The 67,989-nt window shown below is 39.1% G+C and overlaps 4 protein-coding genes across 4 annotated transcripts in view; all 4 read left to right on the forward strand.

The window, feature by feature from the left end:
- Positions 1–30,229: 30,229 nt before the first annotated feature.
- On the forward strand, positions 30,230–44,067 carry ncaph (non-SMC condensin I complex, subunit H). Its single transcript, XM_056376590.1, has 18 exons — positions 30,230–30,343; positions 31,346–31,568; positions 31,797–31,887; positions 32,046–32,138; positions 32,693–32,810; positions 32,983–33,134; positions 35,217–35,406; positions 35,564–35,646; positions 37,090–37,283; positions 37,741–37,886; positions 38,629–38,735; positions 40,015–40,134; positions 40,442–40,549; positions 41,676–41,816; positions 42,121–42,231; positions 42,404–42,480; positions 43,052–43,127; positions 43,672–44,067. The coding sequence occupies exons 2-18, from the start codon at positions 31,351–31,353 to the stop codon at positions 43,729–43,731; spliced, it is 2,085 nt and encodes a 694-aa protein (XP_056232565.1). The 5' UTR covers positions 30,230–30,343; positions 31,346–31,350; the 3' UTR covers positions 43,732–44,067.
- A 1,438-nt stretch (positions 44,068–45,505) lies between these two features.
- Positions 45,506–51,689, forward strand: vamp8 (vesicle-associated membrane protein 8 (endobrevin)). The gene is made up of 3 exons (XM_056377184.1): positions 45,506–45,704; positions 49,058–49,225; positions 49,510–51,689. The coding sequence occupies exons 1-3, from the start codon at positions 45,690–45,692 to the stop codon at positions 49,693–49,695; spliced, it is 369 nt and encodes a 122-aa protein (XP_056233159.1). The 5' UTR covers positions 45,506–45,689; the 3' UTR covers positions 49,696–51,689.
- Positions 51,690–52,809: 1,120 nt separating this feature from the next.
- On the forward strand, positions 52,810–60,617 carry LOC130169103 (vesicle-associated membrane protein 8-like). Its single transcript, XM_056375536.1, has 3 exons — positions 52,810–53,065; positions 55,693–55,860; positions 56,357–60,617. Exons 1-3 carry the CDS (start codon positions 53,063–53,065, stop codon positions 56,528–56,530), a joined length of 345 nt encoding a protein of 114 aa, XP_056231511.1. The 5' UTR covers positions 52,810–53,062; the 3' UTR covers positions 56,531–60,617.
- Positions 60,618–65,479: 4,862 nt separating this feature from the next.
- Positions 65,480–67,989, forward strand: part of vamp5 (vesicle-associated membrane protein 5) — a 5,800-nt gene continuing 3,290 nt past the window's right edge. Inside the window, exon 1 of the mRNA XM_056375261.1 lies at positions 65,480–65,746. Coding sequence (XP_056231236.1) covers positions 65,744–65,746 — 3 coding nt within the window. The 5' untranslated portion in view covers positions 65,480–65,743. The remainder of the gene's footprint in view (positions 65,747–67,989) is intronic.

Consider the following 67,989-nt stretch of genomic DNA (forward strand, 5'->3'; position numbering starts at 1 on the left):
GTAAAAACCTTTGCAGTTGCTTATTTTTACATCCTGCAGACACAAAGCAAAATAATCATCTATTCACAGGAGCATTTGTGGCCGTCTAATTAATCTAAATTAATTAAGCTCACTCTGCTTTCAGCTCTGTTCTCCACCAACTCCTAAGGGAAATATCTCAATCAATAATAGGCTGTCGAGAGTTGTTCCTCAAAACATCATACACACACATACAAGTTTTACACTAAAACCATGTTAAAGATACAGTATTTTATTTTTTACAGTGTCAGTCTTCCCAATAAGCTTTACTTCACTTTCAAAGGTTTCCACATGTTGAGGCCGAGCTGGAGCCATTTAATCACATTAACAGCTGGCCACAGACCAGCTGCACTGGATGAACCGGGGGTGGAGCACCGTGCTCAAGGGCACCTTAGCAGTATCATAAAAAAAATTGGATATTATACATGCACATTTTACAAGCCAGACAAGTGATTCAAAACCTCATTGTCCAATGTATTTGCAGGTTTACAAAGCAGCTTCACTCACTGCAACAAACAGCATTGAAAAGAAGCAAAAAAAAACCCTCCTCACTTGATTTAAAGGATTTAGGAGGATCTATTGGTAGTAATGGAATATATTATTCATATTATTATCATTATTCATTAGTGTATCATCACCTAAAAGTAAGAATCATCTTTTCACTTGCTTTTAACGAGCCTTTCGTGTCTACAGAGGGAGCAGGTCCTCTTCCACTAACAACCAAAGTTGATTTGCTCAGAAACAAGAGACTTTATTTCATTCAATTAATAGATTGTTTCATTTCGTATTGATCAAGATGAGATTGAGTCTTATTCACAAAGCAGCAACAAGGGACAACGTGTCTCTAAGAGAAGGGCTGTGCATCTTGAAAGAAGGGTGACACATAAAGTATGCTTTCATTAGGCCAGACCAGCAGAAGCACATTATGATTGATCCTGAGCTTTCCAAACAGGAAACATCTCTGACAGTGAATAAGTGACAGAGATTTGAATTTCAACATCCACTTAATGCTTTAACTAGCTTGATATCATAAAGGGAGAGTTGAGTTCCCTGCTAGACAGGGACCTATATCCTGGATGAAGTGACAGTGACTGACAGCTGGCTGTGAGCACACACTGTACACACTGCTGAAACGTCTCACTTTGTTCGACTGGAGCAATGCTTTGGTTTGAAAGGTTTGACAGTGTAACCTGGCAACTTCATTTGTCAATCAAACAGAGACCAACTGATCGGTTGATATCTTAATCTTCTGTCTGCAATTTGCAAGAATCAAAGGCTAAAAGACTTGAAAGTATGTAAATTAATGTCGTTAAAACTAAACTTGTGCGAACCTCACCAGCCTGCACTTGATTCAGAGGTCAGGAAGGACAGTCTGATCACACAGTCTGTCAACACAATTATGCCAGAAGAAAGAAAAAAGGAGAAAAGGAAGCGTCTTTGATGTGCTGTTTAATATGCAAATAGACACAGTTCTGTGTAACTGCAGGTTATCTCCCCTAACCCTGGTATTCAGGTCAGTGAATGGATTTTAATGGCTTTATTTGAATCTAATTTATTCGCGTGACAATTTAACATCTGAATCATTATTGTTGAAAATTTACTCTCTGTAAATCACATTTGAGGACAATATAAAGAGCCCCTTGAAAACAATTGCTGTGAAACATAATCTTTATTTCTGTCCTGCCTGAGGACAGACACACACACACACACACACACACACACACACACACGTCTGACCACGTGACATGTGTTACACAACACACAGCCTATCTGGTTTAAGACTGCTGCCGTCGTATGAAGCCTTCCATGGGATTTCACGGGCTTATTAAAATAAAGATGTATACAGTGTTTTAATACAGCCAAATTCCAAATAAAGGTGTTCTCATACATATTTTTGCAGTTTCTTTCAGACAATTGGAGAAGTATGAAATAGTCACTGAAACGAGGCCTGGTGTGGCAGCCCCTGGGGTCTTCCTGGTTTGGCTGACCCATGCTAATCTGTCTCTGTCTGCAGCTGATTAGTAGATCTGGAACTAACTTCTCTCTCTCTCTCTCTCTCTCTCTCTCTCTCTCTCTGATGCTTCTTGACTTTAGGCTACATGTAGAAATGGCTGGAGCCATGTTTGTCCTTTAATGAGACGGAGAACAACGGCTCATTTCTGTGTAATTTTAGTGACACATTAGCTGCTGCTGGAACAGAGGACACAGACCACGGATGTATTAAGAATCAAATAAAGAATCAACACCTTTTCAACATCTGGCTAGAATCTGGTCTCAAACCTCCTCTGGAGGTGGTTCCAACAATCATATTTCTAAACTACGTGTTAATGGCGTCAATGATTCACATCGGACAGTCAGCACTCACACTTAAAGTATACTGTATAGATTGTGTACTATACGTAGCCTTTCAATAGGGAAGTAACGTTCCACTGAACTAAGTCTGAAGACGTGTACTGTATAGACACCTGGCTCTATTCTAAAGCATTATTTGTCATCTGATAAAAGTAATGAGGATATTGTGGGGTTGATAGAAGAATTATTTGATTTCATTCAGAGAACCATGTGCATTGTTAGTTATGTAGCCCCTCAGAAAGTACCACTGAATGCTGTCTCTCCTCTCCTTAGCTCTTTCTTTCTTAATCTCTCTGAGGCAAATTTGCAATGTTCATGTCTACTTGTCTCTTTCCATTGACGATGCCTCTATAATCCACTTTGCACTGGATTTAACACACCTCTAGATTTTAGACTGACACCTGACATTTGTCTCCTGTCAAACTCCATTAGCTGCTGCCAGTATCTGGACACAGAAAGTCATTAGCCAGTATTAAAGTGTCTCAGAGTAGATTTTTTTTTTCTTTTCCTTTTTTTCATGATGAGGGCAATATGGTAAGATTATATGGCAAAATGTAGTTATAATATCTTACAGAAGTCTGTACAGTATAACATAGTTCCATATAGAAAACAAACACCTGCAGCCAGATTAAAGCAAAGCCTGCACTCTGTGCCCTGTAATCAGCCCTATAGTTGTATGTTCTTGTCTCCTGGTCATTTCTGTTTGTACCCACTATTTGTAATCAGGAACTGCAGTTAATTATCCACCCTCACATTCATCTCTGTCACCAGGTTGGCAGCCGGCCTGGGTGAATGGTGTATTAGTATTGAGTGCTTTGTCTTATAGTCATTTCCCTCAATATGAATCATGTTTGTCTTAAAAGAAATGATGTGGGTGAGCCATCTTCAACAGGCTGTTGTGAGTATGTGAATGTGAGTGTGTTTGGGTCCTCTAGGTGTGTGTGTGTGTGTGTGTGTGTGTGTGTGTGTGTGTGTGTGTGTGTGTGTGTGTGTTTGGGTGTGCGCGTGTGTGTGTGTGTAGAGCATTAGCCACAGGTCTAATCCATAACATACCAAGACTTTTATTTCAGTGCAGCATGTCTTCAGTAAACCTAAGACCACAGTTAACCCTTTATTGTTATTGCTGCATCACACAAATAATACGAATAATACAAATAACTGAAATAAAAATGAACGAGATCTAATGATGTTTTAGATATGTACGAGATCAAATGTCTGATTGTTACATCAAAATATGAAAACGCTCCTCTTTTCCCCAAATACTTCAGACTACCCTCCTTACAGCAAAAAGGAATATTTTCATAACCCTCCCCCATTTCTGACCTTCCTCTCACCCTAATAAGTTTCACACAGTCAGAAAAATCCCATCCAGCTGTGTGTGTTGGTCTTAGTGTCCACTGAGCTGTTGTACTGCTTGTGTGTGGTCAGACCACAGTCCATTCTCCAACAAGGAGACAATCCAGGTATAATGATATAATCATTAGTGACATTCTCGCATTGTTAGCCAGAAATACCAGAGGATTGTTGTATGCAAATGGGATAGATGAAATGTCTTGTTGATTTATGGGCAGCGGACGTGGTGCCAACCTTATTTCCTGGCAATGGTGGCCAACAGCTGCACTCTGATGATGAAATTCATGCAAATGTACCACAGAGTAGTTCCACAGCAAACACGTGTGGAGGAAAAGCAGCTGGGTGAGGGGTAGAGGGTCAATCAAACTTCAGTTTGAAATAAAAAATAAAAAAACATTGTGCAAAATGAACGGGTTTTACTGTATTTGAGGGTTGTGTGTTTTTATATTGAGGTGCTGATCGGTATTTTTAGGGTTATTTTCAGTGTATATCTATATGCTTTTTCTAGCCCAGATTCTAATAGTGTCATTTCAGGGGGTTTATGACACGAGGAAAAATGTAATCACCATTTTAAACCCAGTCCTTTTCCAATGATTGTATATGTGGGAAATGCTTTTTGGACCAGAATATATCACAATGGATGTGGAAGTTGCAGTGAACCAGTTTAGCCACTCTGCCAAAATTGCTCAACAGCTCAGCTCTGTTCCTGGGAGCAAGGCACAGGTAGGCAGCTTTGCTGCCAATTTGCTCCAGTAGCCACTTGCTGCACAGCAACTAAAAATGTCTTGTGACCAAAAGCATTATCCCCATAGTCCACCATTATGAATTGCCAAGACTGTAAACCACATCATAAGTTTGTATTATGATTTCTTTATCCACTGTGGTTTGAGGTGTGTAAAACCTTCACAAAATGATGATGTATATGACATAATCCCCATGTAAAGCTTCAGACATACTTTCCATATCTACAGACAGCTGCAGACTTTTTTCTGATCATGCGGACATGCACATGGTTTCATGTATACTACAGATGGGGTCCGTGACGGTCTGGTGTTCCACCCATGTGCATTACTTGATCCACATTCCACTCCACTTTGTGGCAGTAAAATCAAGAAGTAGGAGAAGAAAACAAGAGGAAGGCAAAAAAAGAAAATATAATGTTCAACCGCAAATGAGAATAGGGCCAGGAGTTCAACACCATTTAATAATAATAATAATAATAATAATAATTTTATACATATAGTACTTTTCTTAACAAAGTTACAGATTAAACTACATTTATCACAATTAAACCAAATAAAAGAGAAGCCAAAGAGCCTGAACAAAGTAGAAGTGAAGACAAAGAATAGGAGCCAGTAAAAAGAGTAGAACAGCATAAAAACATATATCAAACATTTTCCAAAAGGAGATGACAATAGGTGGAAAGAGGTAACAAAATATGCATTTAGAATAATTAGGGCTAAAACAATGTAAGTAAAACACATATCAGACATTACCATAAGCTGATACAAAGAGAAGCGTTTTAAGAAGAAATTTATAAGAAGTTAATGAGTTAGAGCATCTGATTTCAGTCAGGAAAGAGTTACAGAGGTTGGATGCTCTAATGGCAAAAGCCCGCCCAACCTTAGTTACAAATCAGCAGGGCGTTGGACATACACCATGTCAATGAATCTGAGGTATAATTGGAGGCGAGGCCACTTAAAGCCTTAAAAGTCAGCAATAAAATTTGAAAATCAATCCAGAATCTAACAGGGAGCCAATGTAGGGAGGAGAGCACCGGAGTTATGTGATTGTACCCGTTTGTTCCAGTAATAAGACAAGCAGCAGCATTTTGTACTGGTTGAAGACGAGGGAGGGAGGCCGAGCTGAAACAGAATTACTTCAGTTTTATGATCGTTAAATTTGAGAGGCTTTTGGGACATTCAGGATTTAATATCTGGAAGGCAAGATGTCACAAGTCAGGTAAGATATGTGGGCTTTAGAGGCGTATAAAATTGGGTGTCATAGGCATAAAAATGATAAAACACACCATGATTCTGAATAATCTGGCCAAGTGGCAGCATGTAAACCAAGAAGAGAAGGACAACAGGAACAGAACCTTGAGTAACACCTCATCTTAACTCACCCATTGAAAAAATGGAGTTATCCAGGGCACCAGAAAAGGTTCTGTTTGAGATGTAAGAGTGTAATAGACTAAGGGCTGAGCACTTAATAACTAATTATGTTTATGGTTGATTTAGGGAAGATGCCATGATCGGCCACGTCAAATGTGGCTCTTAAATCTACACAAACTAAAAGTGATCAGTAACCACTGTCTGCAGCAATAAGCCCAAATGCAGACAATGGAAAAAGGGGGTTGATGGAAAAAGATGCTTTAATAACAAAAGAAACTTACAAAATCAATGCAAAAATCAGGCAGGAACGAAAACCAAAGAAAATCCAAAATCCAAAGACACTGGAAGAATAGGCACAAGAGACACAGGGAAATATGACAAATACAAACTGAAGTACAACAGATGAACTGACAAGGACAACAGGGAGCACAGCGACTAAGTACACAGAAGGGAGGCAAAGGTACACAGGTGAAACACACAATTACATGAGACACATAAGGGAAGCTAATACAAAATAAAACAGGAATTAACAAATGTCCAAACATAAAGAGTCCAAAAGCACAACAGAAATAGACCTGTCAAATCAAACCATGACAGTTGGTAACCTTATAATTCTTGTTCATAAAAGATGTAAATTGAAATGAGAATACTTTCTCAATAACCTTAGATTTCAATGGGAGTTTTCCCTTTCTTACAGTGTGTTATATAGGTTTTTGTGCATGTAAATGGTCACCAGAGTCATAAGGATCAAAGTTTACACCAAAGGGAGGAACTCTGTCAGGGTAAAAACCCAATTTTCTCCTTTGTATTAAAAGCGTCGTTGGGGGACCAGACATTACTTCCTGGTCCTATTGACGTCAATACCTCTCTTGGTGCTGCCCAGCTCCCACACAAGGCACAGCACATAACTACTTATAATAAAGACTTTTCTTTTGTTTTGTAGCCATGCCGAAAAGACAGTGCTCTCAACTGCCTGCAGAAATCTACTTAATTTTTCCACAGTTCTCCTCTGCTCCAAACATTATAATGTGAGCCCGCACTTCAAGGAGGACTGCTTCAGAAACCAGGCACAGTTAGAGCTTCATTTTCAGAGGTTATTTCTGTAATTCACACTTAATGTGGCCAAACAGGGGACTCAGCCTCACAGCCTGTCAGTCTGCAATTGTTATTGTGGATGTTAACCTTGTTACCGTGACTTGATATCGACCATGATATCTAACACGCAGGAGGATGAATTCATATGGAGGACCATATCCTTTAACACTAAATGGGCTCAAACTGGGTAAAAGAGGCAGACTTTGCATGAAAAATGGAAAGATTACGGGTGTCCCACTGGATCTGGGACCTGACAGTGTTGACCTTATTGAGACATTTTTCAGACTGTCCAACTACAATTTCAAGAGAAGACATGTAATGACCCTGAACAGAACCTTAGGTTTATGATTTTTGCCCTCTCAGAGCGGCAACTGTGGGTCGTGCTCTTGTTCTATTTGGCGTCTTCCGTATTAGTAGGTGTCTCTCTCTCTCTCTCTGCCATTGCTGTTGTCTCTGCTGGCTAAACGCTGGTGTGGTTACAGGTGAATGCCGGTGGCCGTGCGGGTCTCGTCTCTCCCTCACTCTCCATATGCCTGTGTGAACTCTAAAAAGGTAGGCATTTGCTATTGCTGCTTCCCACAATTTCTTCAATTTTAAATTAGTGATGCTAATTTAGTTTTTTTTAAATATTAGGAAGTCTCATCAGCTGACGGAGTCCACCGGTGGTGTGACGTGACATCACCACCAGCTGATTTGAGCCGCTGCTGTTTCGTCTCCTGCTTGCTTGCTTTGTCTCCTGTTTCCTGTTCACAGCTGCTTGCTGGCTTGCTCCTCTGCTGTGTTTGCTGCTGTGTTTGTCTGCGCTGCTGCGGGCCTCTCCATCCTCGCTCAGTTCCCGGCTCGGCCTTGGTTGGTCGGCCGCTCCACGCTCTCCCTCCCGCTCTTACTGCTGTGCGGTGCTTGCTTTTGGGGCTGCGGGTGGCTAACAGCTGCCTTACACAGCTATTGGGTTGTGCATAGGACTGACACCACTTAATGTAGTGGCAATACAGTGCAGAGTGGTTTTTTTTACATTGTTTATTTCATTTCGGGCAGTTTTAGTTTAGGTGTTTAGGTGCCCACTTTTCTCATTTTGTATGTTTATTTTGTGATTATTTTTGTAGTAACTTGTTATTCTTTCTTCGGTTGCTGCAGGCCGGTGGTGGTGCTGGTGACCCGGGTGGTGGTGTCCTTCCCTTCTGTGTGCCGTGTCCTGGGATTGTGGGTGATTTCACATTGTGTGTGCTTTCCATGTGTGTTTGAGTGTTGTTGATTATTTTTACCTTAATATTATTTTGTATTCGGTAGACTCCCAACTCCTCTCACTAGCTCCTGCCTGCACCCGTAGGCCTCAGCAACCTTATTCCCTCTTTTTTTTCTTTATTGTTTTGTATGGCTGGATTTTATAGTCTTATATAATTTTGTAATAAAGTATACCTTTTGTTGTAAGTACTTGGAATCACGTCTCTTGCCTGGAGTATAACAAACCTGTGTGTCCCATTGACTGGTAATGGTAAATAATTCTTTGGGTGAAATTCCCATGGTGGCGTTGTCGGGCAATTGAACCAGAATTTGGATTGGTGTAACCCTCTGCTCGACGCCGCGACAGTTGTTACTAGAAATCAATGAAAATAAGCCGACCAATCTCACATCTGTGACAGCATTCTGATAAACTTACATATGGTTTTTGAGCATCATGTACTAATACAGATTTGTTTACTCTCCATCAGCATTCCAATTTTCTGCATTGTTTTTTATGGGCTGCGACAAGTTGATCTTACTTTTAAAAAATCTAGGAAACCAATTGCCTTGAAAAAAAGGAAAGTAAGTATAACTATTAGTTTTAAGTTATGTCGACTTCATATCCATGTGCTAAGTTTACTTAAAATGTAATTGTGTTTACTTAATTTTATAAAGTTGTTGTTTATAAGTTGCAACTTAAAATTGGCAACTAAAGTTGACTTGCTCTTACGTGGTAGCAACTTAAGTAAAACAAGTTAGTCTGACTCAGTAGAGTTGAGGAAACTGGATAAATCAAGTATACCATTTTGAGCTCTCACAGCATAGGTATTACCTTCTATAATTATAGGGTAATTGTTCAACCAGTTGGAGTTATTTGATTTTCGTTTCTTTGTTTTAAAAGGAGCTATTTGGTTAAGGATGGATCAGCATTGATCGTTAATTGAATTTAACAGAACGTCTCAATTTTCATGAGATGTCGAAGAGTTCAAAGATAGAAGATTAAGAGCATCAGAAAATATAATCAGTGTAAAGGATGTGGGAGCGTGTTGTAGGTCAAAGGTTTGGAGTAGAAAGCTGTGAGGGGAAAACCACAGCTGATTGGTTACAAAAATCTATCAATTTATGATATTTTGGAGAGATGCCAGACGAAAGCACCAGATCTAAAGCATGGCCTTTAGAGTGTGTGGCACCTTTGACAGATTGCAAAAGGTTCAAAGAATCTAAGAGATCTAAGAAGGGAGTGGTGAGGGAATCAGAAGGGCAACATACATTAATATTAAAATCCCAAATATAAGCAGGAAGGGGGCAGGACCAGTGATTAAGTAACTTCACAGGAATTGAAACTACCAAAAATAACAGAAAGGCACCTAGAACCAGATTTATAAAAGCAGCTAGGCCATCCCCTCTTCTGGACGGCCTGGATTTATGGAAATAGGCTGAATCTGTGGACGTAGCTTCAATCAGTGGAACAGTGTCCCCTGGAAACAGCCCATTCTCTGTAATCATAAAAAGGTCAAGACCATTAGAAACAAAAAATCATTGATGATGAAGAACTTATTACTAAGAGACCTGACATTAAAGAGAAAAAAAGTTGTTTGATGACAGAGCAGAAAGAAAGGGGGAAGAAGCAGGCACACAGAAAATAGGACATAAATTGTACATTTTCGTCCCACATTTTGAGTTTTTGTTGTTACCAACTTTCGATAAGCGGCGTTGGTGAGAGGATCTATGCTATGCCTACAGACCGCGCGGTCACAAATTTCGTGCTGCATGCGAATATCCGCATAGGGGTCCATGCGAACCCTCACGGATGTGGGTGGATGACGTCACACGTACCACAGAGAAGACTGTCACAGACACATGGACACGAAAGGTATGAATTGGCCTTAAAGGTGCTTAGGGAAAGGTGCTAATGCACACCAGTCAGCCACAACATTAAGTATGATCTGTATATAAATACATATATTGTGAGCAATGACATTTAGGCTAAATGATCGGTATATTTATAACATATTTATAGGCTCACTGTTTTTATAAGCCGACATGCCAATACTTGTGCACCGATCAGCTGTTTTAATCTTTAATGTTTAATGTTGGTGTATATCTGCAGTGGGGTACACAAGTGAAACAAAGTAAACCAAGACAGACAATTTTTTTTTTTTGCTCATACCCTGATAAGCAACTTTGATTTGAATGAATAATCACCATCTTGGAATCTGGGATCCAGATCTCATAACGTATCCATGATTATGAACTAAGACTTTTGTAATGTGGCAGTGTCATGGAACTATGAGTTTGATTACTGAGGACCATGGGAGATGTTTTATTATCCATCTCCTCCTGAATAATTAATTCCCCAGTTATCATGTTTCAGCAAAAGAGAAAAAACAAATGAAAAAGATCCGACAATACATTGTGCCATTGGATCTAGGGTCGTATGGCACAAGCTAACCCAAGTGGAGAGAGAGAGAGATCTTCTGCTGTCTGTAGTGTATCTCACCGACTCCTGCTCTGACATATCTTAAGCCCCGGACTCCATAAATCAAAACTGAATCTGTGTCCATGTTGTAATGACTATTAGAGAAATTCAAACTTCCCCTCCAAGCGCAGCAGGCCACTGCAGGACAGGTTACATTCACTTTACACTCAGCCTATAACAAGAGACATTCTCCCCTTTATTTCTCATCAGTGCTGAATGGAAATGCCTCAGCATCCTGTGACAGACCACACAACTATCACCTCCAGTAATATTATCATGGTGGGGTTTACGCTCCATGGCATTGACTGCACCACTGATTATCACTATGAGAGGCTGCTGGATAGCGCATTACGAAGAGCATTTCACAGTGAGCAACACATACACACACACACACACACACACATTGCCACCCCCCGACTTGTGATGACACCACAGCGCTGCCAGTCATTATCGGTCAGCAATCTTGAGTTAATTGCCACAGCTCTGCAGGCCTCTGCTTAATGAGAGGAGGCTCCACGGGCCAATGTGGAGCGTCAGGTCAGCTGACCGGGTGGAGGTAAAGCCTATTTAACTCTAATGGAGGTTGCAGGGTGGAGGTTCATGCATTTTTTACAGATACGCTGTAAAGGTGTCAGAACATGGCTGTGATGTGTGTTGCATGTGTAATCTGGTGGGAGCCGCACAGAGAGAAACAGTCTCTCCAGCTGCCACTGGATCAGCTAATTTAAGAAAATCATGTGTTTGAATTCGCTGCATCTCTCTGGATTTATAGGAAAATTCCAAGTTTTTAAAACCTGGGGCGTCATTCCCATCAGTTATGATTACATTTTATCCACCAAGTAATTTAAAGAGCTCTGGTAACTCAAGTGGTTAGAGCAAACTGAAGAACTTCGCTGTCTACCCATATTATCTTAGCACTTATTTAGAAACTAGATGTTGGCACATGTTTTATACCTGTGTGGAGCACAGGTTGAGTGTGAGAATGAACATGTTACGTAGAGCTTATACACTCACACTTTCCAGTAGGTAGAAGGATCCATGTGATGGAACCTCTCCTGACGTTTATTTTAAGGAAATAATTTTCTGTCTCTATTGATTTTCTGTCTTCATTGACTTTCCTTCAAGTAATTCTCAGAGGTGCCTCTTGGTTTATGATGATTCTCCACTCATATATTTTCATGCATAAGACACTGCTTCTGGCTTCAAGATGACGCTGTGTTGCCCAAGTTACAGTAAACACATCCTTCTAATTGTAAGATCAGCTCAGAATAACAACTAATAGAAATAAAACAGAAAATGAGAAGAAAACACAAAAGAGCTGCTGAATGTGCTACAGATCAGTAAAAGATTTTACTCCTCTAAGTCAAACTACATCATGTTTAAGATAGCATTTTAGGCATGGCAATGTCCACGATTTTGTCAATATGTCAAGAACTACTGGATGGCTTGCCATAAAATGAATTTGCTTAAGACACTCGTGTCCCCCTCAGGATTCATTGTAATAACTGTTGTGATCCCTTAACTTCATATACCAGCTAAATATCACACAACAGCTAGTGTTACTGAAAAAGGAAGAGTGAAAATATTATTACTACTGAGCCACCAAGATAAACTTGGTGGAAATTGTTTTAATCCTAAATTGTATTATATACCAATGTCTCAGTAACAGTCCCATAGAGGGCACAGCTCAAGGACCAATTGTATCACTAGGCTGAACAAAACCCTGGATCCTTTGAATTATTTTCTCTTATAATACCTGACTAGTTGCGAGTCTACAGCAAGTATAATATGGTTAAGGAGCCGGGTAGGGCTTGGCAGCTAAAGGATGTATCAATGTAATGGTTTTTAAAACGCCAATGTTATTTGTTGGATGCTTACTTTTCATCTGAATGAGACTGGTACAGTTGTCTGGACAATTTCTCTTTGCAGGAGCCAGAGTTATATTTACCTGAACTAACTGCCCGATCACCCCATACAATATAAGATTACAGCCCTGTGTCCATGGTAGTCTAGCCGTTCTCTTTCTCCTGGTTTCCACCATTATGGTTTATTTTTTTTTATCAATAAATAAATAAAATTTCTTTTAAAAATAAACATTCAAAAGCTCACCTATATGCACTTTCCTGTTACATATCTCTCTGAAAGCGGAGGACTTGTCAAGTTGTGCAAACCCTTGCAGTGCACTTCTCAAGAGAAGGTCACATAGGCCATGAAATGAGGTGCCTGTTAATTACATCTGCACTCACCCAAGGCAGTACTGAAGCACACAGAGCGCAGGAAATGTCAATGCAATTGACTTGAGGTCTAGGGGCTAAAATGAGCTGAGTGATGGAGAGTCAGACCCGCAGCTTACCCAAATCCAAGCAGCACAGAAGGATCAGCAGCACAAAGCTTAGCAACACTTAGCCCCTGCAAGACTGGAGATGGACTGGGTTGTTGGGTCTGTGGGTGGACACGTTGCACTATCCATCCCCGCAGGTCATTTAATGCAGTTCAAAGGGAAATTGGAGCAAGAGTATTTCAGCTGGGTTTCTGTGTGTGGAGTGTTTTTAAGTGTGGTGTTATTTGTCTCGTTTGTTCTTTCTTTAAGCAGAGGTTAGGATTTGGAAAAGTCATTATGAAACATTTCATGCTGGAGTATAATGAAGAGGCAATAATCCAAAAAAAACTAAACTGGAAGCCTTTTCTTTCCTTTAGTTTATTTGCTCTGAAATAACACATTTATCAAAAATAACAAACAAATTGTAATTTAGTCAAATTATCTCACACATTGGTACACATCATATTAAGCTAAAACAAACAAGATTGTTTGCTGTGTATGTTCACAGCATGTTGTGGCTGAAGGCTGAGGTAGACCTGCTCCTTCTTTTTAGCTATAAAGTGATGGGGGGGGGGGGGGGGGGGGGGTGCCATTGAGCTGGACTGATGGACTCAAGGACCTAATGACTGACTGCTTCCTCTCTCAGATCACTGGTGCAGTGCCGTGGGAGGAGCAGCATAAGACTGTACTGCTGTCAAGGACGGATTCACTACAGTTCAATTAAACTCCATGTACAGCTCACTGTTAAACCTTCAGCTAGATCAACTGATCCTATTTTAACCTCATAAAGTTGATGTGTTGAACAGGGTTTATACAGTGCTTTTTTCCAGTAGTGTGGGTTTATGTTTGCTATATGTTTCGGGTGACCAAACCAGGACCTTTAGGTGTACTGCACATTCATGCATGCTCACATGTATGCACATATGCATACACTATATGTATTTCCATTAGTATGGGGAACAATTATTTCAGTGCTGTGCTACTTACTTACCTACTCAGTGCACCTTTCAACACCATGGACACTGAAAGCAGCAGTTTTTGTTGCCGGGCGCCTTACGAAGGAAAGAGTCAGCCTCCTGCAGCTCTTTGGAAAAGGCAGACTGTCTCCTCGTCATGACAGCTAATCATTAGCATACTGACAGGTTCTGTCACAAAGGGCTGCCAGCGTCATAGCCAATGTCACTTGCCTGTGACTCATAGCCTAGAAACAGCCTTGACAACGACACACTGATTGATTGACACACATACAGACCAGTCAGTGTTGAGTTCAGACACATGGTGCGTTGTTTACGTTTGGAGACAAAAGTAGATGCAAACCGTTCATCCGTCATTCCTTCACCCAACACGCCGAGTCAAGAGGTTGTTTAACAGGTCAGTATCAGTGATGTTACATTAGCAAACATCCAATGTAAGTCCAATAGCCACTCTTCTTTCAGTCCTGTTGTGGTCTTCACAAATCCCTGGGTGAAATATCTGGCTTTTAAAATGATCGACGCTCCACTATGTTCACCAGTTAGTTGCTAACTTTGTGTGTATGCCGTTTTGTGCCTGGCAGGTGCAGTGGGTTCATCACAGCTTTTTCACTGAAAACCTCTGTCTGCTGCGTCGATAAGAGTGGACACACTTAAACAAAATAGTAAAAGAGCAGCTCATAAAACCAAAGCAACTAGCTAAAAGACACTAAAAAGCACTGCAGATAATCTGAGTTATCACAACCAACAGGAACTCTCACATTATGGAGTTATTTTTATTATTGTTAATTTAAGAATGTTGTTTAATGTAGTTTTTCAGTTTAAGTTCAGTTTTAGTTTCAGTTATGTCAGAAAACCACACGCACAAGTCAATATAAGGCAATATCAGCAAGATGATTAAAAACTTTTGAGAGTAAGAGATTAATAGATAACATGCAACGACTTGCAGAGATGAAGACACAGTATGCTGCAGTGCAGATCTCTTGATTGTGACATTATATCTAAGAGCTCTGGTCCTCGGCTAATCTCACTGGCAGGGCTGTGAAGAGGAGTTAGGTGATAATTGGAAACGGAGGCCTGGAGATGAGTTTTGTCTGAACGAACTGACAACCAGCCTTAAAATCTATCATTGTTAGCTTCGCCTGCATCTTCTGCTCAGCGCTTGTCCGTCTCATCAGAGCAGAGATTGATCCCTCTGACATTCAGCTTGACAAATTTAGTAATGGTATCCGGCATGTAGACAAACACATAAAGTTGAAGGTGACTATGGCCTATTGTGAGTAGTTTTTGGATTAAGGCTGTATCAAAAATAAGAGAAAACTGTTTGACTTCATGTATTTAATATGTGAATAAGAGTTGATAGATTTTGAATTTGATGACTTTCACAAATGCTGCACTGTGTAAACACAAACACAAAGATGTTGTCACAAAAATTATCCCGGAACTCTTTCCAAAAACATGTAAGAATTCAGTTTTGTTCAAGTAATCATACAATTTCACTGACACCAATGAAATTAGCAGCTCTTTTAAGTTTCATCCGCATTACTTTTCAATGAAATGTCAATACCTGCCTGATAACACATTAAAATGATTTCGGTCTATAGTAGTATTGGTTCTGATTTCAAGAATTGATTCAATTCCAATTCATAAGGTCTCGACCAATTTTGCTTGGATATGAATGAGATTCAAAGAGAACTAATGCTGTAAGTTATATCTCAACCCTGGTGTATTATTAAATATATTTATATTAACATTAAGAATGGGTTGCAGTTACATTAATGCACTTATGACCAACAGTTTAGACACATATCTCAAGAAATAATAGGTAGGTAAGTTTTGTAGGTTGCTAACATACCCTGGTGCACCAGCTACAGTGTGTGCAAACAGGTACACAGCTTCTTCTTCTATCAGCTTCTTCTTGGTTTTGCTTTTGTTCAGCTCTTCACTGCCTTCATTGGTTTTAAATCTGATATGCAACCTCACATCTGCCTTTAGTCCTGTGTCTTCAGTGTCTCTCACTTTTTGTTGCGTGAGAAGGCTGGTCAGGCAAGACTAATGGAATTACAGCTTCACCACAGACTGTAAACAAAGACGGTTGTAGTCTCCATGACATCACCCATAGGCTTCTGAAGAGCAGTTTTAAAGATCTGAGTAGGATGTTCTGCCATCGCCATCTTGGCCTGATCTAATCCAAAATTGGGCAAGGCGGAGGGGAGTGTGAGGAGCCGACACTTCGGTGCGTGTCAGCCTGTGTCAAGCATACGATCACCCACCTCTTGCAACTCAGTTCAGTTTTGCCCTCAATTATGCAGAACTTTAAACCTAAATAAAATTTAAACTGGTGAGTTATATAACCTTCTCCCACAGCTTTACACATCCATAGAAGACTGTAAACGGCCTATATTAAAGCATCGATCTCTGGATTCTATGAATTGATATCAGATTATTCACATGAAGATCGATTTGGAACAGAGAATCCATTCTTTCAACCTAGCCCTAGTCTGTAGTACATGAGCGTAAATCCTTTTGGAAAAATCAATGAACAGGAATAGGGAGACAATTATGAGATGCTCCATCATACCAGAAAGAAGTGGGCTACTTCATTTCATGGTGGGAGGCCAATATCTCACCTATAACTCAGTCAGAAAATGTGATTTGACTGTTTGCCATGCCATAAAGAGTCTCACACTAAAAATAAGAGTCCCACTCAGAGATGAAGACGATAAAAACCTTTTACCAGTGTTGAGGAGCCGCTTGGCAACAACAAGGGAGGAAGAGGGAAATTGATGGATAATGATTTTATTTTCACAAAGTCTGTTTAAATGTCAAGAGGGAGGGGCCCAATATTATCCAATTAATAACAGGGGCACAATGTGTATCAGCAAAACACTGTGATAAATGAGTGATCCAGGCAAGACACAGTTAAACACAAGGAGGATGAGTTAAAGAAGAAAGTAGTAACATCAACAATTATATTTTCACAGATACAGCTTGTCAGACCCATTAAGAATACATTTTATTTATAATAACAACATTATCAAAGTATTGCTGGGGACAGAGGGTTATATACACCTGGAGTTTTCCAGAGAAGCTCCATTGGAATAAGATTGGGCTGAAATTTTTAGCAGCAGTTGATGAGAGAGAGGAGAGCTCCTGTGGTTCACTTTCACTCTCTCACTGCTCAAAATGAACCAACTGAAGTTTGTGCAGGGGGTCAGGGGTCAGCCTGTACACTCAAATCTACCAGGAAAAAGATTACATTTTATCTGCAATGATACCATCTCATATATATTAACTTTAAAATCTGGAATGCTCAATGGACCCAATTGTTTGCCCCATTACTATTCATTACTACATTTCTTGGTGACATTTATGACCAGCATTTAGCAAATTACTTGTTACATATTCTTACTTGTGGTTAGCCCAGCTCGGTCAAAGGCGCCTTCAAACAATACCAAAGCTTCCTCACAAACACAATGCATATACGATTAGATGTAGAAATAGAAAACAAGCAGCCAGCCTACAGTTTGGAGAGATTTAAACTGACCATCAACAGAAAGCTGTACTGACTGTACATAACGTCTCCAAATCCCATTCTCTCAGAGAAGCAGCTGGTTTCTAACACCCTCCAACCCTGAACAAAACCAGCTAATACATGCATGTAGGCTTAGTAGTAGCCACTGTAGCTAGCAGCTAACCTGGAGTTACCACAAGTTGCATTTCAAACATTGAACAATAAGACTATGTCTACAAAGGTCTAAATGGTAAAATTAGTTTCACTGTGAATAGAGAGACTTCTCTTCAATCTCTTTTTCTGCGACTCCTTCTCACTAACAACAGAACTGCACCACAGCTAAACAGAAAAAAAATCTCAAGAGCAATCCCTGAAGGGGACACAAAGAGGGGGTGGGGTGATATATTGTTGGCTGTTCACACCAGAACACATCTCTCCCCACTGGTCAACAAGTGATTCTGCTGCTCTGCTCTTTTTTAATCTCAGATGGAGCTGATCTGTGTAATAACCTCATAAATTTATAATCTAGAGCTTTTTATGTGTTCCTGGATAAGAGGGACGTCACACCTTTTGCAACAATGAAATTAAAAGGACCATTGCCTGGTTTGATGATCTGCCGGGGTGGGGGGGTTGGGGGTGTCTGTCGTCCCTGTGCGTGTGTGTGTGTGTGTGTTTCTGTTTAGACACTCAGATTTATTTACTTATTAACCAAAGGTGCTGGAACGCTGTGCCGGATCAGTGCAGCCATTTTAACCCCTGTGTACTTGTAAAAAATGTAAATAGAGGAAAGTATTACTTCACAAAAACATTGATAAGCTGAACAAACTTTACCCTTTACCTCCAAACTGTCTGACTGTCCCTGGTCTCCATGCCTCTCTGTGCCCAGCTCTGTTCTCTCTGTCTCCTTTGCCTAATAACACCATTATGTTAACATTTCCTTATAGACTTCATTCCTTTCTAATGAAGATTTAATCAAATTACCTTTGATATTACTGGGGTTTTCTTGGCGTTTGGGTGCACTGAAAAATAATATTATATCTAATTTCCTTTTCTCTGCCATTTTCGCTGTCTGAACAAAACATACACAGCGTGCAGGTTATTTACAGTAGGAGAGACGAAACGTGGTTCATTAAGTGATCTAAAGCCAATAAAGCTGCAGATTAATCTCTAATACTTTGCTGTCAGTGTGTAAACGGCAAACTGAACGTAGTTTACACAGGAGACAGACATGAGGGAGATCCACACGTCCACACAGACCCACAGTGCCGCAGCCTACTCTAGTGGAATGATCACCACACAGCACTATCGATCTCTCTCTCCCTCTTGCTCTCTCTCTTGAGACAACTGGTCAACGGCAGCATGAAGTGTGTGTCAGATTGGCAGTTGCAGAAAGTTACAGAAATTGTTGGAATCAGCCTCCCCTCCAATCCAGTGTCAGAGAGGTGTTCAGAGCATACTGACGCCTTAATAGTAACTCTTTCCCTGAATCTTTACATCTTTAAAATATCTCAGACAAACCTTTTAAAACCTTCATTCCATTAGAGTGGTGACATAAGTCTTTAAAATAGCTACCTTACAACCTTAGCACATCAAACTGAACTATCAGCTCAGCTAGACACCATGCGGCTTAAGTAAAAGTCAAATATCAGGAACTAACATGGACGTTAGAGGAAACAGAAGAACTGACAAAGACAACAAGGACCATAGAGACTAAGGCTACATCCACACTACTACACTTTAATTTTAAAATGGCGTTTTAAAAACGAAAACAATTTCTGTCCAGACAAACATACCTATACCTATACATACGTGCAGCATACACTAAAGTCGGTATATAAACAGGAAGCAGATTGTCTACTCTGCAGTTGACTAATCGCACAAAATACTACAAACAAGCAAACAGCAAAGGCAGTTGTAGCATTTAAGTCAGAATTTAACTGCACAACAGTTGCAAGTAAATATAACAAGGTCAGTAACGCTTGTAAATCGTTATTCATGTTGTCTCCGTTTTTCGTGCTCGAAAACTCCAGAGTAGTGTGGACGTGAGGTGAAAACATAGCAAAAGAGATGCGTTTAAAATGAAAATGTGGTAATGTGGTCGTAGTGAAAGACAACAGGGAGCACAGAGACTAAATACACACAGGGGGAGACACAGGTGTAACACATTAAGCCGGGATAAACAATCACACTGGAGGGAGACTGGACTTAGACAAGAAGTAAAACACCCAGGAGACACACAAGGTAAATAATTTCACAAGGTAAATGATTTCAAAATAAAACAGGAAGTAAACAAAGATCCCAAACAAATTCCAAAAACAAGAGTCCCTTCAGGGCAGAACAAGACAGCCTTGGCCTTTAACCTCACTCCTGCAGATTTTCCCGACACATTTTCATGTATAACCTAACTTGCAGACTGAATGTGTTGTTGCGCGGGGCTCCTGATAAAATCATCTTCCTTCAGCCCCCCGGTTATCCACTGACAAACGTGATACAAGAGTTATGCCCTAATATAGAAATATAAAGGTCACTCATTTGCACATTCACTCACTTCAAGCTGTAATCACTCCACCTTTCTCAACACCACTGATTTTGTCTTAATTTTTTTATGATGCTGCCCAGTGCTGTGCATGAATGCCTTCAATGAGTGGCGTTCTTTGAATACGTTCATATTTTTTGTGAACGCTGAACTGAACGAATCAGTTTACAAATGATGAATGTGAACGTGAGTGGCAAGAGTGAACGCGTTTTCTGTGAGAAGATTGTCACGTTTTATGGCAGTTTTACGGCACGTCGCATGATGTCTCCATAGACACGGCCCAGCATGGCCGGTGCTAGCAGTACAGATGGTAAGACATCCATGGCACAGACGCATCTACTACTGCAGAAGCCAGTTTGTTTGAGCATTTGAAGCAGTTTTATGAACAAACAAGTGAAGACTTTAGTGAAGGATTATATTCATATACAGATTTTAAATCTAACTAATATCTGTGATTCTTCAGTGGTATACAATAAATCATTTAGTTTGGGAGTGGCAATGATTTGGGGCGATGGATGGGTAGAAGGAGGTTCTATTGAAAAAGAATATCAGCCTATTTATTTAAAAAAACGGAACAAATGAATTTGAACTAGTTCATTTTTAGAACTGTGAATTTTTTTAATGAACTATGAACATTAACTAGTTCATTTTCATCTGTATGATCTGATCTTTGAACTAGTTATTTATAAGCGTGAACTGGCACAACACTGATGCTGCCACTGCCCTCTGAAAGCCTGTTAGGCAGCTGACTGGCCTGGCAGTGTGAAGGCCGGCCTGTCAGGCACATGATGATTGTTCTCACTTGATTTGTAAGGTGTAATATCACTTCCTCCCCAAATGTACCAATGTATACCCCCGTCTGCAATCAAACAGCATTGGAAATTGTCCCTTCAGCAAAGACTGGAAAGATAAGCAAGCACATCAACATGGTGAAGGCGTTAGCTGCAAGTATGGTGCAGTTCTACAAGTGTCTTCATTGCTACTCAGCCTCACAATCAATTGGGAATAAATGATTGACATAAATTGCACCCTGATTCTAGCATAGAGAACTAAAGATGCATAATATTTTTTTTTCCTCCCACCATGCAAACCCCTCAAACACCTCAATTAATCCTGCATGTAGTGGAGTGTAATTATCAACATCTGACCAATTTAAACACAGAGCACATTCAAAGTATGACACATGATCTGTGTTTTTTATGAAGGGAACTAAATGAGCCATTCATCACAGTGTAGGTTTAAAAAAAAAAAAAAAAAAAGCATTGGGAATAATTAAACTAAGCAGGATGACACATTACACATACAAATTTCTGACCTGATTTTTTTTTCAAACTGTGAGTTAGTGAAAAATTGAGGTAATGATTATAACTGATCACAACATAATACTCAAATACTGTATGTATAAATCATATATCCATCTTCAATGACAAGTTCTGTTCTGTTTATTTTATGCCTCCAGCAGTTCAAAACATGTAAAGCTGAGAACTGCAGATGCGGCCGACATGAACAGAACATGATGAACATACTGAGCCAGGAACGAGCCACGTAGCTATGTGATGAGTAGACAGGGAATGTGTTGGCACATTGAGAGGGAAGAAATCATCATGACACACTGCAGTTCACACTTCAGCCCTGATTTTCTGTTCAGAAAGAAAATTGAAAATTATTTATTGGTTTTTACAGAGAAACCTGAGGAAGTTGTTTTATCAAGCTGTAAAACATGTAAACATGCCAGGTGAAATAAAAATGCAGCAAGTACTCGACCATCCAGAAATGTTCAGCACTGCAGACCACACCCCCAAAGTTCTATTTCCCAACCCACCTATCCTACCCAGGAATCCCATGGAAATTAAAAATCCATGAAAACATATCAAAAGATGACAGTTAACCACACATATTCATAATTAAACACTAATTTTCTCTAATAGCTTCAACCAGCAAATAATATATTGTGTTTTGATTAAATGTAAATTGAGCTATGGAAAGCTAGAAATCCCTTCCCTCACCGAGAGCGTATGTAGCGGTTTCCAGTGACGAGCTACCAAACCTTTTAGGAGCTGTGAGACCAGCTCACAGGAGAGACCTATCATTTGTGGTTAGTTCCACAGAGGAGGTGTCATTAAGTAATAGCAAACACCATGAGTGATCCCAATAATAGTGGACATTATAATATGGAGAGATTTGTCAAAATGTATTAACCACGCCAAACCATGTAAAGAAAAGTGCCACTATCGAGGGTTGCACATTTATGTTGAAAGTGTGTGTGAGCACTCGACACAACAAAGGACGTTGTCTGTGAGCAGATTGTCTTGTCAGTGTTTGTCCTAGAGGGACTCGCCCTTCAAAATAAGGCAAGTTTACACCTCCTGATAATTTATGCCTTTCCAAGGTAATAACTTTGATTCTGTTGGGGTTTTTTTTTCTTGCTCCTTAAAAAAGTGCTGTTAACAGAATGCAACTTCTTCCAGTAGCCATCCTGTGAGGCTGGAAGTATCACTGAGCTGATCAAATTTAAATGAAGCAACACATTTCATCTTAATGACTGGAAGTCTAGACTGAGAGGAGGTAGGGAGCGTGCCCCATCTCTTTAAATCTCCATCAACTGTACATTGTATACGACTTCATAATCGTTGTTTTGTGTTAAGGTGTGACGGGAAGGTTAGATAAAGACCCCTGAGTATTTAGAATTGTGAACAACAGGAATACTAAAAGAAGCTGTTTGACCACTTAATTCACTCAGTGGCATTAATTTAGATTTTGCCCAGTTAATTTTGTGTCCAGAGATATTACTTATATAGAAAGAGATGTGACAGTGATCTAGAGGGATTTATGGTAAAGGGTCAGGAACACAGTCCAAAAGATTTTATATATAATAGACTTCTTAGTTCATAAAAAGTTTCTAAAGTTAGTTTGTGATGAGATTAGGTAGAAAAAGTTTGGTTTATTCTGCTCGGCTCTTGTCATCTTCTTCGGAGCTGTGCAAGTACAAACACCAGATACAATCATGAATGACAATGCGTTGCCACAGGCTTTTTTTTAATCCAACTTAGAGCCTGTCTATTGAAGTTTGCACGCATGTGAAAATAAAATTCATCTTTCCCTTAGACGAAGCCAAGCGCGACTAACAAGAGTACTGTTTGAGATTTTTCAAATTGACTGAAACTCCCATGTCACCATCAAGGTGCCCTCCTTTGCAGAGTGTGGCCAAATCAAACCACAAACAAAGATGTTTTCTTGAATGTATAACCCTCTCACAGTGATAACAAGCACACGACAAGCGTGGACTGCTCCTGATTGGCATCTTCGCTTCGCTGAATATTGTCATTCAGTCTTTTTCAGTTTTTCCCTCATGGCTGCTGCCGTAATGTCGCTCGCCTTCTCTCTGTTGCCTCGTCTGTTCTCTCTCTCCCCACAGTCTTATTTGCCATGATGATGCCAATGCCTGCTCCCCACAGAGGCCAGAAGATTAGCACACTATATCGGCATGTGAAAGAGCATGCTGGGAGATGCAGTCACACCTGATCAATGTAATGCATGTTTGTCTTAATCACAGGAAGGAACAGCTATTTTGTGTGATCTTTTAAATAAAAGGACTGCACCACAGGGCGGCTTCTTTCCTCAGGGACAATTTATGTAGCGGAAGATGAATAGCATAAACATCCCGAGCAGGTTTTTAACGGCTTCCTGTCGTGACAGGTTGCATACAAACCTGTTGTTCTCTCTCTCTCTTTCTCTGCATCATTACATCCAAGGATATAGTGGCTATAGGGCTCCTCTTTATCTCTCGCCTTCCGCCTCTGATGTGAAATTGAAGATGCTCCATCACTGGCCTATCCCACACATTCAAGAAAATGGGGATGGCCTTCATTCATCTCCTTCTGTTGCCTGGGAACTAAAACTTCTATAGGAGATGTCATTTACCTTTATATTTTATTTTATTTTACGCTTGAGGCGTTTTCCCACATGTAGGTGCTTATAATATGCTAATAATAGCATGTGCTTTCTCAGATATCGCAGGAGAAAAGTCTTGACGCACACAGACACTGGCTGTCATAAAAATCGACAATGCTGACAGTCAGATTTTCCATGTGATCTGCTGCGGGTGACTCCATAAAGGACGGACAGTAAATAAGCTCATGTCAGTCTTGCTAATCACAATTTTTACCTCTAATCAGCAGATCGAGAAATCAAATCAATATTTTTCAACTGCAGCCACCTGCTTTCCTGATATGAGCCATCAGTATTCATGGAATCGCTGTGGGGTTATTCAGATGTAGGAGATGGGACTCTACGGTGCCATTACAGAGTGTGCTTGATCCGTCTTCAACTTCCCCTCAATATACAGCTCAATATTTGAAAGGATTTTATGAATTAGGTAAAAGCGATTTGATTTTTATGGATTAAAGCTGCTTCCCAAGTAAACACTGCATAAATACTAATGTGGAAATATTTTGCACATTTTGTGGGAATGTGCATCTGCTCACATCTGAGTCCTTGTGTGTATGTGTCACTGCACATCTGTGTGTCTCTGTGTATGCATGTGTATTTCTGTGAGTGTGTATGATGAAAGACACACAAGCAGAGACAGAGAGACGGACACGTGGTCTTAAAAAAATTTATTTTCTCCGTCACACATGATTCCATTTCTCCAGCTCAACCGACCTTCCTCAGCTGGCTCTTTGACAATTCCAGGCCTCAGCTGTTAAAGATGAAACATTCACAAACTATAAGACACAAACACAGTGGAGGTCAGAGAATCTAGCAGCTTTCCCAGAGGTATCAGCCCTCAGCCTCCACTGTACGTACATCACACCTCCAAATGGGAAATAGCAAGAAGGCATCGTGCTTCAAAGACACCGTTTTCTCTCTCTTCAAGTTTCATCTATTAAAGGCGCTCTGTGCAGTTTTCATATAATCAGACACAGTTTTGTCAGCGTCACCATGTGAGTTAGTTAATATTTCTTAATGCATTATCATCACCAACTGTTGAACAGATGAAAAGTATGAAACCTTTAACCTGAATGTCCATAGCTGAAGTTCCTCTCCAGACATGTTTTAAACTATGTAAAATATATTTATATAATTATATAATTCACATTTTGTTAAACATGGTTTTCCAACAATGAAAGTGAAAAAAAAGGAAATCTGAGGCTGAAAGCACATCTACACTAACTTACTCATTGAGAAATTCTGGATCAGGCCCGGTGCCCCGCCCACCACCGCTGCTCGCACTAGGTTTACAGGTGGAAGAGGAGAGAGAATCAAGATGGTTAGAGGAGGAAACATCAGAGACTCAGTCAGACCCAGACTCAGATGAGGAGTCTGTAGTGACCAAAATGAGAGACTACTAGACATTAGCCCCGTTAGACACAGTACAGTTTGCATAGTAAACATCTTTTCTGCCATGGCATTGACTTTACATTTCTGAAGTGTGAGAGGTAACATATATGAAGTAAATATGCATCTCTCTCCATCCATCAATTAGTTGTACCCATGCAGTTACCCTTGAGGTTCACAGTGGGGCTGGAGCCAATCCCAGCAGACACTGGGTGAGAGGCAGGGTACACCCTGGACAGGTCACCAGTCAATCCCAGGACTGACAAGTGGAAACAGACGACATTCACATTGCTCACATTCACATATATGGGTTTTTTAGTCAGTAATTGTTGTCTCTTCGATTAGATGTGTTTATGGGACAGTGGTGGCTGACTTCATACTAAGGCATGAGAGATAACCAGTAAGAAGTAAACAACATTACCAAATCTCAATCCAATGTACTTAGGGTAACTTCCAGTTATGGCGTGCCGCTGACAAGTCGCAGTAACTTGGCTCATCTGTAACTTTCTGAAAAAACTTGAGAAAAACAAGTGACAGCTCGAATAACTTTATCTTTAAGTCTCAGAAAAAAGACTCTATATGCCACCAAAAAACTCTAAACCTAACCGTCCCAACCACTGGTACAAGATAACAAGACTAACAACACCATTACCAACGGTAGCAATGTTGCTAATGAAGACCAGAGTGAAGCTAATACCAATGCCTGGATGGAGCAATTGAGATACTAAGCAACAAGTTTCAAGACCAAGACAACCGAGGAAGGCGCTCTAACCTGAGACTAGTCGGTCTCCCTGAAAGAGCCGAGAGTCCAGACATGCACCTTTTTGGGTGATGCTCTCACCCCCACCCCAGTCATCGAGCGCGTTCACCAGATAGGCCAAGTTCACCTGAGCCAGTCTTCAGTGCCCAGCCCGGTGCTCATGAAATTTTTCTGAACTATAAGGACTAAAAAAAGATTCTGAGAGCAGCCAGAAGACAGAAGAGAGTCCGGTATGAAAATCAATGTACCAGGTCAACAAAGGTCAGGGCGAAGTTGTCAATTCCTGGTCAGAAAACAGCATACTGATTACATTTTTGTATTATTTTAGTTCAGACATCAAGGTTTACTTTTAGAAGTGCTTGAGGCTGTTACTGCGACAAAGCCAAGGACATCCAATACAGCCACCTGGGGGGTTGTTTCAGCTGTTAAATGACAATATATTCTGAATTTCCATTTGACTTTATTATCTTATTTAGTATGACACGCCTCCTTCCTGCCCCTGGCCCACCTGACGTTCCCAGCATGTCAAAACAAATGGCCAACACTATATTCTATTTGTCCACTGCGTCAGTCTGGTCTGGTTTTAACAACCCTGTCTGCCCATTCACAGCACTCCTCTGCTTTGTAATTTCATTAAAAGCATTAGACCTATAGCCTACAGTATATCTCTCATTGACTTGTCTCGTATACGTAAGTTAACAAAACAATCCAGTATAAGCTTTCCTAGCAACGCATAACGTTTTAAAGTGCTGAAATTTAAGAGCCTTTTAACCCTGAGCTAACCTGAGCACATGGTCAGTGACCAAGCCTGACCAAGGTGCATCTTTAAAATAACTTCAGCGAGAAATGTTTGTCGCTGACAGCTATGCAATAAAATGAATTAGGATCACTTTGAAGCACGGAGAGGGCAAAGAAAAATGGAGTCATTTAATAATCCTCATCATCTCCCATCAATGACCTGGCAGGAAAAATCAATCAAATGGCCTTGGCTATAGTTAAACCAAGCTAAAGCTTCTGTTGGAGAGATAAATGCCTTTCATTTGTTAGGCACTGCTGCATGTTTACATGAATGTGTGTGTGTGTGTGTGTGTGTGTGTGTGTGTGTGTGTGTGTGTGTGTGTGATTATGTATATGTGGTTTAAATATAGTTCACGCACATAATACACACACACACTGTAATTTCAGCGTTAATGCCATAACCATATATCACACTGGAGTGCTTCTCTTCGGAGGGAGTGCAGATTTCACAGCACACACACACACACACACACACACACACACACACACACACACACACAAATGTACTCTGGGGTCTGTCTGTGTTTTAGTTGAACCAAAGGCTGCAACATTTTTCCACCAGAAGATTAATAGTGTGATATTTTTAGAAATCTCTACATTAACTGCACACAAGAAAGACATATGTTTGTGCTCATGTCTGTCAGGATATACTGTATAAAGAGAATAGTTTACACACATGTCAGATGAGTCAGATGATATTTGGGTTTTTCCATCATACACATACATACTGTAAGTCTCAAGAGCTTCAGCACTAGAGTGGAGTCAAAGTGTTCACGTGAATCTCTCACTCTGTGGTGTTATACTGTGTTTTGTGGAGAGTTAGAGTGAAATAAAATAAGTTATCTAAGCTTCAGTTTGTGTTTGACAAGCAAGGGCATCATTTCCACAGGGGATGGGGTGAGAGAGACATCCCCCTCATTTTTCTCAATTATATTTTTGTTCCTGTCACTTTTACAGTTTCAGTTAGTCACTCACTTAAATCTCTGTGAGCAGTATCTCCTCTAACTGTCCAGGCTGCCTCACCTCACTCTTAGGCCAGGTACAGGCCTGATCCTCTGATAGGCAGAAGTTGTAGCTCCAGCCTGAGAGAAGACGCTAGTCAGGGCTGAAAAAATACTGACACCTGGGTGGGTAAGAAAAAAAAAGCAAACAATCTATATTTTTTTCTCAGTATTTCAATATTCCTATTAAAATGACAAAAATCAAGCATTTTGCATATATGGCAGTAAAGGGTGGTACAGTTGATGATGCACATACAATCTAATTAGTATGAAGTCTCTGTTAACAAAAACTATATGTGATATACAGTATGTGATGACAAAAGAAATGTAATATAAAGACATTTACTTATTTTTACTTTCTGATTAGCATTATATGAACATTCGTTATTTTCTAGACTGATGAAATGTAAAATGATATGTAAATTGCTTTTTTTACTTTTTCACTTGGACTGAAATTGAAATTTTGAGTGACTTGAAACTTGTATAAATGACTTTATGCTAATGAAGAATGGTTCTATGAGTTCTGAAAAGATTTGTAAATCGAGGAGGATCATTGTGCGAGACAGTCATCCTAAAGAAACAGCTCAGAAATTTAGACCCAAAAACATCCAAATCTTCTCCTTAGAAAAGTTGAAAACTTGTTTGTGAAAACACATAGTAAAAAAAATAATGAAAAGTTTGGCAGGCTTCATCTGGGTTTATTGGCTGAATCGTTCTGGTCTCTGCTCTGTCTCGTCTGAAACAAAGCCGACATGATCACAACTCAGACACAGTGATAAGCCAGACAGCCAGGAGGTGAAATGAAATGTAGAAGGCAAAGTCTGAGAAGAGGTAATATCAAAAAGAAAAAAAAATGCAACAGACAGACAGACAAATGGCAAACCAATGGAGCAATGCCTTATTTGTTACTGCCATCTGGTGAGCAACTATTGTTTTTTATTGTTGTCATTTCACCTTTCTATTCTATCTATTCTCTCTATTTTTAACACATATTCAAATTCCCTATTCAAAATGCAGAACATAATATTCATCAATGTACTCTCATAGTCCTGAAAGAGACAACATCGTAAGCTCAATTATGAACATCAGATCTGCAGATTTCCACTTAAACTGATGATATGTCAATTAATTTTGTTGGAGATGTAAGGAAGATCTAAAAGATATGGCATATAGATTGGACTAATTCCACTGTCATTACATTTCATTTGACAGATATAGAAAAAGAACCTGTTGAATGCTGGTAAAGGTAAATGTAAGGTAGCACTGTAGCTGCAACATGATTGTTGCTCAGTTCTGACATATTCAAAATTACACTGAAGGCCTATTTGTCTGCACTGACTTGTTCTTAGAGGCAACTTTGATGAAACAACGGGGAAGGATACATTTAGGTATGATGTGTGTTCTGTTCTACCGTGATATGAATTACAATATTTGTTTAGTTTCACTGAGTGCCCTCCAACCCCTAGCCTGTCCTGATGTACCTGATCTGGTGAGATTACAACAAACACTGTGTCACTATACATCTGCACACAAGAAAAAATTGTTCTAGTCGAAGAACAGGCCACTCGGAAAATCACACAATCATAGGGCTCATCAAATTGTCAGTAATCATAATCATAAAATGAAGAAATCACATCAGAGACTGGGGGAGAGGGGGGGGGTGTATAGCTAAAAGTTCCTGGGGGTGCAACTCAACAATAAACTGGACTGGTCAGACAGCACTGAGGCCCTCTAAGGGACAGAGCAGACTGTTCTTTCTGAGGAGGCTCAGGTACTTTAATGTGTGCACTAGACTGCTACAGATGTTTTAACAGTCTGTGGTGGCCAGTGTCATAGTCTTTGCTGTGGTGTGCAAGGGAGGAAGTATAAGGAGCTGTGGCAATCCATAAACCTCAAGAAAGACTGCTATGCACAAACTGCACAACCCTTTAATCATTTATTTTTATAGTCTATTTATAGTATCTCTATTTTATCCTATTTATTCTGAATTCTGTTTCTATTCTCATTTCATTTGTTATTATATTTTCACTTTGTTGGTGCTATTCTTTTGTGCTACTGTGTCAAATTTGAATTTATTCTACTTGGGATCAATAAAAGTAAATCTTATCTTATCTATCTTATCTCATAATCTTACAGCAATTAATTGATTAAAATAATTTGTTTTGAGTCAGTGCCTCATTCTTTAGTCCTTTTAAGCCATAAAAAGAGATACATACAGTTAATTTGCAGAAGAACAATAATATTACAAAGGGTTATTTGGTTGGTAAAACCGAGTGCCTGTGTTTTGATTTTTTTTTAGAATACTAGTGGGCGTGGTGTAACGTCATGACGTATGGTGGTGCTACGTAAACCGTTCGGCGCAAAAATTCAAACACTGAACAGGAAGATAAACTACAGCTTGCGCTGATCTCCCATGCTATTTCACAAATTATAAGGACTTACATAAAGCCACATCGGATAGCAGACAGTCGGAGGTACGTTAATTGGACGAAGCAGGTCTTGTGGTAATGCTTTTGTGTGTCGGTAAACCAGTTAGCCAACAATGATAGTGAGAATACGTTCATAATCGCTAATGCTAGCCCAGGCTAGCGGTACTACTATGATTAGCTGTGAAGGTAGCATAGGCAACGTTGGCAGCTCATTGTGCTTGTGCAACGACTTATTGGGGTTGTTTAGAGCAAGCTGAACTTCTAGTCAACTAATTAACTTAACTTAGAAAATATACTATGCTTATTTCACTTTCACTCTTCCTCAAGACGTCCATTAACTTTGATTGATATCACGTTTTAGCTAGCTTTAAGCTTTTTTTTCAGCCGGAGTCCTTTTGTTTATATGTCACGGTCAGTCTAAGTTATTGTTAATTTAAAACGAAAATGCGACTCAAGTCACAGTCACGAAAACCCACAGAGTACAACTTTCTTAAAACATATATGAATAGATATATAGAAAAATATCGCTAGAACTTTGTAAAGTAAGTTGTGGTCTGTTAAAAGATCTATACTGAAGAGTGAAGCAATCTATAATAATCTAATCTAATAGTCGTATTTAAACATAGTTATATAAATACTTGTTCATTCCTTTACATCAAGCAGTAATGATTGTTTTCATACTTCTTGCGAGATTCTCTCACAGTTTCCACCTAAATCATTTTGTTTACATGTGACCAAATACTATAAATCAGCTTTTTCCACTGAGTGAAGACTCTTTAAACATGTTATATGTACTGAACATTTAAAACACTGCATGTTGCTTTAGAAGTATCATTTCTCTCCAGTGTCATGCTCAACTTCACAATTTAAGGTGTAAAGGCTAAGTGAGTGTATTGAAATAAAACAACAACTTTGAAATGTCATACAACATAGTTGAAATACAAATACTTTTAAGTTTGTGTAACCCTCTGCTACCTATTTTGTTTCTATTTTTCTAATGACCCCAGCTATTTCTCTTGAAAGTGAAACTTTTTTCTCTATTTTTAGCTAAGATGAGTGCAGCCTCCACACCCGTCTCCCGGGTACGTCCAGGATGGACTTCATCCTCCATGAAGAACAAGGGTCTGTCTCCTGCAACCTGCAGCACCCCACTGCTGGCAGCCTTCCCCGGCAACGATGATGAGCAGGAACGTCGTCAGAGGCGAAGATCAAGAGTCATTGACCTCCAAACAGCCACTGACTCCTCCTTCAATGACTCTGCATCTCACAGGTAAGCTGCAGAGATAAAGGTTTACCAAACCAAGTTTTTTTGACTGTGTTTTCAGCATAACTTGATAGTGATAGTCTGTCATGTAATGCTTGTAGTATAAATCCAAGCTGGCTGTAACTCATGGCATTCAACTCATTTGGTCACCTCATGGCTTTAACAAGCCAATTTCTTTCTGCCCTGCTAATATGTATCTTGAGAGCTTGAAGATAATTTCATGCTTGTATGCAGTGCCGCAGGTACTCCTGCTGCCGTGCCCAAGTTGTCAAATGCACAGATCTCAGAGCATTACTCCACCTGCATAAAACTCTCCACTGAGAATGTAAGTATAGAGTACAGAGAACTGATTATGTGTTTCACACAGTTTGCATTTTGAAGTTTTACAATAATTGCTCTGGAAATATAATTTTTTTTTTACATTTCCAGTGTGTTAAGAGAACAACAAAGATTAACGCATGTTTTTTTTCTTCTCCATGGCAGAAAATCACCACCAAAAATGCCTTTGGTTTGCATCTGATTGATTACATGGCTGATATTCTCAAACAGAAGGATTCTGAGCTCACAAACTTCAAGGTATGGGTTTTTTATCCATTTTAAGAGCCTTTGATAACTCCCCTAATTTCCCCAAAAATCTTTGATCTTTTTATTAAATCAGATATGTCAATGTTTATCTGTTGTGGTTCTTTTCCTGGTTAATATTGTAATCATGATAAATGTAGGAACACAGACTTTCTAGTAATTTGGCAAAAGAAATGTGAAAGATATCTTTGAATATTTTTCTACAAATCAGAGAGGTGATAACCATCTACATTATTTAGATACAGTGATTAAAATGAATGATGATGGTTAGATATAGTGCTGCAGGTCCTGTAAATGTTTTATATTATTCTTTAAAGGTCTCAAATCCAATGAAATAGAGCATTCAAGTCGTAAAGTTTAAATATCTTGATGAAGTAGACTGTCTGGCAGGGAGTTGTATCTGATAAGAAATTGATCCACTTACCCTGATAAAGGGTGAATTATCCAGAGTTAACCTAATGAAAGTTGCAGACACACTTTTGCATGAGTTTGACGGGATTGTTATAATTATTTAAGTGTGTTTGTGTGTGGGTGTGTCTTTACTAAAGGTTGCAGCTGGCACTTTGGATGCCAGTACAAAGATTTACGCTGTGAGGGTGGATGCTGTTCATGCTGATGCCTACAGGGTGCTGGGTGGCCTGGGGGCTGAGACCAAACCTGGACATGGTGAGAGCCTGAGTATTGTGTGTTGTTGGATTTTCATTTCAATACACTGTATTACGCTGGAGCTAAGGGCTACATTTTCAGGCTTTGTCCTACAGAATGTGAAACACTATTTACATTATTTGCATTTCTCCTTTATGTTCATTAAATGTTAATTTTTTTTGTGTGTAAACAGACCATGGTCCAAAGGAGGAAGAGGGCGGAGATGATGAAGGGGTTGCAGCTGAAGTGACTGCGAAGCAGCCGAAGAAAAAGAGGCCTCCTAAGAGGACAGTGGAACAGAACCTGAGCAATATCAACAGCGCTGAGTCTGAGAGGAAGTGTGAGGTAAAGTGTCATTTTTACAGGACAATACAAGGTATATTCAAATAAAACCCACCCTGAAGCCAAAAGGATGCTAGTTGACCTGTTGGATGGAGTTATTTGCCATTTACCAACTTCTGTGTCATTAAGTTTCAGTGATTGTTGTGCTTGAAAGCTGCTCCATCCACATATTGTATTTCTCTTTGTAGAGCAGGGTGTTAATACAATACATCAAAATTGTCAGGGCGTTTGAACAGAAGGATCTTTCTCAGGCGATCAAGAACCTACTGAGGAACGTAGAAACTAAACCTGTCCCAACTGAGGGAACAAGAGAAAGTGAGCGCGATGAGTGATGAGAGATCACTGTGAATTGACAAGACAAATAAAACTTTATTTGATAGTATCATAGTGCTTATGTTTTAAAGCAGAAACGAATAACCATCAGACACCCAGCAGATCATCAGTACTGTAGAGACAGGCACTGTAGATATTTCAGCCTCCTTTTCCACCTCTGTATTTCTCCTTTTCATTCATTCAACTCAAACTTCACAGTCACACAACAGAACATACAAACAACAACAATAATGATAACTTTATATTAAATAACACTTTTCAAGACAGAGTTACAAAGTGCTGTTCATGCAAAAAGAGAGAACAAAGCAATAAAAGACACAGAAAAGAGGCAAAGTGTCAATTAGCAAGGTAAGTATAACGGATAATTACAAATACATATGTAAAATCAATAAAACAGACAATAGAAAGTAGGAATCATTGAAGTCAAGAATTAAAAGCAGCTTTATATAAGTATGTTTGAGCAGTGATTTAAACTGGGGCAGTGATTCAGCATGCCCGATCTCCTTAGGCAGGCCTATCCAGTCTGGGGGCTCTCAGCTGGTTTTTAGATGAGACTTTGGGTCAGATAACAGAGTTTTGACTGAGGATCTCAGGCATCACGTCTGGTCATAAGAAGAGAGCAGTTCTGAGATATAAGAAGGTGCCAACCCAGACAGAGCCTTAAAAGCAATTAAAAGTATTTAAAAATCGATCTTAAAAGACATGTAAAATGATCACTAGGATGACATTGCGTTTTTTTAATCCCTAATCGGTCTTATTTGCCTTATCTACACAGATGTCATTCTATAATTGATTAAAACGTGATTATCAGCTTATATCCACCGAGTCTGACTGATGAGTGATAAATTAATCTTTGAGGATTAAGGTAAATAATTAGATGTGGGTCATGAAGATTTCACCTTCTCTGAAGATGTTTTATCTTTGGTGTCCATCATGAGTACATCACCTTTCCAGATCCAAACTGATCCTCATGCTCAAATAATAATAATAATAATAATAATAATAATAAACTTTATTTATAGAGAACTTTTCATACAAGAGAGTGTAGCTCAAAGTGCTTTAAATTAAAAAATGAAATCATATCATAAAATAGGACAATGAAACTAGACAATATAAAGTAAATGGAAATAAAAACATTGGTAATAATAGTAAAACAAGAGAGACTTAATTAAAAGCCAAATTAAATAATAGGTTTAGGTTGTTTAAAAATGTTCCCTGAGCCCCCATATCTTATAGCTCTTTGTAAGGGTATTCCATAGTTTTGGAGCTTAGTTTAAAAAACCTGCACTGCCTATTTTCTTGTGCGTAAATTGGTTAAAAAGTATTTAAAAGCCTGGTGGTAGAGGATCTAAGAGCTTGGGAAGATTTATAAAACAGAGGATCTGCAGTGTAAGCCGGTCCCAAACCATTAAGAGCTTTCTAAAAAAAAAAAGCTCTATTCTAAAAGATACCGGGAGCCGCTGGAGCAGCTAACACCAGGGTAATATGATCCCTCTTCCTTGTTTAATTAAAAGTCATACAGTTCTAAATAAACTGATGATTTTCAATTGACTTGATTTCTTAAGTGATAAAACGCTGTTTTGGTCACCTTCTTTATGTTTAACGTAGCATTTAACTCAAAGTCTAAAATAATGATCGACATTTTACTCTAAAGTCTCTTTCAATGCACTGTTTCATTTCTAAGTTATCTTTGACCTCAGTTCTGTTGTTATATGACCGTGAACATGATCAACTCTTTCCCTTCTTGCTCAGGTGGACCCCATGTTTCAGAGGATGGCCTCATCCTTTGATGAGAGCAGCACAGCTGGCGTCTTCCTGTCAGTCCTCTTCAGTGAGAACAGCCGCTGCGAGCTGCTCTTTCCCTCCTATATGACCCTCCTACAGTCCAGACCCTCCTACTCTCCTCCACCTCCACAAGGAGTCCCCTCTTCCCCGTTCATGGGTAAAGATCATTTATCAAGCCCAAACAATGTGTTTTAGCCATGAACACTGTCCCATTAAGTGTTTGACTGAATCTTAGTGCCACCGCACTCTCATCTTTTGAGCTGTTCCTCAGTAGAAATGCTGAACCCCATATTTCTGTGCTGTGTTTCTGCCAGCTGGGCTACAGCGTTCCCAGGAGAAAAGCTCCATCTGCCCCTCGCTGCAGGACTTCTCCTTCACTAGCTGGAACCCTGAGCAGGTGAGACAAACCATATAAACATTAATCTAATTAAATCCTTTCATATGTCACAAATTAACTGGCAGTAGAACCACCAATTGATCTTAAACATTTACCATCTTTGGGGTGCCCCAGCAGCCTAATGATTAAGGCACATATCAAATAAAAAGCAACATCCATTTCTCAACTCCAGCGAGGGGAGACTTCTCTCCCCACGTTTCCTGTGTGTATCACTAATACTTTCATACAAAGCCAAAGAAAAATCTTAAAAATTTACCATCTTTGAGGTGGAAACAAACACAGTGGTAGGTCCATTAGTTGGTCCTAAGGCTTTGAGGAATGAAATTCATTCTCTGATACCTCCTCTTTCTGTAAAACCATGTGAGCATGTCAGAAACTTGGGTGTGGTGTAGGATGTCGATCTCAACTTCCAAAAGCACATGTCCCACATGTCTATGACTGCCTGTTATCATCTTAGAATTATAGCAAAAGTTAGAAGTTTTTTTTATCTCAGTCACTCTGAAAAGCTGGTCCATGCTTTTATTACTATTAGATTAGATTACTGTTACGCAGTATTTTAACAAAAACCAAAAGGTCTGAGCAGATTACTCCTATTTTATCATCTCTTCACTGGCTCCCAGTAAAACGAAGAATTGATTTTAAAATACTTCTCATTGTTTTTAAATGTTTTAATGGTTTAGCTCCTTCCTATGTTTGTGACATGCTCACTAAATACACATCAAAGACATCCCTTAGCTCATCATATGAAGGTCTCCTCACTATACCAAGAATTAATTCTAAATCAGCTCATGGTGCTTTCAGTCAGTATGGCCCTACTCTCTGGAACTCTTTACCAAGTAACTACACTCTGCTACAACAGTGTCTTCTTTTAAAAGTAAATTAAAAACATATGTCTTTTCACAAGCTTTTAGTTAGGTTTAAATGTGTGATGCAGGTTAGTATTATTATTGTTATTATTTCCCTTTTTAGGATAATGATGATAATAATACCTTCCTATTCTGTATGTTTTACTCTGTTTTATTTATGTAATATTTTCTTATCTTACTCGCTATTTTGTCATGTATGATGTATTCTTGCTTTTATTTTGAAGCACATTGAGTTCACGCCTGCCGTATTAAATGTGCTATATAAATAAAACGGACTTCACTTGACTAGAACACAGAATCGTCTAATCCTGTTTTTTAGCTTATTCTCTTAATGTTATTGGTTTAATATATCTCAGTGGTTCTATTACAGTTAGTGTTGATATGCGTTTGTATTGTGTTAAATTTTATTCGTGCATGGTATGGTGATGGAGCCTCCATCCAAAGATGACAAATTTAACATCCAGGAGTCTTCTCTCGGACTGTTAAGGATTCACTGCTTTATATCAGATCCTAAATCAACCGTGCGAGACTGTCGGAGCTCAGCGTGCCATCTGTCTGACCATGCATCTTCTTTCAGACCATGAATCAGCTCCTGGAGAAGATGAAGCAGGGCGAACACGTGTTTGACGTGAATGCTGAGCCCGAGCCTGAACCTGAGGAAGATGACTGCCTTGACTTTGACGCCGACTATGAGGAGGGACAGGGCGACTATGAGGATGGATCCAAGGAGCACAAAGAGGGTTGTGAGGCCTCTGGCTCCGGCAAAGGAAGGTAAGATCAAGGATTACAGGGCAAATGAACAGAGATGGGTTTTTTTTTTCTCCTGCGAGATAGAAGAACTCGCCCTTTTACCACAGACCTTCCGATTAATTGATTTTTGATTGTTTTTTTATATAGTCTCAGGGTAAATGGGCAAATGTTTCTAGTGATGGCTCTTTGTTCTTTTTTGCACCTTTTCTGGTTTCTCCCCTCGTGCTCTTTGAACCTTGTTTTAGGATGAAAGAATGGCTTCCATTAAGTTCTTAACAGAAAAATAGCCTCTTCTCCTTAACGCCTATTTAAGCCTGCAAGTTTAAAATGCATTATGTTGTCATGGGGGGGGGGGGGGTAATTGCATTGCCCATTATCACCATGAGTGCATTCTCCCTCTACTAATTGAAGGTCTGTGTGTGTGTTTCTGTGTGTGTTGGTTTGAATTGTTCCTTGCGCCGATTTGATGGTGGTACAGGGATGTAATTCCCATCGGAGAAGGAGACATCGCCACTATGTGTCTGCACCTGTCCTCCCAGCCCAGGGAGTACTCATACTTCAGCCCCAGGACCATGGCCACATGGGCCGGACCAGGCTACTGGCAGTTCAAGCCAAAGCACAAGTGTGAGTGACATTCATGGACATAATTAACAACAGTGGTGTAAGAGTAGAGATTAAGTTCCTTTGAGAAAGAAAGGTTACTTATTATTTCTTATCCATGTACTTTGATAAATGTAGGCAGACTGGTGCTATAAAAATGTAACAATGAATAAATATGAATTATTTATTGTAATGACCGTTAATTTAGCCTCAGTCTACTGCATTTCTTCTCTTCGTTTTACTTTCGTTTTGTGGCGCTCATCATAGTGTTCTCAGTCAATAGCCATTCCTTTGGATGTGATGCCATAAATATAGCAGAAATGTATTTGGATGCTGTGTTATACTAGCAGCATAATCTATACACATGAGGCTCATTTTTGTGTTTTGAGGGATTCGGGGATAAATTAGACTTTCATATTTTCTCTAACAGCTGAGCTGATTTTCAGTTACACTTTATTTGAATAGTCTGTCTACAGAGAGTTTAGTGAGTATTTGTAGCATTTCACTAATCTTTGAACAATCTAATGTTCAACAAATGTGTAAACAAATACTTAAACCCTTCCTACAAATACGTAAACCATTTAATAGTCAGGGTTAGTTAGAGAGTTGAATCCCAACTAATAATCTTTTGAAATGTTGCAAATACTCTGTAAACTCTCTGTAGGCACACCTGATTTTCTAATGGTTGTCTTCCCCCGCTGAATATGTGCAGCGTAACAATTATCTGTCTCATCTGTCTGTCTTTCATTTACTTTATCTTCTGTAGTGGACCATTTGCCTGACAAGGAGACACGTAAAAGGAAGCCCAAGAAGACCTTTGAAATAGATTTCAACGATGATGTCAACTTTGACACATATTTCCGCACCACAAGGGTAAAAACCTTTGCTGCTTTTTAATCTCAGACACATCAGATTCAGTGTGGGAGAGTGCAAATATTACCACAATGCTTAGTATTAAATGAATTGCTTGCCAATATTTTTTGGATTCAACTGGTAGAAAGAAGCAACATTGAGACATAGATCTCCAAAAGATTTCATGCATTTTGTGTTTCAGATTTTAAAAGCAAAATCCTGCAGAGATGAAGGAAAAATTGAGTGATTTATCGGTGCTGAAAGAGGCATTGATACAAGGGGCATGTGATGACATTTCAAAACGCTAGCTGGCTGAGATAAGGTTACAGTTATAAGATTCAAAGTCATTACAATATTCCTCTCAGTGCTGATTTTCTATGCTTTTCATACTATCATCATCATCATCGTTGTATCTGAATAATGGGGGGGTGATTATGGAGTGAAACTCTAGCATCATTTATCGAGACAGGCTTTATGTTCTGCAGTCCAGAGCTTTGACACCTATCAGTGGAGTCAGAGGTGGTCCGTCTCAACATGTTTCATCTATCAAAATGTGGAGGCATTAAGGCTATAACGTGGCACTTTTTCGGTGTAGTAGCCATAGCAACACAGCATTCAGCACTTTGGGAATTATTTTTGATGCAGCTGGTGTCACAGGTATCAGCTCTGGGAGCCTTTTATGTCTCGGCTGCGGGAATGTGGTTTTAGTTGTTGGTTGGCCAGCATGAATAAATAATAAATTAAGTTAGGCTGAATTAGTAATCATTAATAATTAATACAACCTAAGTTAAAGCAACAATTGCGCTTTTTGTGATGTGTCTGAATAAATGATGGTGTCACCATTTTAAAAAATCACAGCTTCTTCGGATAGATGAAAACACAGGAGAGTTATTAACAGTGAATTGGGTCCTGTTTTTTAAATCGAAAACAACTGGACTAGGTTATTTGTCTGTGAAGACGTTCCCACTGCTAAAGGAATGTGACCACCCTCCAAATGTGGTCTGAGTGATCAGATCTCAATTGCATCTTTTGATTTGGTCACCTGAGGCAGATGTTAATACCAAGTCTGAAGGGAACATGTCAGGGCAGGTGTGTTTGCTGATCTGAGCACAGGCCTTTGGGTGCTGTCTTGGTGCAATAAAGATGATGATACAACTACAGTACTGGCTCTAGTAATTCATGTCAGTGAAACAGGAGACAGAATTGTAGGGAAATCTGTAAAATCAGACAAAAATCGTAAGCGTTGATATTGGACTTTGTATCTGAACTGAATCTGACGTTGTCTCCTTTCCCCTCACAGGCTGCCACCACTAACAGCAAGTCTGCCCTCAGTACCAGCAATAAGAAGACGACTTTACCAGTAGACTTCCAGTTTCCCCCAGAGACACTTTCCCAGCTCAGCCTCAAGCCGTCCAGCTCGGTGAGACCTCACTACTGACTACTGCAGAGTCTGCTGTCTGAGATTAAGCTCTGATATCCCATATGTCAGATGTTAGCTTAAGTTCGACATCACTATCGGTTCAGTCCATACAAACATCAGAAAAATGTGCTGCAAACACAACTGTAGGCACATAATTCTCATGGCTATCAGCTTTTTATACTAAATTTGGCTTTTCACTAAATGGAGACATGCCAAAGTAAATATATAATCTATCCTAACATCCATAACTAAATAAAGATCATTTGTGTCGTATTAAGAATGGTATATTTGCTTGTGTTTACCCCAGTTGAGTCAAGAAGGCCAGAAGAGACTGTCTGGAGAGCTTGGAGAAGGCATTGGAGACTATGACTACAACAATGCCAACGACACAGCCAACTTCTGTCCAGGTCTTCAGGTCTGAAACCACCTTTTATATCACTTTGGATTTAATTTGTTCTTGTTTATTTGATTTTACTGTATTTTAACAGACTTTCTTTATCTAAGGTGGAGGGGTGGGTTATATTTTAAATTAATATCATGATATAACAGGGTATTTCAGTTAGTTTGTAGCATGGTCCTGTATTTTGACTGTTTGATACAAGGTGGATTCACCGGATGTTTTGGAGGAACCACTGAGAGGAAAAGCCGTGTCTCTTCAATACAACTCTAATTAGAGTCAGTGATGTGGAGGGGTCTGTTGTACGGATGTTAGTCAGCTGATCCATATCAACTTAGAACTAACTTGAACTCGATGCACATTATATTGGATCAGGTGGGTCTGGATGGTCATTATCAAACTACACACTCGAGCGCCTCTGCTTGTGGGTCGGCTTCTTCTATCACAGCACCTTCTGAATTTAATGAATTGAGACATTTGAATCTACTTTTCCCAACTCAGGGTTAAACTCAGAAGGTTTATCCTTTACCTGGCAGTGCAGTGTGCTGCTCTGATTAATTACTATGCAGCAAACAATGTAGTGATCGATCAGTCATTGCCGCCTCAGCTGAATCGGATTCTTTCATCTGTTATGAGATGATGTATGTGGCCTTTGTTGAGTGATGTAGCACCTCTGCTCTTTTTCTATAAAGCAGTTGTTGCTGCTGTACAGTCATGATGTAAATACAACAAACAGCAAAATATTAAATATCATGATATAAACAGTTTTTTCACATATGGTTTGCACCAATATTACAAACAATATGATATGGCACAGCGCACTAGAGGGACTGAGAGTGGGTGAGCAGGAACGATATTTAGGGCATATGACAGTTTACAGTGATCAAAGCTGTGATCTATCCACACATTGACGATTCCAGTGTAACTGACATTGCATGAACACAAGATTGAACTACTACCTTTGAACCTCTAAACCAAATACTTTACTCTAGAGTCTGCTAAACATGAGGACTTCTAATATCCTGGGGAATGAGAGATGGAGAATAATCAGCAGCAATGTCACAGCAAAGCAGGAACAGCTTAGTAACCATGTCTCAAATTTTCATCCTTTCAGCATCTCTTTGTCTTTCCTCCTCCTCCTCAGGGTGGCGACAGTGATGATGATGTTGAAGGGTTTGCTGGTTCAGACGATACACAGACAGGTGACAGTATACCGCCGCCCTCTCAAGATCTAGAGGGCGTCTCCACCTACGGGGAGGAGGATCTGGTACCTGAACCGCACAGGGTGAGTAACCCAAGACTGACCCGATACTGCATGTGGGTCTGTGGCACTCTGCTTCTTTAATAATCTCTCCAAGACACACAACTTTACACAATAGTGGCTGGAACTAAAGCTGCTTTATGATTTCTAAGAGGTCACTTCAATTACAGTCAGTAACTCTGAACGTAACAAAACCCTTAAACCCCTTTTAGTCTAAAGGCTGTGGGCACATTTTACACAAAAGATTCAACTTATCATGAATCAGACTAACTATAATTTAAGTTTTTGCTTTGTAGTTTTGTACTTATGTTATTGCTTGTTCCTGTAGGTCAATAAGATTGAGATCAACTATGCGAAGACCGCAAAGAAAATGGACATGAAGAGACTCAAGAACAGCATGTGGACTCTCCTCACTGAAAGCCCAGAGAAACCCAAAGAGGTAGGTTACACTGTCACAGCAGCTATGTGTCAGCTTGTCTGTCTGCAGGTGTATAAGATGGTAAATTCACCAATTTCAGGTTTTGAAACTCTAGTGATGTGTTTCTTCTGTTCTGTATTGATTCTGTGTGTACGAGTCCATTTTATTAGTTACGCCTTCGTATTCCCTGCAGGTGGTGGAGACTGTGGAGCAACCAGAAGTGAGCGGGGAGAAAGTCTTCAGTCAGACCACAAAGACGCTGCTTCAAAGGTACCAGCAGACCACCTACCATGCACACTGTGGCTAAGTACTAATGAGCAATAAAAATGACTGAATAGCACTGGCCAAAAGGGTGTTGCATTTAAATATGTGTGCATGCTATGTTTTACCTTTTTTCACTGTTGCTGGGGTCAAGAATGGGATATGGAAGTATAGATTTAAACACACTGTCTCATCCAATATGTCTACATTCTTCTGGGGAATAATCTTCACCCAAACAGTTATATTGGCTTGTTAGACAATAAAAGCATACAGCCACTAGGAGCACACTCATCCATGTTTTACACTGGCCTCAGTCTTCTCAGGGGAAACGTTTGTTAGTTTGAGCTTGTGCAAGAACCCTGCAGTTTGTGGCCTGTGAAACAACACTTGTGTGGGTGGATGTGATTTGTGTCTTAGTGTGGCAGATACGCATCATATGAACCCTGCTGTGAACCAGCTGGCAGCACAACTAAACACTACTATTTCCTTGAAGGCGCTCGGTATGAACAGCATGATTGAACCAATGTAAAAATTTATTGTGTTTGTCTTTTCTCTTCTCTCTGTCTTTGTGATGGTACAGATTGCCAAACACGATGGCTCAGAACCTGTCAGTGCCTCTGGCATTTGTCGCTCTGCTTCATCTTGCCAATGAAAAGGTGAGTGTTGTTTATTTTTGGGTGTTTATTGCACATAAAGGAAAATACTCTCTCATGTATACTTTATATTTGGGTAACTGAAACAATGTTCTGTTGGTCAACGTCCTGGAAAAGTGGAGAAAATTTAAACCAATACTTTAATTCAGTTTTAGTACAGAAGTCCCATTTGATAGTTAGATTAATAGATGGGCTGGCAGTTGTCCTTTAAAATCACATCTGGACTGTATAAACGTACAAATAATTTGAAAATGGCCGATGTTATTCCTTTTGATCATGCTCTTAAGTTTGATTGTACACTCAAATGCGTTTCATATAAAATACTGTACATGATTATTTAATTACTGTAATGTCTTCTGCTTGGTATAGTAGTGTTTACTTTCAATGTAGCAATTTAGAATTTAAGATGTGGAAAAGATGGACCTTTGGAGTGGAAAATGTGTACACACCTTACATGTTTAATTTAAGTCAAAACTTAACTTCTTACAAATATTGAGTGTGCAATATATAATTTTTGTTTGCTTTCTTTTCTTTTTCTTTTTAACAGAATTTGGAGTTGGTGAAGGTTGATGACATGTCGGATATCATCATCAGACAAGGCCACTGAGGAGAAAGAATGATGGGATGTTGTAGGGAGAATCACTGCTATTCTTTTATGCTATTCTCTACGTATTCATCTCTTTTTACTCTGTGTCATATCTAATGTTTCTCTGTGACTCCCTCCTGTTTAGATATTATGTTTTTTACAAATTTTCTAGCAAATATAAAATAAGGAAGTGTTCAGACATTGAATATACCTTTATTCCTTGAATAGTGGTTTCAACATTTGCCTTTCCTTTTATTCTGTACTGTCGATGCTTCTCTTTTGTGTAGATAATTTAACTGCTCAGCCACTGCACAAAAAATGTATATTGTCAAAAGAAATAAAAGCCTCTTTCTTAAACACACTGTAAAGGTTTATTCTAAAACATTAGACCTTTTTTCCCTACAATTCATATTTCCAAGAATGCAATGACCAATATTTTTAGTGCACGTGTTAATGCCAGACAGGCAAATTGTTTTTTTCCAAATGGACATAATGGCCTAGATTATTTTTAGCTGCTTGTGATTCAGCCTGCAGCAGTTGTCTGACATGAAGGCAGGTAATCACTATATAAACTAGAGGTGAAACCGGTTGGTCAGGGCTGGTGCTGCTGGTTGGGTGGGGACTCAGTGTTACATCATTACGTCAAAGAGCAGTGGGGTAGGGAGGAGTCACTCAGCTGAGAAAGACACTGGAGTCTCAGGAGTCCTGTGGTCTTTATCAGAGGCAGCGGTGAAATTTCACTCTTTCACTGGTTCATGTAGAAAAGTAATACAAATAACTAATATAATCCTACAGTTTCTCATGTGGATCAATACACTGAAACAACATCTTTATCTAATCAGATTAGATCTATGACATACTGTAGGACACTGCTGCTGATCTAGAGATACTCAGCTATTGTGTTGAGGAATGAGCTGCAAAGGACTGATGGGGCCTAGATTTCATATTGCACTGCTGCCATCAGCAATACAACTCACTGAGAAGTGATTAATATGGAAATTAGAGCATAATTAGTGTTAGTTTCCTGTAATGAAAGTCTTTAGCCTATGAGTGCAAGTGAAAAAGAGTCAATGCCCCTCAAGAATTTGAGAGAAATTGTGTAAGCTAAAATTATAATCAAGAAAATTATACACTCTAGATGATTTCTGACAATTTGGTTAGAAGTCATCCAATGAAAAATCTGTAAGATCAGGAAGCGTTGAGAAATTTTGCTATTGTTCATGCTGTAATAGCATCAAAGTCAGATGTTGTAGGTCATTCCTACACTTACTGAGTTTTCCGTGGGCTCTTTCTGAATAAATCTGATTTTCTCAGCACACAGTCACACCTTGGCCCTTTTGTTTGATCATAAACACACATGATGACATAAGCGCGAGTTTAGTCAAGAAGCAGACAACTTATTATGAAATAGTGTGATAGCTTTATCTCCATTATTGATTCAGTATGCACACAACCTACAATGTATTGAGAGCACCTTGCTATGACACCATCCCAAGGATAAAATGTAGAGCCACATCAAGCTGTTGTATTGTACAACAATAAAGGAAATTAAGATAAGAGGCTCCAAAATAAAAGCACGCAATTTCCATGGTGCAGCGTTGATACATATTCTATAAAGTGGATATTATTATAATATGACTATATACGAGTGTTTAATTTTCACTTACACTTTGGGGCTTTTTGCTTATTGTGCCAACCTGGTACATTCCTCAAAAAAGCTACGAAGGGTGCTTTATTTTGAAAATATGTTTAGGAAGCTGTGGCTGTGTAATGGTCGACTTGACACTTGAACCCCACGGAATTCAGTTTGAAGGAAAAAAACAACCAGGAAGTTAAACAGAAGAGGAAACATAGTCGCTTCGGTGGAGCATCTAACTTTCAAGTTCTTTAAAAGGTTTTAAAAAGGTTTTAAAATAGCGTCAACTTAAAACTACGTTGATCCATCGGGTTGCGGTTTCTAGGGCATTGTTTCCGACAAGATGGACATTGATCCGGTAGGTGATAATGGTTGAAGCTTGTGTTTTTGTTTTTTTAGAAAGCCTTTCCGCCGTCACCATGTTTAACGTCAGACACGACGTGCAACAGGTGTATTTCCCGATTAAATAAGTTGCATTTGATATAAAACTGTTGGAACAGGTCTGAACATTAGTAAAGTCAGCGTGTTAACCTTTTCATTGTCGAGAAAGGAAGTCGAAGAGTTGCCTGACAAAATGGCCTAATTGACACCAACTGCTGGGACCAAACAGTCTATGATCAAACCAATGTTTCTTTTCACTTCAAGCTAAGACACTTAAACGTAACCCGTTCTCTCATATTATGTATCTACACGTTTTTATTCCATTCACTAACTGATAAAACATGTTTTCTGCACATATTTCGAAAGTACGACTCCATTCTTCACTGTCGGTTGAGCCTGGTGCCTGCAGCCAAACTCCACTTAAAGATGGAGCGATTTTACTCTTATTTACCTGGCCTGCTGACTGAGATCACACCCCGGCACATTGCCACATTTCTCTCTGAAAAACCCTTCTTATTATCTATTATCTTATATCCATCGTGCAACATTTTTCAATGAGTTCAGTTTCAACCTTTACAGCTTGAACTTTTATTTTGTCAGCCCCTGTTAGTCTCACGCATGCTTTTCTACTAACACAGAAGGCACAAACTGGAGATAATATTGTGTATGACTAACACTGTGCTAAGAGAAGCAGTTGTCATGTGATCATGTTATCAAATGAAGTCTTGTTTTCTATAGATTGTGAATCAGAAAATGATTTCTACCTAATGTAAAACCTTGTGGATCAAGTTTGAATTTGGAAACATTTTTCAACTGGGCTTCACCAATCAGAGCTCAAGATCCTTGAAAGTCTCCCATGAAGCCCCAGAATCTTTAAAGGAGTAAAACGAAGGACTATTATGACTAATGTTATTTTAACATAAACCTCTTTCTTCTTTCTTTCTTTCCGCGTTCTCTCACTACTGTGCTATAAACAGCTATAAGCTTAGTTTTTCAACTTATATCTAACACAGATCTTCTCTGGCAGTTCTCAGTAACAAAGGCTCGTCCATCACGGGTCTTGCTTCCTCTGCTGAACAGTCGAAACTGTTACTTCTGTGGTTTTGAACCATTGACTTTCTTCTCTGTGAAGGTCCTCGGAAAACCTTTGCACTCTAGCTACACTAACTCAGCTGTGTTGAGGGAAAGAGCTAAACCAACAAACGGTGTTTTCCTGTAGCCTGCAGCATGTATTAGGGTAACTAACTGTCCAGTGTCAGCATGTGGTCAATTCCAGCCTCAATGTGTGTATTCACAGATTATGGAAATTTCACATTTGACTAGATGATTTGAGCAAGGAGGATTTCATGTGGTCTAACAATTCAAATTTAATCCATGTTTTGCATATTTCCACGGCAAAGATTTAATTTCTCACACTCACATTTTAGAGAGCACATCCTTGTGTATCATCCTTTTTCCTCATGCATTAGCTACATATTTACATTGTGCCTGAACTGTCAGCCTTTTGTTTGAGTTGTCAAGTTTTATTGGAAGACCAAAGTCACTTTCCATGAATGGCAGAGACATTTTGGGGTGAAGTCTTTCAACAGGCCAAATAGTTGAAAAGGATTCTGTATGTAGCCGTCAGTGCATGAACATCATGTACTGGCCCTCTTTCTCTAAATGTTGATACTTGATAGCTGGCTGCCATTCGTCAGTCCTCACAGGGAGAGGAGTGACGAATGGCAAGAGAGTGAACCTGGTGTATATGGCAGGTTATTAAAAGTGGAAAACAGGAGCAAAGCATCTGGAAAGAGTGCAGAAATGTCTGCATGTATAAAGTGGAGATGAAGAACATAGATATTTCAAATGAAACACAAGAGTAATGACACAAATTGTACATGATCAAAAGCAGCTACATAGAGGGAAGTCTGTAAAAGTGTGGTTTTGAGAGGTGAATTAGATGACACTGGATAGACCAACAGCTCCTAAGCGAAATTAAGAAAATGACGAATTAACAAAATAAAGAAGAGTACAGAGAATGAGGGGAGATAATCGACCAAAAAAAGAAAGAAAGAAACACTGGAATGAAGGAAGGAGGGAATACAGAGAAGGGAGGGTAACAGGAGAGACAGCAGATGACGCAGCAAAACCTGCTCTGTTTCTTAGAGACAGGTTTGTTTACGGTCTGCTGCTGGCTCATGGAGCTGTTAAGTTACTGTATGTACGCACACACACACACACACACACACACACACACACACACACGCTGTGTTACATTTTACTCTTGTGGCTGTGTGTGATCACAGCTTATCTTCCTGTTGAATGCAGACAAGCAGGCGTTCCCAGAAATGTAAAAACAATCGTTTTGATAACCAGCAGGCGGTGGTGTCACATGCAACAGCCCCAGGGACTGAAGGGACTCTCCAAGCCACCGCCAGCTGTCTGAAAATACTGGTGTTAGACAGATGATCCCAGCCAATGGGATAAAAAGTAGGAGGAAATAAAAGAATGTGTCAGATGAAGAGATACTGCTTTGGCCATTTTTCATGAGTCAGCTCATGGTGCCGTGACAGTAGAAATCTAGTCACCTCTGCACACATTCATCATGATGTCTAACTTCAAACAGACATATTTGCAAAGGCAATGCCAAACCTGAAAAGGGTTCTCCAGTGATCGGGTATTGCACCTAAATAAAGTTTTGGGACTCACGAGAGACAGATTTTTTTTAATGGTCAAATTCAAAGCAGTGAGTGTGAGTCATGTTCCAAAAAAGTACATCCTGCATTTTACACAATGCAACTTAATAGTGTTGTTCATTAGACCCTTCCTGCTTCCATGTTTTTCAAACTCCACACTTCCAGTTTGTAAAACTTTCTGTTAAAAACTCACATTTCAATATACAGTAAAACTGTGACAAGAAAACTGAGGTAAACCAAGCAGGCGTGCATGGTCCTGTCCAGGGCTGCACAATTAATCCAAATATAATCAAGATAGCAATATCCACTTGCAGGAGCTGCAATTTTTTTTAATGAAGGTAAAATGTGTCGCAACATTGTTTTTGCGTTGTTCCCACCATAGGCGTTGTGTTGCTATAGAGATGCCCTGGCCCACAGTTTCACTTAGAGTTTGTATGTGATGTAAAGGTTATTTTAACTTAAAGTGGCAGTTTTCTAATCCCTAAAACATGGTAAATTTTTTGCTACAAACATCCAATCATTTTTTTTGTCAGATAGATTCCACAGTGGCTCTTATACACTGATTTAAAAACTACAAGATAAAGTTTGGACATGTCTTATACTTTTGTTCCTCAACTCATTTTTCTAAAATGACTTTTCTGTCCAATCCAAGGAGCGGGGAGGAATGGCGGCAGCGCCGGAACCGCAGGACAAGGTGCAGACCTTGAAGGATCAGGTAGATGGAGTTAAAAGCATCATGACGCAGAATGTGGACCGGATCCTGGCCCGAGGGGAGAGACTCGACGACCTCATGGGCAAGTCAGAGGACCTGCAAGCAGGGGTCAGTCTCACCACAGGAGTTTATTCCTTTGCTTTGAGTTGTGTAAAATCTTCTCTGTTTAAATCGTGTCAGGAAGTCATGGCAGTGAAACCATTGTTATGTGATGATGGCGTGTACCATGTCAAACTATCTTCCGTGGGAAAAGGGGCTGTTATCTGTGCGTTGATCTCAGCCCATTCATTCTGAGACACACGTGCATTGCTGCGCCTTTCTTGATACTAACACCACCTCTCTCTCTCTCCCCCCTCTCTCTCTCTCTCTCCCCTCTCTCTCTCCCTGCTCAGGCTCAGCACTTCAAGCAGACGTCTCAGAAAGTGGCTCGCTCCTACTGGTGGAAGAATGTGAAGCTGATCGTGGTCATCGTGGTGGTCGTCCTCATCATTGTCCTCATCATCATCCTGCTGGCCACTGGAGTCATCCCCGTCAGTTCTCCCCTGCCTCCTATAGTCAATCCCACCAATAAGCCATAAACACAAACACACACACAAACATATGTACATACATAAACAATCGCATCCCTATTGCACAGTATAAAAATTAATATATAGACTCAAGCAAATCACTGCTGTCTGGTGAAACCTTTACAACTTACCGGTAACTTTCATGCTTGTATTGAAATTCAAGGATTTCATTCTTTGGTTTAAGGAACTTTAATGACACATAAACCTTTTGAAACTTTCCAAAAACACAATTCCAGACATTGAATTTGTACAAAATTAAAGAAAATTCTCTGTAAGGTCTGAGGTCTTCATCCGACAGCAGAAAAAACACTCGTCACTGTTCTCAAAGGACGCTCTATAACACCACCGTCGGCACTTTGTTAAACTGTTTCACCACCAGCGGTTATTTCGTCCTGGGAAAGAGGAAGTCACTTTAATATGTGTAGATGGAAATAATGATTAATATGTGGATTCCTCCAGTCTCTTTCTAGATATCATGTTTGTCGCTTATGTGCACTACAAAGAACGGTTTGTATAGTTTAAAAGACCAAAAATTACGTGTCTAAAAGAAATTTTTGACATTGGAGAAATGCACCAAGCACAAATCTATAAGATATTTAGGTCACAATATGTTTAATGAAAATCTGCGTCGTAGGTTGGATTTGTATGTTATGATTTGGGGCGAATTCCTTTTAAAGTGCTAACAGCTTCTTCGTATTCATACATCTAGAAAAAGATCGTTTATTGAATGTATACACTTCGCACTGCGTTAGTCCTTTAGCTCCTTAACTGGTGTTTGAGGAGATGTTTTCTTGTAGACGGTCAAAGTTGCAAAACAGTTTTTATGCACAAAGGACAAAAATTACTTCATTGTGAAATATTTTGAAGTTTGTTGGGATTGAAAACACCAGCAGTAGCTACTGCACAGAATCTCTAGAAGTTTATCTGTAAATGTACATCAGTTGAATTTGGGTCATGAAAGTGAAGATGATACCTTCAGCTGTAAAGCAATGCAGCATTTAGTGGTTTTTCTGCTCGGCGGAAATGAGCGGTCCTTTTAGAGGAGGAGAAATTGTAGATAAGTACATTTGTTCTGTGCAGTATCATCAGCCTTTTTTAACTGATCATGTTAGTTCTTTTCCTCTCTGTGTATTAGAAATATTGCAGTTTGAACTTAGGGCTTCGGGAACTGATATAATAAAAGAAAGCACCAGGGTGAGCTGTTAAAGGTCTGCTCCAGTGTTGGAGGATCCGGCTCCTCCAGCCAGCCAGCTGAGAGAGATAATTTACACCCCCTCCGTGGCTCCCCCTGCTGGGCCCATGTCAACCAAAAAGCCTCCACACCCTCAGCATCTTACAACTAGAAAATAATCTTCCAAAACACGTAGCGGGCATTTTTCAGAATACAAGTCTCGTGTGTTTCACCTCCCATCTTGCTTTGCTGTTACAGTAGCAGTTCAGCTTCAAAGAGGTCAAAATGAAAACAATTATCAACTGTATATAGTCAACATATTCTCACCTTAGTGTATATTTGCAACAGCCTTTAACCAATGTGTTAATGAAAGTATCTGTTCCTTAGAGGCTATTTATTTAATGCTTTATGTTACTCATGTTCATTCTTTTTTCTTTTTTTTTTTTTATCAAAAATGGGCCAATGAAAGCGTGTGATTTCTGTATAAACAAATACTGATTAATCATAATATAATTGATATAATACAGTTCTGTTACTCTGCTTTTCAATCATTTTCTAGAGGTAGGTATAAACAGGAGGCTGTGTTGGAACAAGTTCTTCAAAGTGTTATTTTATGCTTCTGGGATGCAGTCGTCCTCCTCTCATTGTCTTTTTAACGCACTGACACTGGCCTGATTGATGCTGTACGCGACGCAATCATATTTCTCTTCGTAAGGCCTTGTCACCACTGAAGGCTTTTTACAGTGTCATTAACTGTGCATCTTATACTGATGACTGGTGACATTGAATGGTTTTAATGGTCTGATATGAAATAAATAGTATTTACTCCGGCGCTCTTGTCATGGTTTCCTCTGCCATTGCTGTTTGTTGCATTGCCACAAGATGGAGACAGATACCCGAAGACATGAGGAATGCTTCTCTTTTGTTAAGCAATGCAATTGATTCTGAGAACACCCGATAAGTGATTGCTATATTTCCAAATAAAACAATTTTAAGTCACAAATTGATCAGAGCCTTTTGAGCCACATAGAAGAAGCCAATTCATGTCAAAGTTCCACCACTGCTATAAAAATACTGAAAGATACACCTCAAGTAAAATACAACATTGTTCATTTAGTTTATAGACACTACATGTATATATATATATATATATATATATGTATCTCTCTGAAGGACCATATCACCTTTTTAAAGGGACACTGCAATTAAGTATTGCACTTCCATTAAGTTACTTCAAGAGCAGAAACAAATATTCTGACTTTCATTCCCTAATATGGGTCAATATCCAAAAACAATGCATCCTGCACTTCCCATAATGCACCCTGATACATCTTTAATGAAACCATACCTGCCTAATAAAAGCTCACACCTGTCAAACCAACATCCAGGGAGCAGCATCAGTCAGGATGGTCATGTGACCACCTTTTGTAACTGTAAACTTTGTGGGATTACAGTGAGCGCAACATAATCAGAGATCACAAAGTCCAACAACTGCAGTTTGGGATTTTCAGTTTGATTTACTTTCATTTAAACAGGCTCATTCACTCAGTATCAAGCTGTTTTCCAGGGAGTCCTGGTACAGACATAAACAATAAGACAATACACCAATGTGAGAAATGAAAAGGTACAAAGAATATCTGCAGCAAAAGGGCCACGTTCACGTCATATTCAGTTTAAACCCAAGTAGGAGTCACCCTTGACGTTTGCTGAGTCAGAGATATCAGGAATTTTTGGGAGAACCAAAAGAAAGAACTACATACATGCACCACTGCTGGCAGTTACATCGACTTAAAGACCAATACAATTGATTCAGCTCATTCTATAGGAGCTATAGAGTTTGTATCTGGTTTCACTTACTTATAGATAACACACCAAAAGTAGCTCATTTAGGCTGTTTATCTGGAGTTAGCACTATGGCTATAGTGGAAAAATGAACACTCCCAAGATGAAATCATTGTTTTTCCTGTTCTTAGTGAATGTAGCACAAGAGCAAAGTTCCTATGACATATTATCATTAATGATTTAATGGGATGTATTCCCTGTTAAAACAGATCAGTGAGTGTTCAATCCCACCCTAAATCACTTATGGAGAGAAAGGCTGATGACATCACCACTGACGATGGTTCTGTTACTCCAGTAATTCAGGTTTAAATACACTGGCCATATTTCAGACTTGGAACAAACACATCAGGAGACGGGAAAGACATGGTAAGTGAATAGCAGCTTAATATTTCAAACGATAAATGCTTTATTATGAGAGATGGACAGACAGACACAGAGAGGAACATTTGTTTTGGTGTAAAAAAAAATAGACTGTGAATTATAATCCTTCATAATCTGTGGGCAGGTAATAGTGGGAAGATAGCTGTCAACTGTAATGTCTACTTTTTAAAATGGGGAATCATATGGAGTAATTTAGTATAATGAAGGAAGTCTAACCAGAGTGAGATTCAAACTGAGGTGGCATTAGGAGAGTGAGACAGTGAGAGATAATTATACAAAAAATAAATAAATATCATAAAGATGAATAAATATACAGAAATGTCTCTACTGTATATATTTCTTATATTTTCAAGATAACCATCACACATGGTCTTAAAATAAGAACCCACTCTGACTGAACTCTATTACATGGTACAACTATTGATAATAGCTATGATTATGAACCAAATCAAGATGCTGAGTGTGCTTGTTTTTCTTTATGTGTGGGTTTCCTGTTCCTGAGATGCTGGCTTCCTCTCGTGGCTCTGAGGGCAAAGGTGAATGGGAAACCTGTCAGGATATTAATTACTCTGAGGTCAAACTACTCTCTAAATATCCTGTTCCACGGTTCTCACCAATCTGTAGTTACACAGGCTGTTGTTTTGTTCATTTACTATCCTGGCCCTTGAGTGTTGCCTTTTTACTCACAGAACAGATTAAAGTTCTCCTAATCTGGGGAAACTTGCTTGACATCATATTGTTAATTATCTCGCTTAATATGTTCCTCTTCTCATTTTGGCTTCATCTCAGCCTTATCCTGTTCACAACGTTCATTCAGTTCCATTACATGATTTAAAAAATAACTAGTCCGGTAAGCTGTAATAAAACAAGTGAAATAAGTTAAATCTATCTAATAAATACATAGGTTCAAAGAGGCAAGACATCAAATCATTGCTAGCTTCAAGACTAATCATATACAACTATGTTAAAGTATGTTAAAGTTTGCCTTTGCCATACCCAGAGGTGTGCAGCTGGTATGGATAAAGAAGGTTGTGTGCACTTTTATAAGGAATTAAAAATTAAAAATCATTATGTGATTTAGAGGTAGCGTATACAAAGAAAAAGGAAGTGATGCAATCACTGTGCCTTGAGGTACTCCACATGTCTTCAAGAAGATGGCCCTATACAAAGACTTGAAGAGAAGATCCAGTAAAGTGAATCTCCTGAGATACCAATCCCCTACCTAAGAAGTATCAAAGGTTAAACCAAGGATCAGGATTAATCAGCAGCTGTATTCAACAACATGTAATTTATACCCCTGATAAGAGCTAACTTGGTGCTGCACAGCTGACCAGACAAAATTAATCAGAAATGTTACTGTGGTAGAGGAAGAATTTAATTTACTTTACAATTTACTTAAGTAAAAGTAGCAATAAAACATAATTAGAGCAGTGGTTCTCAAAATGAGGTCCTTGATGAGGCTCCTGGGGCTCCCCAGCCAAAAAATCATTTATTTTGCCTGTAATTCCATCCACAAGTAAGTAATGACATGACTAATTTGGTCGTGGGTCTCAAACACTTTCTGTAATAAAACATCTAAAAGCAAACATCTTATCAGATGGTGGTCTGTGGTTTAATTTGTGGATCCTGGAAGTGAAGCAAAAGTATTATCAGCAAAATGTTCTTACATGTAAATAGTAAAAGGGCATTATGCAAAATTGGCCCTGTATGAGTGAAAATGTGTCATGTAATCAGTGTATTACTGATACGTTAACATCATATTCACTCAGCTTTCAGCCTCTACACATCAACTGACACGCATCTATTTTTTATTCTTTAGCTGCTACTGACATTTCAGCTGCTGTCACTGCTTTCACAATACCTGACACCCAAACTACCTACAGTACACACACTTCCACTGTCTTACTTGAACTTCAACTGAGATTTTGACTGCTGTTATCTTAATGACAGTTCAGTTGCTTTTATTACTTACACTTCAACTGACAGTTCAAACACCTGCTTACTCGTCAACTGACTTTTCGGCTGCTCTGGTCCCTCACTCACCCTTCAGCGGTTACTTCAACTTCGTAAAGTATTTACATACAAACTGACAATTCATCTGCCTGCAGGGTTTACTCCTGAGCTTTCAGCTCCTACACCTCAACAGATACTTCAAGCACATTCATTGCTTCAACTTCACGTGACACATTAAATGCTTTTAGTGCCTCAACTTAAACTGCCAGTAAAACACCTCAACATCTAACATTTTAGGACATTTTACCTTGTGTCTTCAGTGAATCTAACCTTTTCAAATTTCACCTACTTTATATCCTGTTGTGTAGTTTTATCCATAACAAAACAATGCATGATGATTGTGTTTACAAATTAAATCTTTATATGCAAAGTAACTGTCAAATGAATGTTATAGAGTAAAAAGGGCAAATAGAGGTAGTAGAGGACTAAAAGTATGAAATGACACAAAATGCTAATATTTCTTAAGTACAGTATTTGTGTAAATGTACTTACTTTTCATAGCTATCATCCAAGACCGTCAATAGTTGTACAGAGACAATTATGGTTAAACTCTTGCATGTAATGTACTTACAGCTAATGAATAAACACATTCTTCCCAGGAGCAGGAAGGAATGGCAGCAGAGCCGGCGCCACAGAACAAGGTGCAGGACTTGAAGGATCAGATAAATGTAGTCACAGACCAGATGAAGGAAAATATGAAGAAAATCATTGAAAAAAACGAAAAGGTGGTCAACCTCGTAACCAGGTCAGAGGAAATGGAAGAAGGGGTAAGTCTCCAGAAGTTCCTTTGACCATGGTTTGTGTAAAAGTGAGATGTGTTGTGGGTTATTTTTGTTCATACACTTGCACTAATGCATCTTGGATGTACTGTACACTTACAGTGGGATGTGTCAGTCAGTAGGGGTCATCCCGCACTCAAGACATTACAGTTCCTGCACCCTTTTGTCTGAGGTTCAAATGCGTCACTGCATAGGCTGTGTTGCTCAGCATCAGTTACCACTTTCCGTGAAATGCTCTACCCGTTATTCTTGTTTTCCCATTCCAGGAAATATGTCTCTTTCAGTCAAGTCTTGTCATCATTACAGTCACATCCTTAGAGAATGTAAAGCAGCTTACAATTTCCTGTTTTCTGAACCAAGCTATTATTAAAGCGCATGATTCAGGTATTGTTAGAGATTAGAATCTCAGAAAAATGTGGACTGGCGTGTCATGAATACACAGTATGTTGATTTAGGGGTATGTCTCGCCTCTTTCCCTGCTCAGGCTAAACACTTCAAGTACAAGTCTCAGAAAGTGTCTTGCTCCTACTGGTGGAAAAACGTCAAGCTGAATGTGGTCGTGGTGGTGGTCGTACTCCTCATCATTATCCTCCTCATCATCATCCTGCTGGCCACCGGAGTCATCCCTACTAAAGTCACTGAGACCTCCAAGCCATAAACCAACAAAAATACACATAGCATACTTACAAATACAACTAAATTATAAACAAACATTCCTATGGCACAATTTACAAAGTACTATTCATTCAATTCATTGCATGTATCTCTGTGACCCTAATACATTTAAATCTTCACCAGAGACTTATGTAAATGTAATTCAGTGGCTAATAGAAATCATGGGAACACTTTAAAATGCAGCCTGTAACTTACAATGCAATTATCTTGTAAATACATGTATCAATAAAATACGTACAGGACACCAATATCAGGGCAAATAGAGAATGTAAGACAAAGGTAGTAGACAAGAGGTAAATTCAGCTATCTTTTACCGTATCTTAAAATGATGCTATATTTTCAAATATATGATACGTTTTGGCATCATGAACAGTATAATGTATATTATTATTGCTGCAAAACATAAGGCTTTTTTAAATGATTTTGAATTGATGGTTTGAATCTGGATCTGACAATCTGTGATATCATCAGATAAAAAACACAGAACCAAATAAATATACTTCCACTATATATACGATTTAACAATTTACATGTTAATTTTCTACCCACACCTACAAAATATTGACACTGTAATTACAGAATTTACCATTACACATATGGGAATGGCAAAAAGATTTGAGATGGAAGTGTGGGTTTTCAGAGTAAAGCAGCACTGAGTACAAGTTTAAGATTATGTGTAGATGTAGATGGCCGTCTTTAATCTGGATTGAGTTGGAGAGGAACCAAACGTGTCATCTGCAAAAACTGGGTATCACAAGTCTGTTGGAGTAATGTTATTGTTAAATAAATTGTACATAATAAGGGACTGAGCACAGAACCATGTGCCACCGGGCTATAAGATGGAGGCTGATTTAAAACCATTGGTACAGATTGCCTGTAAATAGTCAAAAATGAATAGAACCAGTTTGCACATAATCAATACAATAATCCAAACTAAATCAGATAATCTACAAAAAATTCGGAAGCAATCCATAGAAATTTCTTTTTATATTCATCAAATCATTTATTGTATGTCAAAGGTTGTGTGCTATATATTTCTAAATGCTGTAATTTACTCCTTAACGACTGATGGGAGGTACACACTCCTCTGTCAATATCACACAGTTCTTAAATGTACAAATGTCAATAAGACAAGATCAGAGTTAAAGAAACTGTTTTGCACAAAAAATCTGTTGCACACATAAAATCGCATAATTGTGAAGTCACACAATCAGCGCCCTTTTAATGATGTCAGATTTATCTGTCAAAGCTGTTGAGCTTCAAATATTCAACCGAGAGCTGGTAGGAAATGTGAGGTTATTGATTCACCACCACCTTCAATGTCTTTTCATACACAGGAGAGTTTGATTTGGGCCATAGGGTCAAATCTAGATGGTCTGTAGAATGAATCATTATTTTGACTTTTTTCAACTGAGCTCGGAGACCGTGTTCCTGCTTCTGTGAAACTGCAGATTTAAGTGAAGAGATGATTGACCGACAGAAAACAGGCACAGCTTTTTGGTACTTTGGGTGCATAAAAACATCACCAGGGTCAGCTGTGAAGAGCTTGTTCCCACACTTCTTGTGTTGGACGACCAGGCTCTTTCAGAGAGATCAGTTACAGCCCCCCATGATTCTCCCTGCTGGGCCCATGTTAACCAATAGGTTTCCACAGACACAGCATATAATTTAAAAATGTTATGTTATTCGTGTTCTTTCTTTTTAATCAAACATGGACAAATGAAAGCTGTGTGTGATTTCTGTACAAACACTGTTTTACATGGACATGGACTAACGCCAGTCACATTACCCTTTCACACACTGAGCTGATCCATGCCACGTGAGGCCACAGCTGGAGCAGGTCTGTCACTGTGTCAGAAACCTTTCCAGTGTCTTTAACTGTTTGATTTGCAAAATTCACAAGGCCTTTTTCTTTAGACTCGTGATTTTAATAGTCTGATATATCTGACAGAGCCGGAGAAGATCTGTGAAGAAGAATGAGATAAACTCCAGGTGTGCAAAGTTTGTAGACACTTTACCCAGGAGGACTCAAAGCTGTAATTGCTGTTAAAGGAGCTTCTACAAAGTACTGGATTAAGAGTATTTTGTTAAAAGGAGTTTAGGATTTTTAATAAAAAGTTTTCACTTTGTCATTATTGGTAATTAGTGTGTACTGATGGCACAAACTGGCAGTTGTGTCCATTAAAAAGTAAAAAGTGAAGGGGTCTGGATACTTTCTGAAAACCACTGTTTATTAAATACTACAGTAGTATATACTTTTACTCTGTAAAAGCTACTTACTAGTTTGTCTGTTGATTCATTTATTTGAGTTTCGATTATATTAATTAATTTGTTTAATTTTTTGATAATATTGTCTTTTGTTAGTCATTAGTTTCTTTATATTATCTGCTTATCTAGCATAGTTAGTTTGGTTGACTAATATTTTGTTTATTTTGGGTAGTACTATGGGCACATTAGGTTATCTATATAGGTAGACTGGTTTAGGACCAGCATGCACCTTGGTGGGCCTATGCTTTTCTTACAAGACCAGGAGAGGCAGCAGGAAACATAATCTCTTTGCTCCTTGGTTTGCTTGCTTGTTTGGATTAATAAATCACAAAGTATTTTGCCTGCATAAACCACATTCCCATGGTGCCACAGTTGCCCATTGAATTTATGTTGAATTTAAGATTGAAGGCAAATTGCCACTGCATACTCCTTTGCTGTTTGTTGAATTGCCACAAGATGGTGATGGAGAGTATGACTGAGGTCTGAGACTTGAGGAAGTAAATCAGAGGGAATTCCCAAAAGCTTCCATGGTGGTTCTTGGTGAAGTTATAAAGGGCATGATGGCACATGTTCTCACACTGTTGCTTTCTGTTTGGTTTGTTCAAAGGCTATAATCACCTTGCAGAACAACACATTTAACTTTGCAAGCAATAAAACAAAAGTGGGTCATACTAGTTTGGGCACTGTGAAGAATGTAGTAATAAAAAAAGGGATGGACAACAAATCACACCCAGCTGGTGAGAACAGTTGCCAGCATGTTTTCACCGTGGACACACCTGTGCTCAAATAAGGACAGATTAAACTTTAGGTCGAAATGATCAAATAGATGAAAATGAGGGTGACCTATCCCTTCAATGTATTTTTTCAGTATCTTCTAAGATCCAAAGCCACCTTACATATGCCCACCAAACATCTCAAACTGCACTGAAACCAAACAACCTGTAGAAGAACTACTAAACTCAACAAACATTCAAGCATTCAGGTAGACTGTTGAACAGGTCGTAACAGGTTCACCTCTCCTGTTGACTCAACCACAGCGAATCCCTGCAACTTATCAGTGTGAATGTGCTGTTTTGTCAACAAATGGTGCGTTAGCTATTAAGGTTTTACCCCCATGACAAAAGTCCTGGTGAGTTTTTGGAACAGCAGCATCTCAGACAAACACAAACACACGCAAAAAAAAAAAAAAAAAAAAAATCCACTGAAAGGCCATTTGTTACTGATGGGAAATCAGCCTAGACTCATGCTGTTGTAGTCATGCGGATGTGAGTCTGCCATCCATGGACGAGTAGTAGACAATGATCCGAAGGGAGGGTGGTCAGCATACTGAATATGGCCTTTGTATTTGTGGAGCTTTTCCCAGAAGACGGCCTTTGTTGACCACGTCTCTGACCCAGCCAGCTCTGACCTGACAAAATCTTATGTTCTGCCTCAGTTAGAATAATGTAGAATAATTATGATCTGATGGTATATTTACATTTATTCATTTGCCACTTACAGGTGCATCAAGTAACATGGAGGGGTCAAGAAAGTTTTTGAGACAGAGCTAAAGAAAGATAGAAAGACAGAGAGAGAGAGAGAGAGAGAGAGAGTGTGTTGAAAGAGAGAGAATGAAATGAATGAATAGTAAAATGAATGTGAGGTATATTTGAAGTTGATACAGGTTGAAGTTGCTGATTTTCTCACTGAATCATCCTAATTTACCATTCAATTTTAAATACTATTAGAATACTATACTATACTAGACTATATGAGACATTGTACACTACATACTACACTAAGCTATACTATAGTATACTACAGTGGACCATACACTACACTACTACTTGTATATAACTACACTATACTTCACTAAACTACCATAGAGTATACTAGACTATATTATACAAACCTATACTATCTTTTACTATTCTATAACATATTATTCTATACTACACTATTATCATATAGTATGGTAAAAATGTTGTTTATTATAATAAAATACTATACTACACGGCTATATCATAATGTACAACACCATATAACATTCTAGAGCATGTTATATTATTATATCCTGTACTATAGTATTAAGCTATACTAACATTATTGCAGTAATAGTATGAGTAATAGTGGTAGTAGATGTTGTGAGTTGGCCACATAGAGTAGTGTAACTATAATGTAAACTGATAACATGCCACAGAAATAGACTGACATGTGTCATATGGTAAATAGAGTTACAGGATTAGAAGGCTATCAGTTGTATTTACTCGTGGTTTGAGAGTGTTGACAGAAGGTTGGACTCTGGCTGTTTGAGTCACATGCAGCAGCTCACTTTCTCTACAGTCTTTATTGTTTATGTTAAATTTCACCACTTCTTCCAAATGCTGCAAACAATGTCAACAATGTCCACTGCTTCAGCTACAGCTTCTCCTACAGCATCTCCTCCACAACCTGACACTGCAGCTGCAACTCCCTCCTCACTGGGGTCAAGTCTCCTGTCCTTTACAGCGGAGGAGGTGAGGGTGGAGCTCAAGACGCTACCTCCTGGAAAAGCAACAGGCCTGGATGGTGTGTGTCAGAGGCTGTTAAAGGACTGTTCTGAGCCACTCCAGAGGATCTTAAGCCTTCAAAACAGGGAGGTTCCCGGTCCTGTGGAAAACATCATGTCGTGTTCCGGTACCTAAAGTAGGACGACCGGCTGAGATAAATGACTACAGACCGGTCACATGTTGAACATGCACTAGACCCCCTACAGTTACTTGGTTGAACCAGGTGGTTACATGAGGATTATGTTCTTTGATTTTTCAGGTGCATTTAACACCATCCAACCCCCCATTCTCAAAGACAAGCTGGAAGGGATGGGGGTGGATCCCTGCTTCACGTTCTGGATTGTGGATTACCTAATAAGACGACCACAGTACGTCAGGCTGGTTAACTGTGTCTCAGGGACCTTGATGAGCATCACTGGAGCTCCACAGGGGACTGTTCTAGCTCCATTACTGTTCACCCTGTATACGGCCGACTTTAAATACAATTCTGAGTGAGGGACGGACATTGAGGTGGTGCACACACCTGTACAGTAAACTGGACTGGTCCCTGAACACAGATGCCATCTACCTGAAGGGGAAGGACCGGCTCTTTTTCCTCAGGAAGCTCAGGTCCAATGACGTCTGCAGTGAAACGCTTCACATGTTTTATCAGTCAGTGGTGGCCAGGACAGAGAAGCAGCTACAGCTGCAGCAAACGTCTCATTTCACTGCGCTGCAGAACAGAGAGGGTCAGGAGATCCTTTGTTCCCACTGACATCAGGCTATACAACACCTCAGCTACCTATCTATCTATCTATCTATCTATCTATCTATCTATCTATCTATCTATCTATCTATCTATCTATCTATCTATCTATCTATCTATCGACCTATCTAACTATCTATCTATCTATCTATCTATCTATCTATCTATCTATCTATCTATCTATCTATCTATCTATCTATCTATCTATCTATCTATCTATCTATCGACCTATTTATGTTAAAATATCCTCAATACCCTTAGTGAAAAATATGGCCAAAAAGATTCTAAAAATATTCTATTATATTTCTTTAAGGTTGAGATTTTCCACATTATTTTTTTCTACATTAAAATAACTAAACAAACAATTCCAACTATATAAAGGCCATGAGAAATTAATTTCACATGTTCCCTACCAATGCATTTACATGTAATCTGTTCCGTTTCTGTATTTAGTTTCATTTCCCTATTGTGGTCTTTTCTTACTGTACTCACTGCCCAGAATCCCCTTGCTTTAAAGGGTGTGAAATGAAACCTTTAAGCAATATTTCACAACATTTTCTGTAAAATAATACATGGGTGCAGAACCTTTCAAAGGTGAGCAATGTGAGTTTACGGATATAAATTGAGAGTTTAATCCAATTTAAGCTTATCGGCTTCAACAATGGTTTATCTACGCCAGTGTTTTCATTCAACCAACTAAATGAAGCTCTGTGGTTTTTGATCTTTCAAAAACCAAATAAACAAGGTGATTTTCTTTGTGTTTGAGTTAAGGATGAAATTCATGAATTACCCTACTTCCTCTTTCTGATATTTCTTTTCTTTCAAACCTCTGACGACCTCTTTTATCTAGATCCTCCATTTGTTAACATCCTCTTTTTTCATCCTTTAATGCAGCAACTGTTTATGTGTCAATCTCTCAATTATGTTTGGACACTTTCCATAAACAGAGGCGATGATGAGGTCTGTCTGAAGCTGTTTTGTTTGGCATATTAATTCACAGTGACTGAACTGAAGACTACGGGAAAGAATTTTGATTGCTCATATGAGTGACGCAGTTGAGCCACAATAGAGTTGTGTTGTCTGCCTGTCAGCCCCTTCTGATAAGGGTGGTGGGGACACACACAGCAGCTCTTATTAAAAAGACTGTGTAGTCTTCAGTGCGGCGCAGTTGCTTTTAGTAACTGATGACCAACTGTTCTGCAGCGGTCCACCTTCAGAAAACTCACAGAGAGGCTTTGGTCACCATGTGACCCAACACACGTCACAGCAGAGACTGTGTGTGTAACTATCCCAAAGGACAGCAGGACAAGGGTTCTGCTGTTTTTTTCTCACGGAAAAACAAGTAACATAACAAATGATATTATAAAACTATAAAAACAACATATTAAAAAATTATATGACAGGAAATAAGAACAATTAAGGGCAGTCAGTTTACTATTGAGTACGACAGACACACTGGGTCCCTTTGGGGATATTGTATGAATATTATACTACATTTCTCACAAGGGTGGACCAGCTGTCACCTTCTTAAAATTGTGCACAGCCTATTAAGCGGGCAACAGCCTTCAGTGGCCACACAGCATGCAATGTTCTACAGTAAGTTAGCAAAGGCCTGCTAGAAACAGACTAGATGACAGATCATGACTTGAACTGTAAAGAGCTGGCTACTGCCAAACTCTCACTGAACATGTGGTCTATCTGTTGTGCACTTTTTATAGTTTCCCTGTTGCACGACAGAGATAAGGAAAACACAGTGTGGAGTAAGAGTGCTGCATTCAAGTGCTGCTGCTAATTTCAACATCAACTCCAAGTTAAAAAAGGAATTTGCATGTCAGGTAAATTCCTATTTATATCACAGCATGTAATGATTAGCAACAGATACTGACACAGTGTTCATACTCTCCAGGTGACACCAGGCGATATGAGAAATAGCTTCATTTTGCTTTTACTCCATTAAGTGTATTAAAAGCTAAGACAATAAAATACTAGTAGTATAACGTACAGCAAGCATTATAATAACTTATTTAGTGATTGTTCTTACCCCATTATATAGACTATATGAAACCAACTCATATATATACCAACTCTAGAAACTTTCACAACCAGATCTACAGACCCTCAGTGTCTACAGCAAAATCACAAATCACTGAAAGAAACATTCATTATATAATTCTGGAAAAATCAGACAAAGTTTGCAAATTTAAACACATCACTACTAAACAACCTATATTTTTTTTCATATTTCAGGTTTTGTTGAGCTATTTCATGGACACTGACAATTGACAGGACAATGTACATACAAAATAGAAGAAAATACAGGAAAATGTAAATAAAAAAAAAGAAGAAAATTCTGACTTTCTCTGTCATTTTCCACATACATTTTTGTTAGATTTGCACAGACAGTTGAATAAGCAGTGGTGGAAGAAATACTCAGATAGTAGTCAAGTAGTACTAAAAGAAAATTACAATTATTCAAGTAAAATCCTGCATTCACTATTTTACTTGAGAAAAGTATGCAACCGGAAAAATATATTGAAGTTTTATAAAATCTTAATGAAACTATAGATGTCAAATATATGTAGCGGAGTGAAAAAGTGAAATGTTTCCCTCTGAAATGTAGGGGAGTGGAGGTATATAAAGTATCTGAAAACTGAACTTAAGCACAGTATTACAATAATGTAAAGTTCAGGTACTTTCCGCAGCCTTCATGGACTGTGGTAAACTGGGGGAAATGTGAGGCATCATGCATGTAAAGTATTATCAGTACTTGTACTTGCTCTACAGAGAGACAGTCACAATTAGTGCTATATTAACATATATGTCATTATTAGATTGTTATTAATGAATCCAAAAGGAAACAGCATTTTAATGCTGTGTCTGGCTGAAATGGAGCTAGTTTACCTAGTTTCTATACACTTATTTAGTTTAGTGCTGTGGCAGCCAACCTAAAAGCTCACAGGACAAATCTGAGGGGCCATCAGATGATTAATTACACGTTAGGGGGCCAGACTGTGAATTTTCAAGGAGTTGGTTCAATCTTTCACAATGTATTGTATTTCACAAGCTTTTCCTTTGTCAAGTCTTGATCTCAAAAAAGTAACTAGTCTACCTGTTATCATAATATCTGTAGTGCAGCGAAGGTACAACTGGTCGTTTCCTCTGACATGTGGTCGAGTAGAAGTATAAAGTATAAAACTGAAATATTTGAGTAAAATACAAAGGCCTTAAACTGTACAAAAGTCAAGTACTTGAGTACATGTACTTAGTTACTTTCCAACACTGTCAACGAGTCATGAAATCCGGGAAGTCCGGATATAATCGATTCAGCATTAGATCAGACGGATTTTAACATTTGTCACGTGATCGCCTCTCGTAATAGTAACATTTTCCGGGAATACCATGAAAGCACAGTCACAAGCCAGAGAGGAGGAAAGTGAACCGCCGCTCGGCTGAAGTGAAAGCGAGACAGAGCGGGGGTTCACCCTGCAGCAGAGGACGGAGAGCAGCAGAGCGCTGCACGGGCTTGTGTCGAGCTTTAAAAGCGAGAGAGCTGGTATGCTGCGCTTCCTGTTTCTAAAGTTGACTGGAGTCGCACTTTAAATGCAGTGGATCCGGTGACAGCTTCGACACAAACACAGCAAGAGACACGGCCGACATGGTGAGTAGATCGGTCTCCTGACCTGAGCTAAATAGCTTTAGGACATTGCACAGCTTGGATAAGAAGAGAGAGAAAACAAGACGAGAGTGATTGCAGAGCGGTTCAGGGAAGCCATGACTGTAATCTGTGGACAAAGTCCTATAAGGTAATAGCAGAGAAATGGGACACGAGAGCTGCTGTCAACTGGAACGTCGTCTATTTTAAATGAAGATAGGCATTTAAGTGAGATACAAAATACTTTTTTGTCAGGACAAAATGCCCCAAGGAGTTAGTTTTTGTTTGTTTTTGAAACTTAAATATAGTCAAATCACTGTGAGATCAAAATGAAAGAGAAGGACTTGGTGTAAAGTGATGGATTAAGACAATAAAATTAATGTAAATATAAAGGACTGTCTCTTCTGGATCCAATCTTGTGTTTCTTAGCTTTTCACAATGAAGCCACTTCATCAGTTATGAATTAAGAATCAAGAACAGCAAGGGTCATATCCCTTTAACCTTCATGTATGCTCTACTTAAGTATGAATGAACTGTAGGTGACAAACAGCACGTGTTTTAGCCGTTCAGATGGGATGAAGTACCTTACTACACTTTAATCAATGTGCTATAATACCATGTAGGTGTGGTTTCCCTGGATAATGCCAGGTACATTAATGCAGACAGGATGGAGGGAGTGAGGGAAGGAAGGAAGGAAGGAAGGAGGGGATCTGGAAGGGGCAGCAGTGTTAAGACATAGCCGGCTGAATTTTAAACACAGACTATTGTTCAGCTACTATTTGGTATGCTCAGAATGAGATAACTGGGCTTTCAGGGTATCCGTGAATCACTTTTGACCAGTCGTCCATAATAAACAGGCTTAGCCCGCTGTGAAGTCGTACACACAGGAAGTTGGTTATGAAAGTCTTTACAGGAAATGACAGTGAGTTATGAACCAAATCAAGATGCTATGCTGGTTTTTCTTCTATCTGTCTGTCTCCTGTTCCTGTTAACTTCTGAGATGCTGGCTTCCTCTCTTGGCTCTGAGGGCAAAGATGAAGGAGAAACCTCTCAGGATATTAATTACTCTGAGGTCAAACTACCCTCTAAATATCTTTCACCAGGGTTCTTATCAATCTGTAGTGATACAGGCTGTTGCTGTTGTCCTTATTTACTGTTGTCCTGGCCCATATGTGCAGCTTTGTCCTCACAGCAGACATAGAGGTTACTGTTAACAGCTGGAGGGATGTTAAATTCATGATATAGGGAAACCTGTCCTTCTTCATTTTATTGTTTTCATGTTTCATTACTATCAGGTTTGTTGTTCTGTCACATGATTCAACAGTTACAAAATAATGTACTTTCGCTTTAATCTACTTGAAAACCACGCCACTGCAGTATGACTTGTTCTAAAATAAACTGCAAGACTACTGACCAGTCTTATCTGTATCAGGACTTTGGATGTGGCAGCCTGTTTACACAACAAGCTGTAAAACTTTCATTATACTTCCTTATTAAACATTTTGCAAACAAAACAACATGAGGGAAATACAGATATAATAATACAATAAAGCTCTCTATGGGAAAGTACAGAAGACCTATAGGGCCTTGCAATAGACAGATTAAACAAAAATCAAAGCCTGAGATATCCTATGTCAGTCCATAATATGGATCGAGCTCCAAAAACGCTACGTTTCCCATAATGCAACCAGTAGCCTCTTTTCATGCTGGGTAAATACAACTGACCATCTATTAAATTGCATGACCCCAGTTTGTAACGCAGGCCTTCTGTTAATCTCCAAGACAACCTGATTACATCATCAGGGGTTGTTTTCTCAGACTTGACAGAGCCACAGAAGACAATACAACAACTATTTCACCCCCTATGACCAGTCAAAAGACATTTATGCATGAAAATTGGTCGAATGCCTCTTTGAACATCAAAACATGTCTTTGCATTCACAAACTGGTTAGGCTGTTAGTGTTTTGTCACTTTAATTAATGTTAACCATTTTTTAATGACATGTCTTTACATCTTTTTGTGCAGAGAAAACTTCTAAAATCTGCAGTAAAGACCTTGGTGTTGGATTCCCACTGGAAAAGTTTGAAACAACTTCAGTTTTATGAAAGTAAAAGCCCAGGACACCTGAAATATGGAAGCTACATCATATTTAATTGTATTAAATGTGTTAAATAAGTGCATTCAAATTAATATTGACCAAATCCTTGTATTTTGGCATCCATGAGTTGCTGATATTTCAATATTGTCT

The sequence above is a fragment of the Seriola aureovittata genome, chromosome 5, assembly GCF_021018895.1.
Source record: "Seriola aureovittata isolate HTS-2021-v1 ecotype China chromosome 5, ASM2101889v1, whole genome shotgun sequence".
Taxonomy (NCBI): Eukaryota; Metazoa; Chordata; class Actinopteri; order Carangiformes; family Carangidae; genus Seriola; species Seriola aureovittata.

What these genes read in the sequence shown, in the direction of transcription:
- ncaph (XM_056376590.1), top strand. Translation starts at nt 31,351, where the DNA reads ATGAGTGCAGCCTCCACACCCGTCTCCCGGGTACGTCCAGGATGGACT. An exon ending in GCCTCAAGCCGTCCAGCTCG is followed by an intron (nt 40,135 to 40,441) that starts GTGAGACCTCAC and finishes TGTTTACCCCAG; the next exon opens with TTGAGTCAAGAAGGCCAGAA. An exon ending in TTCATCTTGCCAATGAAAAG is followed by an intron (nt 43,128 to 43,671) that starts GTGAGTGTTGTT and finishes TCTTTTTAACAG; the next exon opens with AATTTGGAGTTGGTGAAGGT.
- vamp8 (XM_056377184.1), top strand. An exon ending in CAGAGGACCTGCAAGCAGGG is followed by an intron (nt 49,226 to 49,509) that starts GTCAGTCTCACC and finishes CTCCCTGCTCAG; the next exon opens with GCTCAGCACTTCAAGCAGAC.
- LOC130169103 (XM_056375536.1), top strand. An exon ending in CAGAGGAAATGGAAGAAGGG is followed by an intron (nt 55,861 to 56,356) that starts GTAAGTCTCCAG and finishes TTCCCTGCTCAG; the next exon opens with GCTAAACACTTCAAGTACAA.